Consider the following 60,948-nt stretch of genomic DNA (forward strand, 5'->3'; position numbering starts at 1 on the left):
CCCCTCTCTCGCAGAGTCTCCTGGCCTGCTGCTCTCTGCACATGTATAAATTTGGTCACTGGGTGCTCATCCCTATGGCGATCAGGACAGGTAGGGGTATGCCATAATGAGCTCGAAAGAAACTTAAATATGTACCTATTGCCCTTCAGTGCTGCCCAACACTAGTAAGAGATAAGCTAGGCTTATTGTATCTAGAAGGATAAGCTAGGCTTTTGCAACAACAAGAACCTCCAAATCTCAAAGGTCTTCAAACCACAAACGTTTTGTACCCACTCATACTCCATGTCCACTGCAGGTCAGCAGAGGACTCTTCTCCATGTCATCCTAACCCTGGGAACTGAGCCGACAGCACCTTTGGCTTTGAAAACATCTCTGGCCAAATGGAGGGCAGGGACATGGCGGCTGTACACAGCTCTTGCTTGCTTAGTCCAGAAGAGAACATGTTACTTCCATTTATATATCACTGGCCAAAGCAAGTCACTGGGCAACACCTCATTTCACGGGGACAGAGAGGAGTGATCCTGGGATGTGTCCAGCAAGAGGAGAGCTGATTGTCTTTGAGCAGCAGTGATGATTACTACAAGAGCTTCTGACAAGGACGCAAGGGTAAGAAAACACCTTTACTCAGAAACGCCACTAAACCTCATGCCAGGAGGAAAGCTAGAATCCAGCTACAGCCATTTATGTTCACTTTGAGTCTTAGCACTTAGCTTCACCTCATTTATTTCTGAGTTCTTGAGGATAAAATAAATATCCAAAAATAATTTAATTACATTTGTATTTTAATATTAGCTGTCTTCAAAATTAAAGAAAAATAAAGAGAAAATTACGATTTTTAAGTTACAGCAAAAAGATCCTACATATACCTACTTAATTTCTAGAATTATTTCTTTAGGAACATGTAAATATATGAATATGTGGGACAACAGTCCATTAAATCAATTACTACAGGGGTGTAAGTAATAATTTCAAGTCAATTTACCTTCTTAAATGAGAAGATCAAGAATATTCCATTAAATGAGAGTTCTACCATTTAAAACCTTTTATCAATTTATAAAATCTCATGACTTTTGGTTATCTTTATGTCTGAAAAGATTGCCAATACAACCTCATTTGCTTGAACCACCACAGAAATGTACCACAAAACAACATTACATTAAATCAAAAGTGAATTGATTGTGTACAATATACCTGATGAACCTGGATAAGGCTAAATTAAAGAAATACATGAACAATAAATATATACTAACTCCCCTCCCTACAGTGTTTAGATGATGGATTTTGTTGTTTACAGCTCATAGAGTATCAACCAAAATGTATGATTAAAATGCTGCATGGGCTACTATTCCAACAAGATCCAGTTGTTAAAAAAAAAAAAAAAAAAAAACCCTTTCCTGGACCAGCTACAATTCAGAAAGTAAGGAATAAAAACTAGTGAACAACATGCATTATATGAATTTCAAAAGCAATTAGTAAAAGAAGGTACTGGTGTCATAATGGAAGGGTGTGTCTGTGTGCACACACATACATCGTTAAAGAAAAAAAAAGCATATCTCATGCACCATTAAATTGCACTAGCCAACTGGATGGGTAAAGTATACATTCTGGGACTTGTGTTTTGATTACCTCTTCTAGTATGCATGAGCACCTGAGGCAGAATAAAGGTAGTATTTAAATTTAAACAGGAAAAAGTGATTTATTTATAAATGGTGCTGGCACAATTGGTTATGTATTGGTGAAAAAAAGGTGGCTTTCTACTTCACAACGCTTTAAGGAAAAAAATGCCAAGTGAATTAAATGTTTACATGTAAAAACAATGAATTAATTTAAAATCTAAAACATATATATAGGAAATGTTTTTATGAACTGGGAGAAGAAGAGACTTTCTAAGCTGGGCAGGAAATCAAAAAACCATAAAATAAAATATTTGATGGGACAGAAATTAAATAATTTGGTTTAGCAAAAGATACTAAAAAAATCCAAATGATATGCAGTGAAGAAGACTGCACTCCAGATGGCCAATAAAATGTTATTATTCATAAAATACATAGGCTCCTATATGTTGATAAGAAGAAAAAGCAATGGATGGAAAAACGGGCAAAGGTATGTACGACTAGGCAAGTGGCAGATGGAAAGAATAAACAGCCACAGAAGAGAGGTGCTCACTGTCATCACTAGTCAAGAAAATGCAAATTAAGTAAAAGTGAGATGCCCTTGTGCAGTGACCAGATTGGCACAAACTAATACAAGCAGTGACACCTGGCAAGCGCTGAGAGGAGCACACTCTCAGACTGACCGTGAGAACCGAAATAGTCACATCTCAACCCAACACACCTATGATTTGACCCAGTAATCCTACGTCTGGCTGTTTACGCTTAAAATAGTAAATAAAAGCTGTGATATATAAGAACATGCTAACCACAGTTTTGCTTGAAGAAGCAAAACAACCGCATTTCCTTCCATAGGAAGTAGATCTAAACCACAGTTAAGTCCTTTTCTAAAATTAAGCAGGATATGAATAAATTATGAATAAAATATTTTAAAGATATGCTCAAATGTGTGTGTGTACATATCTTCATAAAATTTGGCAGAATCTTGCCTAAGCAATAATAAGATTTTAATCTGTATTTTTAAAAACTGAGAGACTACAAAACACCTATGTTAACGGTGAGCTAGAAGTGATATTTTAATCTAAGTCTTAAAAACTAGGTTAATGCTATTAACTTGCTTCAAAAGTCAAATTTCTTAACACAATGGAAACCATCTCCAGCCTTTTCAACTTTTCTGTTTGTTGGTTGGTTGTTTTAAAATCCTAAATCAAACTTTCAGTGGGGTGGTCCTTCACAGATGGGCCAGATTTCTAATATAAATGATAACACATGTTTGTTTGATATAATCCTACATGGTAAATTACTCCCTGCAGTAAATTAAGCATTTGATAATTTAACAGTTTCAGTCCTTTAGGGAAGCAATTAGAGTAGTGGTGAGGGACTTGACACATTTATAAAGAATGTAACTGTGTCTTCCAACTAGTTCAATTTGTGCAAAGGAAGCAGCCTCAACTGGCAGAATTAGATTCAACATGTTCCTGTCCAGAGCTCAAAATACTATGTTACTGTCACAGCCTTTTATTTTATCTACTACAAAAGTAATTAATGTTCATAACAGAAATTTTGGAAAATAGAGAAAAACAAAAAAGAAGAAAATAAAAATCACCCACAATGCTTCCATCCAGAGATAACACTGCAGACCTTCTGGTGCATTTTCCTCTGGTGTCTATTCTAGGCATGCAGGCAACAGTAACAGGGGTCTGGGAAGAAGGAAGTCATGGTCCATCCCAAATCACAGTGGAAAAACACAGAATCCATCAAACAGGAGGTACATTTATTTTTAGTAATGGAAACATTTTTAAACATTTATTATTTATGGTTGCTTTTATATAAACTTATATTGTTACTCAATTTCATAGCTGATCTCTCCTGATTTTAAATGAAGGCTGTGCAGCATGAGTTTACCAGTGAGCAAACTACCCCCACCCCCCACCTTCTTTCTAAAGGATCCAGCAAGATAGTCCAGACAATAAAAGCCAACACTAGGCCTGACTGTCTCTGTTCAAGGACCACAGCCATCACCACTCTCATGAACCTGCCCTCACTCCAGCCCCCATCAAGCGCCCACTACAGTGTCATTCCCCCCACATCCACTCCAGGCGAGGGATAACAGCACCACTATCCCTCAGTGCCTCAAACCTCAATTCCCAGCCATCTCTCAAGCCATTAATCAATGTTATTTTCATCAACTGTTCTCTACCAGAAAATTGATTTACTATCATAGAGTGACTAGGCCACTATGCAGTTCCAAAAGACAGAGGTCTTCTAATAAGCATATGCTTTTATTTTAGAAATGCTACTTTTTAACAAGTACACTTTTTACTATAATTTCTATCACTATGAATCCAAAGCTCAATTAACCTGTCCCAGATAAGGCTTTATTTTGTTTTATTTTATTTGCAAAAGTGGGGGGTGTGTGATCAATCTGGGTTTTTTTAGTGTCTTAAATTTTTACTGAGATAAAATTCACATAAAAAAATTCACAATTTTAACCACTTAAAGTGTTTAATCCAGTGACTTTTAGTATATTCACAAGGTTGTTCAATCATTACCTCTGTCTGTTCCAAAATATTTTCATCATCCCAAAAGAAAACCCTGTACCCATTAAGTAGTTACTCCCCATTCTCCCTTGCCCCAATCTTATGGAAATCACTCATCTTCTTTCTGTCTCTACGGATTGCCCTATTCCTGACATTTCATATATATGGAATCTCATGTGACCGTCTGGGCCTGACTTATTTCACTTAGCATGTTTTCAAGCTTATCCATGTTGTAGTATGTATCAGTACTAAATCCCTTTTTATGAATTGATAATATTCCATTATATGGATATATTACATTCTGTTTATCCATTCATCAGGTGGTGGACACTTGGGTGGTTCAAACCTTTTGGCTATTGTAAATAGTGCTCCTACGAACATTTATGTGCAAGTCTGTTTAAAAACATGTTTTCACTTCTTTCGGGTATGTACCTGGGAGAATTTCTCGTTCATACGGTAATTTTATCTATAATTTTTGAGGAATTACCAAATTGTTTTCCACAGAGGCTGTACCATTTCATATTCCCACCAAAAATGTAGAGGGTTCCATTTTTTCTACAGCTTCACCAATTATTGTTATTCCTTTTAGAAACATTACAGCAATCCTAGTTGGTGTGAGGTGGCATTTCATGGTAGTTTTGATTTCCATTTCTCCAATGACTAATGATGTGGAGCATCATTTCATGTGCGGATTGTCTTTTCATCTTTTTTATAATAGTGCCCTTTGAAACACTAAAGGTTTTTGTTGTTGTTGTTTGTTTGTTTGTTTTGATGAGTCCAGTTTATTTTCTTTTTTCATGCAGTATTTGTAATCTGCTTTATTCTTCTCTGGGGTGGAGGGGTCAAATTGGGATCATCCTGGTTTTGAATTTACTGTTTTGTAACCTATTAAATTGGTTAAACAGAAACAGAACTAACTGGAAAAGACAGAGTTTCTGGAAAAGACCTCTTTCACCCATCAAGATTGACCATTAGCAGAACTTTGAAGGAACCTGAATTTACCTTCAGTAAAACTCATTTTATATATTTTTCCTTCATTTTGGAGACCTAAAATAACAAGATGACGTGTGTTTCTATAACCCAGAACAAATACAACTAGGAGCAACTGCTTTCTAGTAAGGTGTGTAGATTTAAAAGAAGATGAGCCAAAGAATACAATGCTTAACCCAAAACAGTAAATATCATAAAGTGGAATTTCAAGCACCCTGGAAATGGGAGAGATTTCTGGGCAGGGCTTTCCTAACGCCCCCATCTACTATCTGCAAGGGGCCATCCACAATGTCTATACATAAATCAAACTCTGTCAACCAGAACCCTAACTAAACTGGTTGAAATTCTAAGAAATGAACGTTTAACTTCTCTGGCCACAATACAGTGACAATCAATATTCAGACATTCTGGAAAGCATTCCTTCTAAAAACTACACAGGCACCCAAATTATGCAAAATCCATCAGGTTGACATCAGAAAGTCACTACTGAATCCAACTATGAAGCAAAAAGAATGCTAAAGAATATCGACTAAATTTTCATTGTATAGCACAATTCAGTAGATCATTGAAGCTTCAAATGGTAATGCATTGGTTATGGCCTGTATGAGAAAGGTGGATATCTGAGTGATTTGAAAATTAAACCATGGCTCATAAGAATGTTTTATATTTAACTAAAATTCTCCATGATGCATCTAATGTTCAGAATTACAATAAAAATCCTTAGAGAGAGGCTAGTTGAAAAAAAAAAAATGTTCAAGCTTATAAAATGTTCCATTTGCTTTTTTCCACCTATTGCACTTAAAGCTTAAAATCCAAGCTAGGGAAAGTGTTTGAATACCCAAGTGGTTATTGTACAGATTCTGAAGGGACTAAGAAGTGTCCTTTGATGGCACTTTCTAAATGCTACAAGCAGAAAAGTGGAAGGTTTGAACAAGCAATTCGCTCAATCTCCTAGACAGACCTCTCTCCTCTTTAAGGTAAGATTATTCGTCAAACCAATAGGAAGTCACTAGTCATGCCTTTTAACCTGTTCAGTCCTTTCTTTGGTAGTGGTGATTTTGATGTCCTTTAGCTCATTAAACATTACAGATAGAAAATTATAAGATATTTAGAACTGTTCAGATTTTTTTTATCTAGCTGCAAAACACAATATTAGAAAGAAGTTAAATATATACATGTGTGCTCCACCACAAATGTCATCTGGTATAATAGGTGAGAATAACGGTAACATCTGGAGACATCACGTAAATTCAGAGCATAAATAAAAACAGCACTCATAAAACTTTCCCAACACGTTCCAGCTACACTGCAGTACAACATTATCCTCATTCTCATTCCTTCCAACAGTTATCTGATCTCAATTCTGAAAAGCTAACAGAGAAAAACACAAGACTTAACAAAAGATAAACACATATGCAAGTAAAAGGATGTTTAATATCTGTTCATTCTGAATGCTAGATTTATTTATCAAGGTAGTCTCTGTTGATGCTCAGTCTAATACCAGGTCTGCCTCTAAAATAATGACGGCTATTTCCAGTTGAGATATCACTCTCACGTTTGTTTGTTGTTGTTGTTGTTTTAATCATCATGTGTCTTACACACAGTAACTCTCAGGAGATAATGCTATAATAATGACATGGGAAGAACATGGTTAAAAAACTAGGGTGATCAGGTAAGACGGACACACCGCAAACACACCTTTATTTCCACCAAACATGAGGATATTTCAATGTCTGTTAAATTAGACTGGAAGGGGAAACAGAACCCACGCCGACTGTGGTTGTGTTGTACCTCTGCAAGGCCATTTCAAATGCAAAATGGAGGAATTCTCTCCGAGGAAGAAGAACCATTTCCTTTTGCTGTTAGAAAAACGCAGTCCCCCGCACATTGCATCAGGATATTTCTCATCAGATCCTTGCCAGTCCAAATCACTGAAACATTCCAGTGTTTGAGAAAAGTCCACTCTGTCCCCATGGATTTAAAAAAAAAAAAAAGAGCCTACTTGTAAAGTTCCTTTCATTTGCTTGAGTTCATTCTCAGAACCATCTTCTAGTACCTGTGCAGCAGAGCCCTGCTGCTGCTAAACAGGGCAGCACTACCCCTGGGGACAGGTCATGATCATAAAGGAGGCAAAATCTGGGTGAAAGAATATTTTAAAAATTAATCATCCCTTAACTCTGCTCCAGGGCTGGAAGTCAGATACCCCTGATGCAAAGATAAGCAAGCTTTTCTATGAAGATTATTCCTGTTGCAGGAAATAGTCATTCAATTTTAATCTTTTAGTTGCATGAAAAAAGCTGAAAGGATGACTTTCTGTGGTGACTAAGATGAATTCGGAATTCCTATTTACCACTTACATTTATGCACATAAAAATTATTTGGAAGGAATATATCAAACTCCGAATTCATTCAAATCTTTTGTTGCAGTTTTCAAAGGAGATGCCACAATTCAGTTATTTCAGCACTTTTGCTTATTCAGAGCCATTCTGGTTAGAGGAAGAGAATACATGCTTGTTGAATAAAAAGGATGCACTTAGAACTAGTCTCTATGGGGGGATACAAAAGAAAGTAAAAGGGCCTTCCCTCTTCCCTTAGTGATCCCATAGAAAAGATGGAGAATGGCATGCAACCAGGTTATTGCTGACTCCCAGACCTAATCAGTCCAGCCTAATGGCCTAATCAGTCAGTATGTTTCCTCCTCCCCATCACCAGGGGTTGTTTTAAAGTCAAGCACTGGAGTCCATCTGGGACTTTGGCTATGGGTACTTTACCTGGGATTGCCAAACTGGAGACTCATTCATGTATTTGCCTTCAGCAAATCTTTGTTAGATATCTATCCTGTCAGGTACCCAGATTCTAGATGACAGGTGTGAGCCATACAGAGAGAACCAAAAGGGAGGGAGGGAGAGAGGGAAGGGAGACAGATGGTTGGAACATCTACATTGAACCATGCCCAAAGTTAGATTGACCCCTGGACTTTTTAGTTACATGAGTCAATAAATCTCTCTTTAGTTTAAGGCAGTTTGAGTTGGGGTTTCTGTCTCTTGCAGCCAAGAGTCCTACCCACCCTTCACCCCAGGGTCTAAGAGTGGTAACTGGAGTAAAGCCTTACCTCCTTCTACTGGAGCCTTGCCTGCTCACAATTATGGTCCTAGCCCTAAGCCAGTTGGAGCAGCCTTGTTGCCAATTCCTCATCATTCCTAGAATTTCAATACCCAATTTGGAGTGGCTCTCCAACTCGAATTTAGACTGGTCCCAAACATTTGGAGATAACCTACTAACTCCAACTGGGACAGGTCTTTTTCCTTGGGGGAGAAAAGAAAACCTACACAGTATCCACATCTCCACATGCACAACTCACCACAAGAAGCACAGGCATGGAGGTAGAGATACACCACCAGGGCACCTCTTATCCAAGGCAGGAATACTGTCTTATTGTCCCTGACGAAAAATGAACCAGCCTCTGGTTAAATACTTTCAGAGGCAGGATCCTTAACTACTTCAAGCGCCATGTGTTCCACTGACGGACAGCTTCTATACCTAAGAAGAGTCATTGTTATACCAAAATAAAAGATTCTGTCCCCAAAATTTCCATTGCTTTATACTATTTCTGTAAAGTAGAGCAACCAAGAGTAAGCTTCGTTCCCTGTCTGCTTGTCAGCACTTCAATTATTTGAAGACAATTAGCATGCCTCCCTTTAGTGTGTATTTTTCTACAGTTTCTTCAGCTATTTCTTAAAATACAAGACTTCCAGGTCCTTTAGCACCCTAATTCCTGCTGTCTCAGTACACTCTAGTTTGTCAACATCCCTTTTAAAATATGTTATCCATCCCCACCACCCCACCACTGAATGGCCCTTGTGGTGGTCTGAAATGCCCAAAACATGGTTGGTAGATCACACTTCCTAAGAGCTGAACATTGCACTTATGACAACAAATCCTAAGCTTTCATTGGCTCTTTTGCTATTAACAAGCATACAGCACGACTGACAACTTTAGTACAGCTCCTAACACATCCAGAAAGTTTCACAAGAAACTGTATAGGGGATCTTTCTTTTCCTACTTAGGTAAAGGGTAGTTTGGTCTGTCTCTTTTTTTAGCCCAAGCTCCCAAGCAGACCCTTGCAGGTCTGTCCTCATTGTATGACCAGTACCTGGAATGGTGTCTAGCACACGGAAGGAAATCAAAATGGCTGAAGAACTAAACAAACCTAAATTCAGGAACCTCCATCCATTGCTGTTTATTAATTTTTGAATCAGCCTTGAGATTCAGCTAGCTGAGGTCATTTGCAGCCTAAGCCCAGCATTAGTTATACTTAATTCATGTTCCCTCTAAATGTAGTAAGTCTGCCTTGTTCAGCTCTACCTAAGACATTGATGAAAACATTGGGCAGGCTGGAGCCAAGGCTAGAGTGCTTTATTTTAATACTCAGCAAGAGACACCAGTCAAGGTGAAGCAGCCATTATCCATAGTCTAGGGCTGAAGCGCTAACCCCAGTTAAATTCCATCATTTCACTCTTGGAAGGTTTTTTAAAATGCTTTTTTAAAATCAAAACACAGAATTTACCAAGTTGAATCTTATGAAATTGCCATTTTTCTCAGCCAAATGTCTTCCAGTGTCAACAATTTCATGTGGTTCAACCTAACCGAAATCCCTCCAATAGCTAGCCAATGTTTTGTTTATTTGGTTAAGGATTTTCCTTAGAGAATCTATGCTGGTTCTATTCTTCTGTGTCCAAAATCTACCATTTTCCACCTCAGAAATTGAGACATTTGCCCATGTCTTCTCCAAGTAACAGCTCACCTGGGCAGGTTTCTTCTTCACTTAGGGTGCCATTTGCTTGAACCTAGAGACCAAGACTTATTCAATGTAACTGGTCTCCTACCAATGTTTATGCATATCTTGGGCTCTCCATGCACTAAATTGTGTTTTATCATTTATTACCTGAAGATTATTCTCCTTATGGAGATCTTTATACACACATAAGAGTTCCTCAAATAAATCCCTGTTCTTCCTGAAGCTGGGTAAAATCCATTTTACTGTGCCTCAATAATTGTGAATACTAGAGCATTTCTACAAGTAAATACCAAAGGGACAATTTATACTACAGTGAAATGCTTCCCCTACCCAAAAAAAAGTATCAAACGACCATACTATTACTAAGCTAAAAATAAGAAATTCCTTAAGATAGGACTGTATATGACCTTCAAATGATAAACATGAATTTTTAAGAGTCAGTGAAAAATACTACTGAGATAGGTTCAAAGCCATTGAATGTATGAATCTGAAATGAGGCATCAACACATGGAATAATTTGAAAGTTATACCATACATTATGGGTAGAGATTATATAGACATTTACTTGGAAAAGATTAGGAGAAAAATTAAATATAGAAAATTGTCTTAGTATGATTACCATTTTCAAAAACAATAGAAGCTGATAATTAAAGCTATATGCCACAATATTCTAATGTGATCTTAGTTCTTAAAAACACAAATGTGCTTGTAAAGTGTGACATGCAGTGTGCATGGTATGTCACGGAATTCATTTTCCTAGTTTTGTTTTTGGTCCATATCTTACTTTGCAGTTAGTAACAGTGGTCAGTGATAGAGAGTAGAGGGGAAAATTTTCCGTAACGCAACATCTACTTACTATTTTTAAATGCATGGAAGCAGTTTTAAACAGCAAGCCAGATCTAAGCTTTAATTAGATGAAATACCTAATAAGCATTAATATCTACTATTAAACTACAGAAAAGGATGGGGGAAACCTGTGGTTCTGAAATTATCTGAAACTAGAAATGAGATTATTCTTGAAAGAGACCATGGGCAAATGAACCTTGACAACAAAGATTTCAAATGAGCTATTTTAAATAAGTTATTCTCTCTAATGGGCAGCCCAATGTGAACTATTCCAACATATAATTTCAAAGGTCGAATTTCCTCCCAGGAAAGTAATACAGTGCCCTCCGTCTTGCTGAAGCAGGCTTCTGGCTGGTGCTTGTGTGGGCTGCTCAACTGTCAATTATGCACCAGGTTTTCTAGTTTGTGGTTTCTCCAAGACTCTCAGCCTCTTGCTCATTTTGAGCCATGCCGCTGCTCATTAGCAATAAGAATGTACATTCAGAAAGGGAAGAACGGCCCTCAAGCTACCTAGGTATAATTTGTACGACTAGTAAAATAGTCAATGGGATGCACAACTGAATCTACACTTTTCAACAAGGCTTACAGATCAAGTGTGGATTTGAGATTTTCCCTACCTTGGCAAAATTTTAGAGCATTTTGCTCACCTTAAATTGGTTAGTTTTTATATTTTAAATGTCTAAGCTCACTGCTGCTTTGTCTTTTCATATAGTCAGGAAGCACATGCTTGGTCTATTGCCTTAAGATACTTTTCAAAGGTAACTCACTGAAAAGGATCTGCTGCTACAGCAAAGGTGACAAGTTGACCTTTGCTGGCTACAAAGACCTTTGTCATAATAATCAGCTGCTTTCTGGGCTATAAGAGAATGATTCTCTTGGTTTTCATTTATTGTTTCTAATATCAGCTCTGGGTCATTATAAATATTATTCCACAAGTCTGCAAAGAGCCAGGGTTTGAATGATGATGCCCTTGAAATGGCCCCAACCTTAATTTCAGCTGGAAAGTCAGGGAAATGTTTTCTACTATACCATATCTTTTGGAAGAAATGTTCACCATGCTGTTGGATAAATTAACCAGTAAAACTGACTTTTAGATAAAGATATGTTAATCTTTGCATATTTCCTAGCTATTTAAATTTGTGATGGAATTTGCCTCAAAAGAGACTACAAGTTCACACTGTAAAATATTCCTCTAAGTCTTCCCCAAAGGACCTGTAGCTATTTACTAGAGTAAACAGCCATTTACTAAAGTCTGTACAATGCGGAGGGGAGGGAATACCTAAATCTTTCAGAGATTATTGAACACTGGCTCTAACATTCATTTTGGGAAATCAAAAATATCACTGTGAGCTAAGCAGGGCTCACCAAGGTCATGTGATAGATGGAGTTCGACATTAATTTCAAATCCAAGCTGGGCTATGGACCTACCTTGCAGTTATTCCTCAGTTTCTGAAAGTATAATTGGAACAGACACACTTGACAACTGGAAGAACCTCTATGAGCTGAAAGCCACTGGAACTTCCCCTCCCTACCAAGACAGAAAACCTGGGGAAGTTTCAGAGATTAACGCCACGATCAAAATCTTGAAAGTAGCAAGGATGGTGATACCTGTCACATATCCACTTAACTCACCAATTTGGCCTCTGCAGAAATCAGATGGGTTTTGGGAAATGATTGTGGGTTATCACAGTCTTAATCAAATGATGAATAGAGTGGCAGGGGCTGACCCAGATGGGGTAGCCTTACTATGGCAAACAAACACAATCTCTGGCACATAGCATATAACTAATGCCTTTCTCTCCATAGTAATTTGCAAGGGCCACCAGAAGTAGCTTTCACAGTAACTTCCCAGTGAAGACAGTGTGCCTTCACTGTCTTGCTGCAGGACTATATCAAATTCCTCATTCTCTGCCATAACGTAATTTGCAGAGATCTTGGTTGTCTTGACATTCCATTAATTCCATCATTCACCCTGGTCTACTACATTGACAAGATCATGCTGATGGGACCTAATGAGCAGGAAGGAGCAAGCACTTAATGTTTTAGTAAAACATATGGAAGATAAACTCCACAAAATTTCAGCCCCACCCCCACCCCCACCTCAATGAAGTTTCTAGGAGTTTAATGGTCTGGAACAAGTCAAGATATTTCCTCCAAGGTTAAAGATTTAAGTCCCCATTTTTTTTGTGTGTGTGTATATATATATGTATATATATATATATAAGTATATATGTATACACACACACAATGGAATATTACTCAGCTTAAATTTAATTACTTAAAAAAGAATGAAACTCTGCCATTTGCAGCAATGTGGATGGACCTAAAGAATATTATACTTAGTGAAATAAGTCAAAGAGAAATACTGTATGATATCACTCATATGTAGAATCTAAAAAATAACACAAACAAAAGTATACAGCATAACAGAAACACACTCACAGATACAGAAAACAAACTAGCAGTTACCAAAGGGGAGAGGAAAGAAGAAAGGGACAAATTTGGGGTATGGGATTAAGAGATACAAACTACTATGTATAAAACAAACAAGAATATATTGCTTAACTCAGGGAATTATAGCCATTATCTTATAACTTTTAATGGAGTATAAACTGTAAAAATACCAAATCACTATGTTGTATACCCAAACTAATATAATACTGTAAATCAACTATACTTCAATTAAAAAAAAAAAGATGACTTATTGTACTTCATATCACCCACCACCAAATGATAGGTACAGTGCTTGCTATCATCCATGTAGTTGGAGTCCTCACCGGCATTGGTTAATGGTGCAGTGTTCTCCACAGGTTGCATGAGCATCTAGCTCAGACTTCTTCAGTACAACTTCAGCTGCATTGCCTCCTCTCTCAATCCATGCCTGTGGCTTCCCTATGACCAGTGACTGAGGAAGATATTTGTTTTTCAAATGAATCCCCATACTTACTCACTGCGGGGGAAGCTCTCAGTAATCAGGTGGACAAAATGATGCGCCCTGTGGATGTTATTCAGTCCCTTTCTTCAGTCATCCCAGTGCTTTCTCACTGGGCCTATGAACAAAGTGGCCACTGACATGCATGAGCTCAACGACACGGACTTTCCCTAGAAATGACTCCCAGAATTGTTGGTTCCTGTCCTGGCAAACTCGAGCTCTGCTAGTTAGGAGGTCTTAATTCCCAAAGGGGCAATACTTCAATCAAGAGGCACAAGAATGTTCCACTGAATTGGAAGATGAGATTGGCTATTTTAGGCCTATGGTACTGAACCAACAGGCAGAAAAAATAAAAATAAAAAGACTACTTTTCTGGCAGGAAGAGGGGAAAATAGGCTGTTGCTACAAAGAAGGCAAGGAGAACCCTTTCTGGAACACGAGATTCTTTGGGATGCCTCTCAGTACTTACAAGCGCAATAGTAAAGGTCAATGGAAAACTACAGAAACTAAAAAAACTAATGCAGGACAACTGAGGACTCAGACCCTTCAGGAAGGTTTAGGTTATTCCACCAGATAATCCTAACCAGCTGAGGTTCTAGCAGGAAAGCAGAGGAAATATATGGGTAGCAGAAAAAGAAAGCCATTGCTATCCGTTACAGCCTTACTACCAATTAGAGAAACAAGGCCTAAAGTAGCTTTACATGTTTTATCTTTGCTGCATATGTGTGTATGTTTATTTGTATATGGTACCAATTTTCTTCTACTCCTTCTCATCTTTATTTTACATACAAGTTGTTGGAGGCTGATTTTATGATTTAGTTTTTCAGTAACAAAATATTCTGTGGGTTTTGACAGAATTCGATGCATATATATGTCTCCTCACTTTGGGAAGAGGATAAGAACACATTCACTTGTGAGGACAGCTGTATCTTGTTTTGGAGAGCTGTTTCATTGTTGTACACAAGTTCAAATGCATGTAGAAGAACGTATATGGAAGCTGAGTTAGCCAAAGGGCTGGACTGTAGTAATTTTCAATGTACTGTTCCAGAGCTCCAGACCCGCCCTTGAATGCCTCCTCTGTGGAGCCGAGATCTATAAATATTTCTCCTTTGCCAGCTGGCATGGTAGTCTTTGTCACTTGATGGTGCTGAAAGTGCACTGGAGGAGGAGGGGTTCCTCTCCTGGTTCTGGCGTGTCTCTCTTGGGAGAGTCTTGCCACACCCATGGCCTCACCAGCACCCCCTCCTGTAGCACAAGTAGCTTCTCCAGCACCTGTACAGCATCCAGCAGTCCCTGTGGCCAGCAGTTTCCCAGCACCCCTTCAGGTAGCTTCACAGTGGAGTTCCACCCACAAGGCATCTTCTCACGAATAGTTACCCCCAGCCTACCTTTGAGCAGTTCTGAGGCAACTTTCAAGGCATTGCACCTTCCTATGGATACTTCCCCTGTATCCCAGAGGGCAGATTTCCAGCAAATTCTGCCATCACAGTGCCTCAGTGTCTTCTCCAGCAAATACTTAGCCATGGCCATGCCCTCTCCAATGAAGTCTATAGCTCAGCCCTGGGGTGAGAGGGGGCCTTCCTTGACTGTTCTATCTCAGCCCTAGATATCGTGATTGTTCCTTAGATCTGCTATTCTCAAATTCTTAAGTTCTATTTACTTCTTACTAACCAATTCCTAATTAGTCCAATCCCCTGTTACAGTTAATCATTCTTTATACTAAATTGTCCTGCTCAAATTACTGTGTGGTTTCTGACTGCTGGCTGGACCCTCACTGATCCAGCCAGGCACAAACACATGCCCTATCTTTTGGAGGAAATGCGAAATGCCCATCATACTTTCTAGCATATTAAAGAATAAAACCTATTTTCAAGTAAAAATATACTGATCTTTATATATTTCCAAACAACTTGTTCTGCTCAGAGGAATTCAGTATGTATAACATTTAATCATACTTTTAAACTATCTTTTTAGAAATACTCAACCTGTAAGTGATTAGGAAAGCTACAGACTGAGAGCTAAAGTGCTGTAGCTGATACTCCTTTTCTCATCCCCAGGCATTTCTCTTTCTTACAGGTAAAAATGTCACACTTCTTTAAACTCCAACTACCAGGCCTTTTTCCCCCCCTTTAAAAAGCTTTGTCCCTTGTCTGTAGAGTAAGTTTATGAAGCTTAATTAGGGAAAGAAAAAAAAGGTTTTCATCACCTAGGCCAGGGTTTATTCTAGGAATCACCAGGAAAGAATATTTGCAATATTGTGCATTTTACTTATTCTTTATGTATTTTTAGTATATTTGTAAGACTTTCTCAATTAATCCTCAAGTTATCAGTTAACAGACTTGTGATTTCTAACTTCCAAAACACTGAGTGTTTATTATGAAAGAATGAGATCGTTTCGAGGTCATAGTTACCACTTTCTTTTTTGTGAATGTATTACCACCAGTTTTATAATTTTATAACACAATTCATTAAAGTAAGCCTTGTCATAACAATGGCCTAATAGCCCAAAGGACAGGATTCTGATTGCTCCTCATACAATTTTGCTTCTCATCACTTCCAGGGACTCAACTGCACACTGAAAGAAATCAACCACTGTGCAGTAAATTGGTGTGTTTACCAGTAAGCTGACTTTTCTAATTATTTACTTCCTTCGTTTTTTTTCAAATAACTAAATATTATTTTGATCCTTGTCTCTTGTGAATTTTCATATTAGAATAAATTTCAAATGGTGTGAAGCAGGAATCTCAAAATACAACTTTGCAAGCATCTTTGTTGCCTTCCTCATCCAACTGACTTCCCATCTTCATTAGCTCTGAACACTCCTTGAAAAGGGAACAAGCATTCCTTGAGCCTCCAGCAAGCAACAGGCACTTAATCTTCACAGAAAACCTATTACTGCCCCATTTTACAGATGAGAGCACTATATAAAGAGAGTTTAGTCATTCAACCAACATCAAGTAGTTAATAAGCAGCAGAGCTGGAATCTGAATCCTGGTCTTCATGGTTCTAAAGTCCAAGGAACTCCAGCACCATGAAAATCAAATCAGAAGAAAAAGAAAGAAATAACACCCTGAACACTAAAAATGAGATTTCCTTCAATTCAACTGTTTAGCATTTGTCTGTTTGTACCAGAGTAACTTTTCAAGATGGCATCATACCTTTTGTCCCAGAAATTGAACTTTGAGGAACACATCTAATGGAAATCAATAAAGTTGCAGTCAAACAGAAGTGCACCAGAGATGGGAGCAAACTCCAAAATGTCTCTATGTAGGCTGGATAAGTTATGGCCCAAACACAAAATCAAATATTATGCAACCATTAAAAATAACATTTCTAGAAACTTCAATGACATGAAAGTGAGAAAATTCCTGATACAAAACACTGCAGAGTGTAAAACTAATTATGTAAAGACACTCATTACACATTATTTAAAAAAAAAAAAGACCAGAAAATTTACAGAGATTATTTAGTTCAGCCTAACGGGAATGCAAAGGAAGTTTTCCCCTTTCTTTACAGTTGTCTCTGTTTTCTAAAATATCTTTGATAAGCATTGATACATTTATAATAATAATAAATGTAAGTTATTTGTAATAAAAATATTTTTCAGGCTTTCCAATTGGGCAAATACTGAATTTCCCAAAGATTTAGTCTGAGGAAAACGATTTCAGAGACATAGTCATATTTATAAGGAATATTTACAAGAGCAACATTCCAATGTTATTTTATTTCAACAAGAGGCAAAACTTACCTTGCTGTATGCAAACCATGTATAAATTCATTTATTGCCTTCCTGGTCAGTTTATATGTATGGATAATATCCCAGAAAATTTGATCACAACCAATGACAGAATTCTTAAACTTCTAATTAAAAAAACGATCAAGGGAAGCTCCAAGTCTCTCTTTCTTCAGTCACTTCTCTGAGTTGAATTTTTGTTATAAAAGACAAACCAAGAAACTATTTGTCCTCCATGCCTGAATGCATCCCGTCTCCGGGTTCCCCCTCATAATGGCATTCAGCTCAGGGCAATAGATTATGACAATTGAAACCACACACTTATTTTAATTACTTTTCCCATTTTCCATTTGCCATCTTGTCAAAACAATGAATGAATCACAGTGAACAATCAGCACACTGAAAGAAAAGATGTGCCAGGCTGCATGAAAACCTACTTAGGTCTGCTGCTCAGGCCAATGCTGTGATGACTCCGACAGTCCCACTCTCTTAAGACCAAAGCCACCAGGGACACTGACTTATTCCTCATGCAGACAGAAGGTCCAGGACCTCCCTTCCCCTATCCCCAGGTTCTGGAGAAGCCACCAAAGCAAAGCCATGGGTGAAGAAAACTCCTTCAGAACTAATCTGGGTTGACTCACCTTCACATCCTCACCTTGCCCAGTGCAGCCCTTGTACAAAACTGGTTCTCATAACTGCTGGGCAGAGTAACCTACACGACGAGCTCTTGTAATGAGGGAGAAAAGCTGTTTCCAGCAGTCTGGGGTTTCTTCCTTGTTCTCCACAATAAAAGATAAATATGTTTATTTCTAGCTGGAATACAATATTGCCAGATCGACTGGCGGTTTAGTTCTAAAAAAGGCTTTGTTCCTAGGTTTTCTCAACTGACATAACTTCTATTTTTGCAGAGCCACAGGCCCTCTGGGGTTTTCTCGTGGTTTTCTCTTGTTTGATCCAGGAACCACGGGCAGTAGGATTTTTACTTTGTTAATATTGGGGATTCTAAATAAGACCTCGACATGGATAAACACCAACCCCAAAGTGGCATCTGAAGGGCAACAGAACCCTTTCTACTGAAACCTCTTTCATAATCCTTCCAGATTCTAGAAAATCACCCCACTGTTTACTGCTTTGGGCTCAATCCCTGAGGGCTCCTGATAAAAAGGCAAGAGTATAATCCAGGAGAAATAACATATTGGAGAGAAACTTCTTTATAGTTTTATTCCTACAAACTTTTAAAATCCTTCTGAATGTGTTTTGGAAATCTACATGCTGGTTAAGTGAGGATTTGTTACTAGGAAGAGATACGGCCCCTATAACAGAAAGTTGTTTGTGCTCTGAACCAAGTTTGAGTTTGAGCTTCAGTGAAGTGGTTAATAAGTACATTTAACCAGTGTACTTAAATTAGCTGCAAATTGCAAGCAGCACCTGGAAGGGACAAGGAGATGCTCTCTGCTGCTAAAAGGAACTCAGAAAAGTATCCTACTGATTGGGAAAGGCAGAGACCAGGGAGACACCACTGCTATGTCACTTTTCCACTGGCTTCTGTCGGAAGCCGAAAGAAAACTCGAAAGGGAACTGAGTTAGAATGATAAGACAGTTGCTTCAGCAGCAGGCTATACAAAAATGCAGTTCATGAAATCATTCACTAAGATAGCCATAGATGCCACAGCATGGAAGTACAAGAAATTTTGGAAAATGCTGGCCTAAGAAACCATGGCCAAGAAGAATACCTGCCCCAAGAGTGGATTCCAGAAGTGGCTGTAACCTCAAGGCTGTTTTTAAATTGGAGTCATTTTAAACAGAGATTTATAAGCACAAAGCAAAAGTGAGGAAAATAAATTACTAACAATTCTAAATTGGCTCTGTGTGTCTGATTCTTTAGGTCCTGTGCTACTTGTCCAGTCTGCTGCCTGTTAACAGGGTCAAATCACAGAAGGGTTGAAAAGTCCCTAGATGTCAGGGCTTTACCCTTCATCCTTATCCAGCTGAGTGCCATCGTGTGACTCTCCAACCTGGGCTGAGCGCTTTGTGAGGCTGATGATCCAATCTGTGGATCCCCTGTTGTCGGAAAAACCTATCCCCCTACATTAGCTGGTCCAAATTCTTCTGAAGCAAATAGAAGTCCACAACCATTTCTATGAGACAGATATTTGAAAACAATTGTCATATGCCCCCTGAGCCTTGTGTTTTCCAGTCTAAATATCCAAAGTTCCTCCAATCACTTCACATAAAAAATAGTTTCTGGTCTTTTCATCCTTTTGTTTATTCACTCCTGAGTGAGTCCCACTATAATTCTCTCAGAGTGTAGCACCAGAATGCCTGTTCCAGGTGTCCTGTCTTCAGCATACTGTAGGGAAAACCACCACCTTCCTCTTTCCAAGTGCTCTCCTAAAACCAAAAGCTGAAGTTGAGGGCAGGCACACTTACAGTTTCCTGACTCATGCTGTGGGAAGGCCATCCCTCCCTCAATCTGTGCCACGCACTTAGTTTTCCAAACCCCAAAATGCAACTTTCCACTCATTCCTGTTAAATCCAACCTTCATTCCAGCCTCCCAAGAGCTTCTGTATTGATATTCTGTCGTCCAGCAGACCTGCTGGGCTTCCAGACTTTTATTGCTGGCAAATGGGAGAATGACATCTAGGTCTTCACACCCCTCATCCAGCGAGGGTACAGGCCTGAGATGTGGGCTTTCCACCTGCCTGTTGCTATGTTGGGCTGGATGCTCTGCCTGGTTCCCCACCTCACAAGAACAGAGATGTGCTGTATTCTCAAACTCTTCCTGCAGCACCACCACACGCCTCCCCACCCCTCCAGTCATTATTCCAGATACCCCTCTGGTCCCCTCTCTGGATAGCTGCCTACCAAACGAAGAGCTGCTGGCCACTTCACCACAGCAACACTTCCTGCCCTGACATATCACAGACTTCTGCTGACCTCCACCAACAAGGGGAGTAGAACATGGAGCAAGGATAGCCAAGCTTTTATCAAATACTAAAAAAGCAACTTTTTTTTAATTGAAGTACAGTCAGTTACAATGTGTCAATCTCTGGTGTACAGCACAATATCCCAGTCTTGCATATATATGCATATATTCATTTACATATTTTTTCCACTAGAGGTTATTATAAGATATTTAACAGTTTCCTGTGCTACACAGAAGAATTTTTTTTATAATATATTTTATATATAGTGGCTAACATTTGTAAATCTCAACCTCCTGAATTCATCCCTTCCCACTCCCTTTCCCCAGTAACCATAAATAAGATTGTTAGTACTAAAGCTGCAAGTCTGTTTCTGTTTTGTAGATGAGTTCATAGTGTCCTTTTTTTTTTTTAAGATTCCACATATGAGTGGTATTATGTATTTTCCTTTCTCTTTCAGGCTTACTTCACTTAGAATGACGATCTCCAGGTCCATCTATGTTGCTGCAAATGGCATTATTTTATTCTTAAAAAAGCAACTTTAACAAAATATGACAGAGAAGGGAGGGAGAACAATAAAGAGGCTGGCATGAAGAGGACAAGAGTGACAGAGTTATACCCTTCTTCTAGAAATTTCCATCATAGCATTAAGGTCCAACTCAACTGCTTCCATCTTTTGAAGCCTTCCCAAATCCACCCTCACCACCACAACTAATTGATTTCGTCTCCAAGTTTCCATGGCATTCTGAGTATGATTCCTAGAAGTAATTTTTGCTTTCGGTCAGGGGTACAGTAAATGTTTCAGGCTTTGCAGGCCATATAGTCCCTGTTGCAACTCTTCAACTCTTCCATTTTGGCGTGAAAGTAAGTATAGATGATAGATAAGTCAATGGACATGACTGTGTTCCAATAAAACTTTACTTATAAAAACAGGTGGCAGGCTGGATTTGGTTCATGGACCATAGTTTGCCAACCTGTTTGGTCTCACAATTATTCATTTATGTGTTATCTCCCACTCAGCCTGTGAGTTCTTCAACAGTATACCACATCCATGCTTGAATCTTCTGTGACTCATTCACAGGAAGTGCTATGGACCGAATGTGTCCCCACCCAAAATTCACATGTTGAAGCCTATCAGAAGGTGGGCACTTTCAGAAGTGATTAGGTCATGGAGGGTGAAGCCCTCCTGATGGGATCATTGCCCTGACAAAAGAGACCTGGAGAGCTCTGTCTTCTCCTCCACCACGAGAGAACACAGCAAGATAGCCTCCTATGAACCATGAAGAGCACTCTCACCAGACACTGAACCTACTAATCCCTTGATCTTGGACTTCCCAACCTCCAAAACTGTGAGAAATAAGTTTCTGTTGTTTATAAGCCACCTGATTTATGAGATTTTTGGTACAGAAGCCAAGAGAGACTAAAACAATAAGGGATCCATAAATGTTTGCAGAATATATAAACTGACAAAAGCTATCAGAAGGAGCACTGTCTCATGCCTTGCTGAAGTCCAAGTGTACTATGACTACTAGACTTCTCTGTAGGACCCTGTCAGAGAGGGAACAAGATTAACCTAACATGAATTCCTGCTACATCCTAGGGATCCTTGCCTCAACTTCTTAACTAACTCCACAGTCTTGCTTGAAAACAGTATCAAGATTGCAAACCATATTCAATATCTTGTAGTAACTTATGGTAAAAAGGAATATGAAAATGAATATACGTCTGTTCCTATATGACTGATGTATTGTGCTGTACACCAGAAATTGACACAGCATTGTATACTGACTATACTTCAATAAAAATAAAAATAAAAAGATTGCTGGCATGTATCTTGTAGTGCCCCCAATCTGAATATGGCAAAGTGTATACATTCGCCCCTTCTAGTCTTTTGGGACATCTTTTTTGATAATTCTTCAGTGATTATGAGCAGCAGTTCAGGAAACTCATAGGGAAGATCTTCCACGGCCATGAGGGTAACACAGTCACTTTCTAAAAGTCACAAGTCCTCTTGTAATACCACCTCCCATCTCCACCCCTGCAAACCTTTATCACTGTCCAGTCTACCTTCTGACGCTCAAAGAACATTCTTCATGGCACAGAAAGAGAAAAAACAAAACATGGAGGATATCAAATTATTTGCTAAACAATCAACATTATGCTAATCATCTTTTATCTGCTCTGAACAAGGCTTTTAAAACAACATGTTGTCCTTGTCATTTTTCCACTTTCCAACTCATTTGAGATTTTAGCTTCCATGACACCGTTCTGACAGATGCATACTACCCTCTTACCATTACCCTTGTATATACCTTTCCTCCTATCTCTTTTATTACACAAATATGTTTAAAGAATCTGAACGGTTTTTTAGGTCCCTCCATTTGCTCATTCAGATCATTAGCAATTGGACACTCACCATGGTGGCTCTGAATTGTAGGAGGGGCTCAGGGATGTTAGCAATCTGACCAAAATAAGGGCTGCTTTGAGGTAATGATAATAATAAGCAAATATCTTTTTACCTATATTGTATAGTTACAGATAAAAAAAAACAGTAGTATTAAATAATATGCTTTCACACTTTAAATGAGATTAATAATATACTTACAATCCATATCAATAAGTAATATTTTATTATTGTTCCCATTATGAGAGCTTTTAAAGGGCGAATGGAGATTCGTGAGAAGCTCCCTTCCAAGGCTCCCTTTGCTACCACCTTTTCACAGTTAGAACTGCATTCTTCTGAGCTTCCCATTTCTTGGGCCATTCTACCTCCCTGGGTATAAGTCCATTGAAATGCCCAGGCCTTTCATGTCTCTGAACTTTTTGACACGTTTAGCAGAGTTAGATCGTGGTTGCCCTCCCTGGCTGGAAACGCGAACTCCCTGCCAAGGGAGCCCTCTGTCTCTGTCCCTCCCCCTCCCAACAGTATAAATGTGATTTACTTTTCCATCACTATGTCCTAAAATTGAGTCCTATTCCAGTAAAGTCTTGGGGATACCTCTAAGAAAAACAGATTCCTTTTCATTTGAGTGGTGACCCTAATACTTCTGCAAAAGCCTACCATTAAGGAATCTTAAATCCTATTGTAGAAACCCAAGGCCAACAGTTTACCCAAAGATCTTCTCTCTTCCAAAGTCAAAATAGATGCCAAGTAGAAAAAACACCATGCTTGTGGTAGCAGACTCCATGTGTGCACGTGTGCATACGTACACACATGCATGCATGCACACAATGAATCGTGCCTCTTCACCTTCTTGTATAGTTCATTCCCAAAGTGAATTTGGGCTGGTCTTGTGTAACCAACAGAATGTGGTAGAAGTAATGCTGTGAGTCTCCTGAGGCTAGGTCATAAGAAGGCTCAGAGTTTCCTACTTGCTCTGGAGGAACATCTTCTCTGAGAAAAACCAGCCACTATGTAAGAAGTCCAACTATACTGAGAGCCTCATCTGTAAGGAAGCCCAAGATAACCACGCAGAGAGACTATGTGGAAAGAGACCAATGTCTGGCCAGCCTCGAGCTGTTCCACACATCCCAGCACATATGCTAGATGTTTGAGGGAAGAAGTCATTTTGAAAATAGATCCTCAAGACCAACTGAACCTTCAGATGGCTACAGCCCCAACTACAGTATGACTGCAAGCAAGAATCAAGTTGAGTCCATAACGGTAGATAATAATAAATTGCTATTTAAACCACTAAGTTTTCGCGTGGCTTGCTATACTGCAACAGATAACCAGAACAATGTATCACAAACTTAAGTTGAATGCCCAAGTTTTCATAAACCCTAAAGGCATTTCTAGGTTCTCTTCTATATGTGCCATTTGTCCCCAGAAAAAAATTATCAGAAGTGGGTGAGTATTTTTCAGAAAACAATCTGGTGTATCTGTTTCCCAATTGAACCTGTCAGGTATTTGTTCAGCCTGCTCTGTTCCTGCCTCCCAATTAATAGGAAATTACCAAATACCACAACTTTTTCATTCCAGGCCAGTGATAGCTGGCTGGCAAAGCTAAGGACTCCTCTTTGTTGACATGTGTTCATCCCCTCAACTTCCAGCTCCCCTGTGTGGGTGACCAGCACACCCATCAGGAGTCTCCGGTCTCATCTGTCTCTTCTATCCCATCTTCTGCTTTCCTGATTTTGGTTCCTCCCACCTTAGTATAACCACTTTCTCCCTGCTTTTCCTCTTCTTTCATAAGCTCACGTACATCACCACTTTCCAAGCCTCTTCACTTTGACCTCAAGCACAGATATCAGGTCAAAGTATACCCTCCCTTCACTAGGGTGCATTCTTGGCAGGAAGACAAACACTCCCCTGATTCCCTCATTCCTCTCAGTGGAATTTGATATCTTTTGTGGGTTTTCATCCCTTGTGGGATCCTCTTGGTTAATAGTGGCAGGAACCTGGACCAGTCCTGAGAGGTTCTGAGAGCTGCTACCCTGTTCTGTCTTACACAGTCCTATGATGCTTCCCTACATCTCCAACCTGGACTCCCCCTCCCACAACAAATCAGTTTGCATCCTTGCTCCAAGCCATCTGCCCAAGTCCTAGTCTAGCCTTCTTGAGTCAATCTCAGTGCCTCGCCCAGGCAGAGCCCAAGAAAGAAGAATTTCTCCCTCAAGACTACAGCCCTTCCTCGACTCCTGCCACTTCCATATTTATCCCAAGTCACCCTTTCTCCAGCTCTCTGCTTTCAGCAGACACTCATCCTCACTCAGCTGCTCAGCTGGAAACTTCCTCTGCCTTGGCCCAGACCCCAACTGAAACCACCTTGAGAGCTATGCAGAAATGTGTTGGAGCAAAGTACAAAAGAGTGACAGAGCCTCAGTCCAGGTCATCCCAGACCATCATCCACATCTGAACAGGTTTATCTGATTCAAGGAACTTTAACAAGGAAACAATAAGAGAAATATTTTACATATGCATAGCATTTATCACTATAACATAATATTTACATATAACACAGATGCATATTTTAACTTATTTAGCTTATTGTCTATCTCCCTTCATTAGAATGAAAATTTCCAGAAAGCATAAATTTTTCATTTATTCATTGCTGTCTCCTAAGTGTCGAGAAGAGTGCCTAATACATACTAGGTACTCAATAAACATTTGGTGAATAAATGAATAAATATTCACAGTCCCAATCAGAAATCCTGTTTCCTGCGGGTTCACAGATGCCCAATTTATATAGTGAAGTTTCTTTGTTTCATGCAAGAGAAGCCAGTTCTGGTTTAGTTAAACAGAGATTTACAGGGACACTATCATGGAGCTCCCAGAATTGTCAAAGAAGAAACAGACTTGGAAAAAAATTGTCACTTTGAATGCCAGAAAGTGGGAGTCACCAGAAGATTCTGGTAATACCGGAACTAAGGGACTCCAAACTTTTCCAATGTTTGTCCCTCTACTCAAGAGACAAATTTCAGAACAGGTCTATGTCCAATCAGGGCCTAGCCCTCGGACAGTGAAGGATGGCATCAGACTAGACAATAGGGCAGGGGTCCATCCCCCAAGGAATTTGTTATGAAGGAGAAATTAATTCTGAGCAACCAAATACAAAACTCTTCAACCAAAGACTCAGGCAATTAATTTGGGTTTAGCATTCCCACCAATTCTTAAACAGCTTTCCTGCTAAGAAGAGAATTTTCATGTATTTTCTTCCACTACTGCATGCTTAGATAAGCAAAACCAAATTGTATTAGGAACTTAATCAAAAACACTGTAAGATGATATTTTAAATACAGTTTCGATAAACTTTAGGAGTCAATACCATAAAGACTTGAAATACATTGATTCATTAAAAAAAAAAAAAAAACTCCCACTTAGAACCTTCTCTAGTGGCCAATCACAACTTTGGGCTGCTTTGATTTATGATGTTGGCCACTGTGGCCCAGCCATTTAATCTTATAATCAACATCAATCACCAATTTTTATTACAACATTTTGCAGGCTGAGCAAAAAATATTTCTCCTGAGGACAAATTAGGCACCCCAAAGTGACTCTTGCAAATAAATACTGTTGACCATAACTCGTTGTGCTAAGTTCACTCACAATAATTCACTCTATAAGTGCCACAGAAGCTAAAAGCAACTGCATAATTTTAAAAAATAAAAGAAATATCCAAAGAGATTCATATAACATAATGGCTATCCAGTGACTGAGTAAAGATTTTTAGCGGTTCAATGACAACATGTACTTTCATTTATGCCTCCAATGGTTATCATCCAAAAGATATTAAGTGTATCCAAATATCCTTCAAGACAGATCATAATTCACCATTAAGATGATGCAAGGTCCTATTAGGTTGACAGGCAGATTTCCCTACTGGTTCAAGGTGCTCATCCCTGAGCGTGCACTCAATAGTGAAAAAGTAATGGCCAAACAGAAGACACTATGCAGAATGGCTAATTGCCAGACAGACCACCAATAAATCAGGTGGACCCCATTAATAAGTAATGGCACTCAATTTACTGTTAATTCAGATACTCCCAGCAAACCCAGGGAGCTCTTTAAAAGTAACTGCAGTAATAATTCCCCTTTATGTAAGTCAAATAAAATTAGCATTTAATTCTTGAGTTGTATTCTACAGAAATAATCATTATGATAAATTATTTAAATACTTCCCCACACACAGGTTCCAGGATTCCACAGTCCTGGGTTCACTTTTCCAGCCTAGCTATCAATATATCATGCAGCTTGTTGTCTCTGAGTCCCCATGCTGCTGTTGGTAAAATAGGAAAGCCCAAAATATTTGATAAATAGTACATAAGTCCAGATTTAACCACTATTGACTATAATAACAAAATAGTTTGTTTTCTCTGACAATCTCTCCACTGATTCTCCAGATTTCACCATGAATGGTACAAGAAGGGTACAGAAAAGTGTTTTTAAACAAGGAGGATGAACATAAGTATTTAACAAGGAACCCAAAGGTTTGTTGCTAATTGCTGTCAAGTGGAAGGTAACTTTCTCCCTTAATCTTGTAGCTTTTCCTCCAAAACAATATTCATGTACTTTGCTCTTTTCTTCTTTCAACCAGGGGGAAGAAATGAGATAGGGTTTCTCCCTGGAGACTGATATGTTCAAAGCCAATCTGAACGCTTGCTATGACATTGGTCAAAAATAGAGTAAAAAGAATGCTTGTGTTTCTGTAGCATCTTTTTCTTTCCACGCATTACCAGGACTTTAGTGCAAGCAAAGGACTTCAGTGTCAACACCTGAAAACATCCCACTTCTCTCCCAGGATTGTTGTGAGCAACAAATGAGATGAGGTATACAATGGCACTCTGTAGAACAGTAAAATGTCACACACATGCTGGATATGTGTAGGCTATTACTATTAATAAAATTTAGGAATAACAGCAACAAGCATTTAAACTCTCCATAAAAATAGCCCTCCGTGGTCCATTAATCAAAGCCCTGTGTGCAGCCTGGTATTTATATGTGCAGCATATCCTCTGAGAGCTATCGTGGACTGAATGCATATGGTTAAAGAGAATAATGACTTCCAGATTACAAATTATGAATTATTTTTGGAAGACCACAATGGCTATTATAATGAATAACATATTTAAATAAGAATATAAGCTGTTCAAAAACTATTAAGAAATGTATACCGTGATTGTTTTGTTAGCCTTCAAAGGGCGAAGCTAATATATACCACAGTCTGAGCTATCAGAGTCTCCTCTCCAAGTAGCCCAGAGAGCATTTCCGAAACTCTTATTCTCCTGGATCTGTATCTTTTAAGATGGCTCCACCTTCCACAACCAATATGAACCACATAGATAACTCAATAAAGTCAATGCCTCAGGAGACTGTGAGATCCAGGCATTGTGAATTTCTAGCACATTAACTACAAGAATTACTGTTGATTTTAGTATTGCTTTTAGTGTTCAGATATTTTTAAATAAATACATAAAAATTTTCTCACTTTTTCTTCAGTACTTGAAATCTATTTTAAAAAAGATCAGGACCTTTTGTTCAAAATAATAAATAGCTTATGATGTGCATAAATTTGCTTAATTGAGCTCAAAAAGCCTAAAGTCTATGTATACAAAATAAATGAATTAGTGCTACAACTCTGAAGTGCATTTAAACTCAATACTCAAGACAGGAAGAATATTTTCCCACCATCTCTTAAACCAATCAAGTTAACACCCTGGATTAGAGAAATTAAATAGTCATATGACAATTCCTCTTGTGAGCTCTTAGAGATGTAGATTATTATCCAGGGATGAACTTAGATTCTCCACAAAGCAAGGTGAAGAATGCAGCTCACCAGCCTTTGGGGCAGGCTCCCCATAAGGACATGTGTCATCATATGTGCCCAGCACATCCCATATCCATCAAAGTACTAGCTTTGCCCATCACCACATAAAATCCTAGGAAGAACCAACAGATTGTGATGACTGCACAGATGTTGCCAAGTCCCCCAATGATTCTGCTCCATGTCTGTTTTATTATATATTATACATTTCCAACACTGAGCCAAGGAAACTTACCGGTGCTTCCTGCAAATACAAAGACCTGCAATTTACTCGGTTTTTTCACCAGAAGCAGAGTTTCCCAAAGGGCGGCAAATGTGCCATAATCTTAACTAATACATAGACAAACTTTAAAATGAAATTAGTAGTCATATATTATTTTCTTGGACATTTTAAATGTATCTAGCATATCAAACTCATTTTTATTATTAAAGATATGACTACATATTCTTTAAATTTTTTAATTCAAATTTAAATTGATATTTTTAACATGTGTCAATTTAAATTTAAAACTTTTAAGAATAGTACGCAGATATGGTAAAACGGGTGATAGTGGGCTTGCAAATTTCTGAATATTTAGAAATGCTAAGACTTTTTTTCTGTTACTAAAAATATATTTATCTTTGATATTTAATCGTTCAGGGTGCAGAAAGTTTAAATTGAATAATTTAAATAGTACTAGAAAGTAAATTAATTTAAATAGTATTAGAGATTTTTCCTCCCGGAGTTCCCTTAATGGCCTATTCAGCAATAGCAGTGAATGTGAGTAGTAACCCTGATGTTTCTGTGTACTAAGCTGTGACTATAGACATTTATATACATATAGAAACATCAAGCTTAAAATTGTGGCCCTGCACTGTGCAGATAAAAAACAAAAGAAAACAAAAAACATGGGCTCCTGAGACCCTATTGGGCTGAGTAGCTAAGATATGGGGCAGGTGCTCTGAGCCTTCTCTGGGGTTTATCTGCAAAACAGGGGCAATAATAATCTCCCCTTTAGCAGGTCACAGTCGAGTATAAAGGAAGGATTTATAAGAAAGCATATATATGTATATAATTGTTACTATTATAACTTTTATTGTGGGGAAGCCCCATAATTCGCCAAAAAGGATTGGAAAAAAAACACACTTCTCTGTCCCTGATAAGTGAAGCAGAACTCTGGGGAGTTTAGGGACCAAGTAAAGGATTACAGGACCAGAACTATGTGCCACAGCAATCAGAACCAGCACCTGCACCCAGTAGGCTGGGATCTGCCAATGAATCCCTAATAGTTACATGGGGTCAGCACTTGAATTCCCAGCTCCTTCACCTGTGACAAGGTCTACACAGCAATAAAGCACAGAGCTCTTCCCCAGAAAGAGAACAGAAGGCTGCTGCACAGGATCAGTACAGGTGGGGAAAGTAGGACAGGCTCACTGAAGGAGCTTCCCAGACAGCAGGTGCAGCACTGGGGACACTAATGTGTGAGCTGGAAGGAAGGCTACATCAAGGGACTCAAACTCAAATGCCTTCTAGGGCCCAGAAGATAATGAACAGCCTGGACAAATGTGGGCCATAGCGAACTGGGGAGCAGATGCCTCAGCTAAGGGAGGCAGCCACTGCCCAGACCTGACCGGCTGTCATCAAACACTGACTTTTCAGGGGAAGGGAGAAATCATTTTTATGTGAACTCTTCCACTTACTAACTAGGAACTAATCCCCTCCAAAAATGTTAAATCCTCTTCAAGCCAAATAAAATAAGACTCTGGGCCACATGCCATCCTACAGCTGCCATTTTTCAAGTTCTGTTGTACCTACCAGGGAGGTGGATGGAGAAAAAGCAAATTACAGTGAAAAGGCCATTTTTTAGCCATTTTCTAACGTCATACACACACACACACCCACAAAGATAGCCGGCCTGTAAACCAGAGATAACAACTCCCTTGCCGGGGTGCGGAGAATACTGACCAGAATACCTGTTTTCAATTCTCTGAGAAAGCAGCTGACCAGTGTTTGTCTTCGGTACCGGCCAACACGGTACGGGTTACCTCCTGTCCCCAGGTCCCGGATTTTGAGGCAGTAAGACAAGCAGATGGCAGCTGCATACATGAGCCTCAGCCCCCTGGCTTTCTAATAAAAAACTGACAGCCTTTCTGCCCTTTCCCAGACTTCCTCTCAACTTTTCGGTTTCGGGCCTCATTAAAGACGTGTGCGGGCAGTGCAAACGCAGTCATATTCAGCAGTTATTTCCTGTGCAGGCGAAACTAACCCGGGCAGCTTCGAGCCTTGCTCTCCAAATTGCACTGCAGTTTGGGGGGTTTCTAATTCCAACAAAGAATGGTCCTAAGAATACTATATTCACTCCGCACCTGACCCCAACACCACATCTGCTTGGAGACGGCTCCACATTTCTGAATAGAAACGCAAATCACCTGCCTTTCCATCCTGGGTTATGCATTCCAGAGAAGTAAGTACACGGGAGGTCCTAAGGACTTGAACTCCTTCCAAGGCAGCAGAAGTCACCGGATTTCGGGGCATTCCTGCTGGTCGGAGCAGCGCGGCGCGACGCCCGGGGCTGCGGCCTCCGTCGCTCCCACAATGCTTTGCGCGGCGCACAGTCCACGAGGCTGCGGCACCGCCTGGTTCCAGCCACGTGGGGAGGGGCGTCCGCTCAGCAAACTGCAATGCTTAGTTTCTCTAACCTTCTGTATTTCAATAAATAAGAGGAAGATTCTCTGTGTACACTCTGTCCTGAGACGAAACAGTAGAGCTGTTTGAAAATCATGAAATTACTCCTGTACAAAGCAACGAGATGTAAGCAACGGAACTCGAGAGCATTTCTCCCAGTATTTGGAAGGCGGACTTGCTGCAGACACCTGGAAATCCTACTTAATCTGAGTTAAAACAAACAAACAAACAAACAAACAAAAAACCCTACACACTGACATAAGAAAACGTCAGAAATCCTTAGTTTATATTTAAGCTATTAGGCAGTCCACTGTATGCCATGGATTTAAGGATGTGTTCTACTTTAACAATTACAGAAACACTTTTAATTCTCCTTTTCAATTGGTGTTTTTTTTTACTAAACACAAGTTACACTGCTTTTCATCTTGGATGCCTGGACTATTATTATTATATTTAAAATATGCCATTAACTCTCAATGTAGACTTAAAAACAACAACACTGAAAGAAATATTAGAGCTCAATATTCACAACTTCTTTATTTTAAAAAAAAAGTTTTTTAATAAAAAAATAGCTAATATTCAAATGGGGAACCTTGATCTTTGGGAATCATGGGTGGACAGGCTTAGATGAAGGGCCATACCGTCATCACCTTTTATCCTTTTGAATAAAGAAGTTAGAATTTGCCCTACTGGGTAAATTGGCTAAGAGTAAAAGAGCCTCAATGAAATAGGCAATTACAATGAAATATCGCTCCATGTGAGCTAGCCTCGGGAACATACGGCTGTGGAATGTGGTACAAAAATCCAGCCAACAAAGGTATGTAAGCACCAACAGGATGAAGCTGGACAAACGTCTTCACTCAGTTCCCTAAACAGAGACAAAGCCAAGAAACGGGGAAGGACTGTGGAAACGATCCCCGAAATCAGCCCTTCTTTTTCAATGACTAAACACCTCAAATCTGACAGCACCAGTTTCTTTTTCCAACGACCACGTGTGTGTGTGTGTGTGTGTGTGTGTGTGTGTGTGCCAAAGACCAAGTAATAAGTCTCTGTAATGAGCCCAGACCAGACACCAGAATAATGCCTGCTTGTGCCATCCATGGTCAGCTGCACAGACACCTGCATGACTGTGCCCTCAGCCCATGGGATAGCAACAGGACAGGCTGGAGGGAGGAAAGTGCCAGAAGGACACCTGAGTACAGCTGAGCACAGGTGTGTCTGAGACGCACCCCACACATCCATCATGTTGGCAGAGCAATCCCATCTGAGCAGAAACACCTGGAAATCAAAGAACAGCACAACACCGTTAGTCGTATAACACAGGTCCTATAGTTATCAAAAAAGGAGGTGGGGTAGTCTTGCAAGCACAGCTTGCCTGCACCCAGCCCCACACTCTGATCCATTTGCCACCATGTCCCTGACCCCACAAAAAGTAGACATTAGAATTCATGTTGGCAAAGCTAAAGCAGACCTGAAGCTGTGTTGCTATGGAACACAGAAGTGGCCATAGAAACGGCGGCCTGGGGAGGGGGAGGGGACACAATGGCAAAGCAGCAGCCAGAGGCAAAGCAGAAGGAATGCTGGAGGGCCACCTTCCTCCTGCCTCTCCATTCCTCTTGAGCAGTAGCTACACAAATAACTAGCCAGCAACTTTCCCCAAACAGTACAGTTCCCTGAGTACTGCTTAGTGCCTGGGATTAGGGTACTGAGGGGACAGTTGTTCCTGAGGAAAGCAGAGGGGAGCCTTTTTTTAACTGAAGTATAGTCGATTTAGAATGTGTTAATTTCTGGTGTACAGCATAGTGACTCACTTAAACGTATATATTAAATATATACATTCCTTTTCATATTCTTTTTCTAGGCCTTTACAAGGTATTGAATATAATTCCCTGTGCTATACAGTAGGACCTTGTTGTTCACCTATTTTACATACAATAGTTTGCATCTGCAAATCCTGAACTAAGAGGGGGAGTCCTGAGAGAGGTTTCAGAGCAGAGGCCAGATTTGAGCTGGCCAGTACTAACAATAAGGATAGCAGCTAAATGTACTGTATGTTTACATAGTTTAATTAACTGTTTTAAGTGCTAATGTAGATTATATAATTTAATATAATTATATAATTAACTAGATGGGAAGGAAGGTATGTAGAGAACGCATTGCAGAAGGAAAAGCATGAGCAAAGATAAGTATTATGTTCAGGAAACAGTGAGATAGAAGAAATAATGAGCAAGTAAGAGAAGAGTCATGCCAGGATAGCATATTCTTCCCTCATGGCAATTCCCCATCCTGAACACTGCCCCCTCTCACACTTAAAATGCACACTTTGTACGAAGTGCCTGTCAGGATTATATTTATCCAGAAGTATCAGACACCGAAAATAATAGACAGATGGCAGTTTATTTAGCTTTCACAGAGAAGCCCAGGGGTAGCTGCCCAGGACAGTATGGCAGTTGCATCCCATGGGTACAGGGTCCCCAGCCCCTCCCAGACTCTACTCCATCATTCCTAGGCGAGGCTCTCATCTGTGTGGTCCAGCATGGTCACAGGAGCTCCAGCAGTTACATCTACACCCAGTGAGAAAGAAAATGTGAAAAAGAAGGGCCAAAGGAGACATATGGGAAGTTCCAGAAGCTGCCACAGAACAATTCCTCTTACACAGGATCCATCACACTTGGCATTGGCCACAGTTTACCTGCAAGAGAGGCTAAGAGATGTATCTTTACTCTGGTGTCCATGTACCCAGCTAAAAACTGGAATTCTGTTACTAAGGAAGAAGGGGAGAATATATGGTGGGGGACACCTACCAGCCTCTGTCCATAAAAATCTACGTAATCTCTTGTTTCCAGAATGTTTTCTTTGACCTAACCAGATCACAACTTCCTCAAGAGTAAGGACTATCTTCTCTTTAATCTGTTTCATGGCATCTAGTACACACCAAGCATCCCATAAATGATGTAGGAAAAGAACTGATAAATGACAAATGAAACAAGCAAATTCTTAAGATCTTGGTAGTGTTTACAGAGACTGTCTATTTTCATGGCTAAGCTACACACAAATAGTGTGATCATAAGATAATGAAACTGATTTCTTTTTCCAGTATGCATCATGGAAAGATAAGGACTTTTTAGAAGCCACGATCGTAATACCATTAGAAACAGAATTTTTTTAAAACAAACAAGGTAGACCCTATACACCCAAAGAAGTCTTTACCTTCAATGCAATCTTCACAGCCCACTGCGTGTTCTCTTTTCCAGCAACTGATGGTGTTGAATCTTCCATCTTGGGAGGTTGTGTCTGGAATTCGGAAGCACGGAAAAGTGATCCAGAACCAAGTTTGATGAGCTAGATGAGCCAAGCTAGATGATCCAGCTATATCATGCCATTTCAGTTTGTTTTAATTATAATGATAATAACTGGTCTAGATTCCTCATATGCTTTTAAAATGCTTGTGGAAAGTAATTTCAGGATTGCAATTCCTAACATCTTTTCAGGAATGCTGAATTAGCGAAAATCATAATTAGTAGTTACTTATCATGTTACGTTATTTTAGTAGAATAATACAGACATATATAAGCATATTAGCATAATATATATGTACCTCTACATATGTATTATGCATATAAATAAACATACATCTTGTTATTTAATCAACAGGATTACACATTATGCATAATGCAAATTAGCATTTCAAATTTCTATGTATATATACACAGACACACACCATATATGTATATACATATGTATACACACATACATGTGTGTATGTATCCCCCTATTATTCGACAAACAGGATTATCCAAAATGGATAAGCAAAATTTTTCCCAATCCAGACCTTCTACAGTATAAAGCATTTGCTGGGTTCAACTTTATCACCAACAGTTACTGAAAAGCAAAACAAAACAAACAGAAGGAAAATACTCTGATAGGCAAATGAAAATATAGTAACAATATAATCAGTTTAAATCAAGTAATAATGTCTTTTCAGAGAAACTGAAGGCATTTTACAGACAACAAGTTTCCTAGGGGAAAACACAGGCCACATGTCTTCTGCCAGCAATTCTTGGCTGTTTATGCAATGCTGAGCCATTATCTGATAGGTGGAGATTTTTATATTAGCCACAAGGAAAAAACTGAATCAATAATGTTGCTGAGAATGGACACAGCACTTCTCATCTCCCTAGCACTTTACCAACATTGATGAATTAAGCTTCCCGCGGTCCCAGGGAGACTAAAACACGGAGTCATACTTTCTCACTCAGGGAAGAGATAGGAGGTCAAGTCAATTGCCCTGAGCTCTAGGGGGAGTTAGGGTCAAGGCCAGGAAGGAGGCGAGAGCCCGGCATGTGGAGTACCGAGGACTACACCTAGCACACTCAAGTCTCCACCCTGCCTCCTCATGCAGTCTTCAGAGAACAGTAGTCTTGAAGCTCAGGCGCCCCACTGTCTGAGGCAGCGTGGAGAATGAGTTTTCAAGTCAAATATCTATCAACCAACACACATTGATTTTCTTTAATTATCTCCACAGAGCAGACTTGATTCTGAAAAGCTTATGTGATTTGAAAAATATATCACCTATTTGTCAGACATGTATAATTTATGAAGGCCCTTTCACTCAAGGTCTGTATTCCAAAACTGACAATATGTGAGTGATTAACATGTTATTAGACATACCTTATGAAGATCTGCAGACTTTCAGCCCTTACACAAAAGCAAGAAAGACACTACGTAAATTTTCATTTGCGTTATTAAGCTCAGAGAATTCCGACTCTCACACCACCCCATGAATCCTTTCCAAGAAACTGCCTGATACAATGAAACTATCAAAAAAAAATCATCCTTACTTCAATAATTAAAGTCGTTAGTTTAAAACAAGCCCGCTTTATGTGGATTTCTCCTTCCCTGGAATGCGTTTCAGTGATTTCCTTCCCATGCATAGTGCTCGCCAATACTGATATTAAACTATCAGAAAATCTTAGGAATTTTTATTACCAACATATGCTCCTGAATTGGAGGACAGATCATCTATTTTACAGGTAACTTAAAAATAACTACTAATACTTAATTAATGAAGCAATATTCCCTTTATATTAGGTGTCATTAAGTAATATTAAATTTAGATATGTGCAAAGAACATGGTAGGTAATGGTAAAATAATTACTCTTACACCTATTGTCTTATGTATAACAAAAATGAAGTGAGAATATATAGATATAATAACCTATAATGGAAAAGAATATGTGTGTGTATATATATATATATATATATATATATATATATATATAACTGAATCACTATGCTGTACACCAGAAAGTAACACAACATTGTACATCAACTATACTTCAATTTAAAAAAAAAGAAACAGACACATCTCCATTCATAAAAAGGGATAAGAGGGTGTTAGAGTGTGACCTGATTGATTTAATCTCTACAATTCTAATTTCAGGTTAGTTAGTGAGAGTTAATAAATACATATTGATCATGTGTCCAAGGAACCACGCCCAGCAGTGAGGATCCAGCAGAAAACACGACCAACACGTTCCCTAGTGAGGGGCTTGGGGAAGGCGTCCTTGGAGAAACACCTAGAGCCTGGGGCTGAGGGGAGATGAGGGACAACAATAAAGCAGACAGAGGCCACTGACCTGTGAGGACCTGGTGGGAGAGGGGAGGGGATGTGGCCGAAGACAGACGTCCAGGAGGCAGGGGAGACGCCTGCGGCCAGATGCTGCAGGGCTGCAGGCCACCTGGCCTTCACTCTGAGGACAGTAAGAGGCCACAGGAGGGCTTTGAGCACAGGGGTGGCATAAACCAGGGCAGGGCTCCAGGGACACCTGAGACAAATCATTATGAACGAGAGGGCCCTGACAATCCAGCTCTTTTTCAAAACCTATGTCAAATCTGAGTTTGAGGGTGATGTTTTTTAATTAAAAAGAAAGAAGAGATCACCTTCTCAAAACCACAGGAAGGTAACCCAGTGTTCTAGAGGTTGTTTTCCACATGCCATGCCATCTCTCTGAGGCTGACATTAGGAACAGGGAAGAACGGGGAAGGGGAGTGACTGATACATTATTATTTCCCATTTACCAAAAAACATAAAGAAACAATAACAGATACCTTCGTGCCCACCAGCAAGATTTAGCCACGGTTAACATCTTATAATAGTTGGGTTTTTGTGTTTGTGTTTTGGTTTCTTTTTTTTTTTTTTGAGAAATAAAACATTACAGACATAAACTAATTTCCCCAGAGGTGACCATTATTCTGAAATTCTTGTGTATCCTTCTTCTACATTTTACTTTTCTATATATATATAAATATATATGTGTATTTTTATTGAAGCATAGTAAGTTTACAATGTTGTGTCAATTTCTGGTGTTTAGCCTAATGTTTCAGTCATACATAATCATATGTATATTAATTTTCATATTCTTTTTCACCATGAGTTACAAGATGTTGAATATAGTTCCCTGTGCTATACAGTATGAACTTGTTGTTTATCTATTTTATATATATTAGGTAGTATCTGAAAATCTCAAACTCCCAGTTTATCACTTCCAATTCCCTTCAGTTACATTTTACTTTTATTATAAACGTATATACCTATATATAATATGGAGTCTTAGATGTTTTTAAATTTTAGGTGGTTTCATACTGTATGTATGTACTGTATTGTGCCACTTGCTTCTTTTCACCCAACATGTTTTTGAGATATTTTCATATTGATACATATAACTCTACTAGAATATATATATTCTGGTTCATTCATTTTAACTGCTGCATGAATACTGTATGATTATAGCACGTCATGTATGTACTGTATGATAAATATAGTTATCAACTCTCCTAGTGGTGGATATTTAGGCACTTTTTTTTTTCCTGATCTCAAACAATATTGCAGTGAACCTCTTTGCATTTATCTATCTCCTGATGCACATGTGAGACCTTTGCTGAGGGACAATGTTTACGTAAAATGTTTTAACACATTAGAATAAAGTAGTCCACTAAATTGAACAAACGTTCTAATTGCTAGCAGTGATAACAATGACAGTGATATGCTTAGGTTACAGGGAATAGTTCAAGGCCACCATTTTCAGGACATATATTCAAAAAGAAATGAAATCAATTTTGTTGAGATAAAGAATGGGCATTTAGAGGTCAACCAGAATTTGGTCAAGTTTTAATTCAGTGGCTGAAGCTCTGCAGGGTCTGATCTATGCTGAAAATCTGGTTGAAAGAGCTAAGCATTTCTAATTTAAGATATATGCCAAGTAGATCTAAATAGCAAGGAAAAACAGGAATAGATGCACCAAGAGAAAAAAAATCTTGACATGTTCAGTTTAACATCTCATTGACCAAGTCTTCCCAACCCCTGAGGCTCATCCAACGTGAAGAATTACACAGAATTAACTATAGATCGATGAGATTTTCAAAGTCTGATTTTCCTTTCCTAATTTTTTCTTTCTAAAACTAACAATTTATGGCCAGGTAGGAGTTGGGATTTCCATTCACATCCTACTGCTGCTTTTTTCATTATCACTCATCAACAAAACTCAAACAGCCACCTTGTCAGAACTTGCCCCTTGGCTAAGTGAACTGAGAATGAAAAATCCTTCTAAACTGAACAGCAGTCTCATGGGGCAAGTGGCAACGCTTCAGTGGGAAGAAATTAAGTACAGTATTCATCCCCTCTAAGGCTGGCTAAGGGTAAAAGACTTAGATCTCCCCACATGACTACAAAGTGCAGAGCAACACTTTGTAACAGCCCCAGAAGGCCCTGCATATCAAGCCCTCAATATGACCACTACTGTCACTCAGACACACCACCCAGCTTGTACCTGGAAGCAGAGGAACACAGATGTTTCTTATTTATAATGAACTTGGAGATCCTCTAATTTAAACCCCTTGTTTTGCAGAAATGGGAGCCCAGTGATACTAAATGTCTCTTCCAAGCTCACAAAGTAAACTACTGGCAAAGACTCCAAATTCTCCAGATCATGCACTTTGTCCTGCATTATGTGGCTTGTACGTACTGCTAATACACATCATGACAATTAAAAATATTCATTCTTCATCAAATTTTCATTCATTAGAAATTGCCAAAACTTTGCAACAGGAGTTCTTTTAGATCATGATTAGAAAGTTCCTGTGGAAGAGTATATTACCATTCTTGATCATCTGCTCTGTCTCCCTGTGAGGGGATTAAGCCATCCCACGGATGCCAGGCTTGACTATGTGACTTGCTCTGGTCAATGACGTGCAAGTAGAAGTAGAGCATGTCATTGCCTTTCTAAGCAGAAGCTTTAAAAGGCATTGCATATTTCCTCTCTCTCTTTTTCCCCTCTGCTTAAGGAAACATGTCCCAGATAGGGACCATTCCTCAGCCTGGATCCCAGGATGAAGAGGAGACACGGAGAAGAGCTGACTCTCACTCACACTGGCATACAATGAATGAGAAACAAATCTTTGCTGTTTTAAGCCATTAAGAGTTTAGGGTTCTTTGTTACTGCAGCATAGCCTAATAAAAGCTGACAGATACAGTTACCAAGAAACAGCAAAAACAACAAAAATGCTTGGCCAGTCATCACAAAACAACTCATATAAAACTGTGAGTAGAGAGACCAACCTAATACATTCTTGTTTTTTCTTTTTATATTCACTTCCACATTCACAGAACTTTTTTTCCAAAAGCAGTGTGAAAAGTTAGCTATAAAATCATTAATAGGTGCTTTTTGTTTATCCTCCTCAAGAACACACAACTCATATCAAAGGAATCAAGACGTGAGAGCATGAACTTTTGCTGTTCTATCTCATCACCCATGGCTTCTAGAAAGGATGCTGAAGTGTAAGGGCCATGGAGAAGTCTAACACCCCAAGAGCCAAGACTCCGGGGGCTGAAGGCTCAAGCTACTTTTCTCTATGCCCATCCATGATGGTGTTTACCCAACAAACACCATCTCAGAGGACAGCCTGTCATCATCTATTTGAATCTAGCAAAAAAGTCCATCCTGCTGGGGTAGGAGAGACAGCATGACCCTCAACAAAGCAAGACACCTGTCTCCCTCCCTTCTGGAACAATAAGCAGGGAACTTCCTCATTTAGCTAAGATCTGTTGAGTACCAACTAGGTACAAACCACTGTTGGGCCTGAGGATATAAAAAAGGACATGACAGACAAGGTCCCTGACCTCAGTTAACTTATATTTTAGTGGGAGACAGACAAAAACCAAACAAAATAATAAATAAATACATATTTTGTGGAAAATATAGAAAGTAAGGTGCCATAGGAAGGAATTACAGTACAAATTGTTTTGCATAGTAAAAAGCCCTCTCAGAACATGATATTTTAGCTAAGATCTGAAAGATAAGATGAATTTGGCCACACAGAGAAAGAGATGGGGAAAGTGTGCTCCAAGTAGTGGAGGCAAGAATCTCAAAGATTATGGGGCATGGATGAGCAGGACATGTTTAGGGAATAGACAGGCCTGCAGGGAAGTGGACCTGTGATTTGGGTCCTAGGACCAAATTCTGCATCAGAATAACCCAAATCAGAGTCAAGGAATGGACCACGGAGAAACAGGTTTTCTAGAAAGCTTAAAAGCTTGAGGCAGACATATTTTTCGACTTCACTGAATATTGACTCTCCTCCAAAGAGGATGTGGCTTTGCTGATGCTAAATTTGGTTCAAGCCTGGAAAATCTAAGGGCCAAGTATATAGAATACTAGGCTATGTCTTGATGTGAGTCCTATGTATAAAAGACTTATGGTAGAGCAAAAATCTGGTAGTTAGAAACAGCTGGACCCTATCCTGTTCTGTGCAGACATCACATGGGGGAATTAACAAAAAGTAAAAAGCCTGATCAGAAATAGACTGCATCTGTTCCTGTCCTCTATGGTCACCCATTTTCTGAAGTTTCTGGGCCTTGACTCCACCAATCAGGATGTGTGTGTGTCTGTGTGTATCTGTGTGTGTGAAAGAGACAGAGAGAGAGAGAGTTTTCTCCTGTTGCTAACCCATAACCCACCTGACACATTGCAGGTGGCCAGTGTGGCTACAGCCCTGTAAGTGAGGGGAAGAGAGGATGAGACGAGGTTGGGTGTGGGGCAGGGACAAGACCACACAGGACCTTAGAGTCCATGGGAAGACATTTGAGGTTTATTCTAAAGAACAACAGGAAGGAACAGAATGCCTTGAGAAGGGCACAGTCTGATCTATGCTTCATACAGACCAGCCTGGCTGCTGTGCATGGAGTAGGCTAGGAGGCAGCCTGGATACCAGGGAGGGGTAGAGATGAAGTGGGCAAAAGATTGCAGTGGCGAACATTTGACAGATATTTGATACAACTTGGTGATGGACTGATGTGGGAGAAGGGAAAAGAGAAGAATGGAGAATGATTCCTGGGATTTTTCCTTGAATGACTGGATATGTAACAGTGACATTTACTGAAATGATAAAGACCGTTGAGCAGAGAGACAAATTTGGTGGGAGAAAAAATGAGGAAATTAGGAGTTCACTCTTGGCCACATTCGGTTGGTGAAATGTGCAAGATATCCAGAGAGTGCCACGTGGCTATACAAGTCTGGAGCTCAGGGCACAGAAGAGACCTGTGGGTATGGATTAGGGAGTTATCAAGACATGGATGCCGTGAAGAAAACAAGTTTCATATACTCTTTAGAAATTATTCTTCTAGAATCACAAATTTATTTTTCTTAAATAAACCCTGTAACAAGAAAGCCAAGAAAAAGGGCCTTAATGGTTTCTGACTAGAAATTTGGTTTATGAATTTATGTAGAAAAAGAGTTATGGAATAAAGTTAGCAAAGTCATTAACAGTGCTGGTAGGCACAGAACCACTTAGGTACATAAATACAATCTCCTACGCAGACATATTCTAATATATACAATTTCTTATAACAGATATATAGTGAATGAATGCAATTTCCCACAACAAATATGTAAAACAAGCTTTGCAGTAACCACAGCCTCAAGGTTAAAGACTGCAGTCCAAAGATGATTACAATAAACCCTTATAATAAAGAGGGCAAATATCCCAGGACAATTCTTAACCAACTAACCAAAAAAGCCAAAAAAACAACAACAACAAAAAACCAGCCAGAAATTCAATTTCACAAAGAGAAGAGCAAGTATATATAGATCTAACCTTAACAAGACTTTCAAGCTAGCTGGCTAATACACTTTATTTTCTGTGCCTTTATGGTAACTACTTTTAAATATTCTCCAATCTTGTCCCTTATCTTTGGAGTGAAGGCTAAGGAGTAGCTCAGTGCTTTGCCTTCTCAGACACACTTGTGTCAACAGTCTTCCTCTCAAGATTTCCCATTAAATACGATTTCTCATTAAATTCCATGGCCTACAATTAATTTCACATGCCGTGTGAGCCAAGGTTGACTCAGAGTACCTTGGTCTTTGTCCAGCTTCTCCTTTCCCAGTGGGCCGGATGAAATCACCTTGAGAACAAGCACAGTCGTGGAAAGGAAGCAGGTGTGGAGCTGGGCCCCAGGGAGATCCAGCAGGACAGCTCAAGCCAAGGTGGGTGACACAGGGAGCGAGACTGAAGAGTGAAGAAGGAGGCACATTAGGAAAGTGTGGTGTCCGGGAAGCAGCTCTAGACATCTGCTGCTTTTGCTGTCCAGTATTCAGTCCCTTTCTTGTGGTAACAGGACCCCAAATATGCTTTAGGAGAACCATCTTTTTGAACACATGGGATCTGGGTGAAGCCAGTTCTGCCTTGGGTCCTAGGGGTGGAGCATTTAACCAAGGCCTAGGCCAATAAGTGAATTCTGTGCCTCTGACCTCAGTGGTTGATGTAGGGATGGACACAGAGTCTAGGGCAAGACAGTAGGGCCAATCACTGTTAATCCCAGGACATTCTGGCTGAGACATAATTTTTCCTGGTGGAGTTGCACATAATTAAATGAAAGAATGGAGTCTATGGCAGCCACCTTATAACTATGAAGGGAGAGTATATATGAGAATGGAGCCAATTTGGAAAAAGTGGAGTCAAGAAATATATATAAAAAGAGCAGTCCTAGTAACACTATCTGAGCTCCTGCAGCAGATCCTGCAGCAGGCTGTACCTAAATCCAGCCCCACAAGGACAGCAATTATACCAGCCAGTAAATTATCACTCAGCCTTATCATCTTTGATGCCAGTTTCTCTCACCAGCAATGAAGTCTTTTTTTTTTTAAATGGAGATGCTGGGGATTGAACCCAGGACCTCATGCATGGTAAGCATGCACTTTACCCCTGAGCTATACCCTCCCCCCTCAAAGCCTAAACTAACGGAGAAAGCAAGAGAAGAGACACTTCAAGGAGTACTCACCTGCAGCATATTCTGATGAGAGGTTTAAACTGAGTCAGAAAAGTACCCAGAGAATTTGGCAATGTGGGGGCCATCAGGAGCCTTGGTGAGATCAGCTTCAAAGCAGTGGTGGTTGGAAACCAGATTCAGGTAGCTCTGTAGAATATCCTCCAAGTATGTGTATTATCATTCATGGCTCCTAATGGATTAAATGGAGCAAAAAGAGCCCTGGACAGAGAATTGGGAGATCTGGACTTCAGAAACAGCTCAGCCACTAACCAGCTGTATCTCCTTGGACAAACGGCTGACTTAATCCCCTGGGGTTTAACAGATTCCTTATCTATCAAATGATTACCCCTCTAGCTCTAAAATTCTCAGTATTTTGTTATTTTCAGCAAACTTGTTCTGTTCTGAAACTTAGTGGAAGAAGTCATCCAAATCTGCACAAGTGTCGTTAGCATTCTCTCCTACATTGCTAAGTTAAGTTCTCCTTGGCTTGCCTTTCATTTCATAGAGTCATTTCACTGAAGGCCACATCACTGTTGTGGCTGGCCTGGGCAGAGCCCTGGGGTGTGCTCCCTGCCTCTGGTATTCCAGACCAAGTCTCTTCTCTGTGACCATCCACAGCTGACACCGTCCCCACGTATCCTCTCTGTTTTAGGGCCTCCACACTGCTCCTATTCTCACTGTTGCTCTCATATGAAAGACATAAATTATGTCTCCACAGCAGCTGTCAGGAGAGTCTCACAGGCATTTTGATCCTCTAAAATGTGGAGATGTTCGCTGATTTGCTTTCATTCTGGGCAGAGTCTATCCTGGAACAATGACTATGCATTGCTCTGTACATCACACTGTGGGCCAGTCCCACTGCACACTGGAGATTAGCCAGGAAACAAAGCATGCAACAAGGGTCAGTGGCTATTAAAATGCATCCCTCTTATTTAGCTTACTTGGGAGCAGGACAGGAGAGGTTAATTTTTCAACACAGTAATATACCGTATATATCAGCACTAACAATGAGGTTTTATTTCCCTGAGTCAGCTTTAAAAATAATGTTGACTTTCATGGTCGATACATTATAGATCACCATATTTATGTCAGAACATATTGGCATGAAAATATTAATACACGAGCCTTGTGTTTAAATGAAACCCCTTGCAACTCCACACCTTCCCCTCGTATTTCACTGAAGCACTTTCTGAAACCTCACCTCTGACATGTTTTACTGAATGTGACATCAAGGCCTGTTTTCATTCTCTATGACGACTGTTTCAATACACTTTGCCTATAATGAGCTTCAAAAAGTATCCAGTTGGTTCTTTCACCATAAACATACATAACTGCATTCCATCATTAATAGGACTGTCAATTCAAATTTATGGCTTATGCATGAACAAAATATCTCAGAGTCAAAGCTTTGAATGGTATACTATTAATAAATGAAACTCTGTGTTGGAGACCACCTTCAAATGTTATTTGCTATCTACAGTGGCTTTAAGAGTCATGAGAAATTTCTATTATAAATATGTGTTTTAGAAAGCAAGTTCATAATTTAGACATTACTAAAGAAAAATGGGGTTCAGCAAAAAAAAAAATCTGTTCTCTTCAATGTATCTTCTCTTTCTAATGCTCCTCTGTATTCACAGAATATACCACGTGCCAGCTGCTCACAGCCTTCTGAGGGGAGCTGTCTTCCTTAAAGCCACCACAGAAAGAGCTACCCTTAGGACGCATCCATCAAGAGAGGCTCTGCTCCCAACTCCTGGATCCCATCACAGCAGCCCCGGGCCATGATGAAGGGGCCACCCAGGCAGCCACCATGTGTGCAGACCCACAGTGTGCGAGAGGCCAGGCTGCGGCAGTGCTATGCAAACAGGAATCATGGTGAATACCCGGCTCAGTCAGACTCTCTTAGGAAAACTGCTATGGTTCTGTGTGCAGAGTCAGCCATCTGCAACAGCAGTGAAGCCAAAGGAAGCCCAGAGGGAAAGCTGAGTCAGGAGAAGGGAGAAGGAAGTAGAAACTGAACAGAGAAGCAATGAAATAGAGAAATAAGAGAGAAAAAGTGAAGGCAGCAGGTGAAGCAGCAGAAAAAGGGTCACTAGGGGTCGTCCTCAGCCCCTCCTCCATATTTAACTCATCACCAAGTCACATTCATTTCCCTCCTAAATATCCACTGAACACACCCATTTCTCACTGTTGCCACCCTCACTATTCAAGTCAAAGCCACCATGATATCCCTCCCAGACTAGAGCAAGTGCCCCCTGTCTCCAATGCTCCCTGTTCTCCACTCTCCACACAGCAGCTTATCTAATCATGTTTCTCTGTGTCTCTTAGACACACACACACACACACACACACACACACACACACACACACGAGAGAGAGAGAGAGAGAGAGAGAGAGAGAGAGAGAGAGAGAGAGAGAGAGAGAGAGAGAGAGAGCGCGCGCGAGAGAGAGCGAGCGAGAGCAAGAGAGTGAGCGAGAAAGGCAAATATATAGACATTAAAACTTTCATTAGGACAAAATCAATTAGGTCTAAATGGGAAAGGCTTTCATATGCTAATACAGAAGAACATCTTTATGACCTCCTGGTAGAGAAAGAGTCTTGAACCAGATACAAGAAGCACAAACCATAATAGGAAAATTGATCATTTCAATTATGCTAAAATTAAGAACTTATATTCCTTAAAAATATATATATATGTTATTAGGTCAGGGAGAGCCACAGAGCAGGAAAAAAAAATAGTTGTAACATGAGTAACAGAAAATATTTTTATCCAAAATATATAAAGAACTCCTAAAACTCAGTAACAAAAAAGACAGACAACCCAATAGAAAAACAAATGAGCGAGAAGAAACTAGAAGAATCACTTCACAAAAAAGGATCCGGATCCAGATACAGCAGGAGCCCCTCGTCTCCCACGTAGAAGCAACACAGAAGTGTGTGTGTGGGGGGGACACCTCATAGGGCAAAAAGAAAATGGGTTTCCATGAGAAAACACATTCTCTTCAGCGTGTCTCCTCTTTCTGATGCTCTCCTGGTGGAAACATTCATAGGCCACACCATGCACCCACCAGTGGAGCCTGGCCGGCGGGAGATAGGAGCTGGTGGACAAACGCCTCCTTCTTTCTGGTCCTGGGAGGACTTCCTTGAGACGCCTTGATTCAGGTTCTCAGAAGACAGTCCTTTGGGGCTGAGCACTCAGTTGCCTTTTGTGGGGACCAACTCAACAATGCACCTTCAGGTCTTTAAACTGGCCCTCCCTCTTTCACCAGGTCACTCCCCTTGTCCCTCACTCCTGTTCCCCAGGATTACACTCCCCAGTAAGATGGTGCACATCACACCCCCTCCTCCCCCATGTGCTGAGTGTCCAGGGCCATTGTGGATCCTCCCCCCACCACTGCCCCCACCCTAGCAACACCGGGAAAGGCTCTGATGATGGATGGCATATCCATCAGTGCATTACTGCTATGAAAGGCATTTAAAGGAGGCTACGAGGGGAACTTGATGCCTGAGGGTAAGAATGGATTGAAGACTGGGTCCTAAGATACAAACCCTCTACTCTGCAGATGCCCTGGGCAACTTTGCCACTAGCCCTCAAGCCCCAGGCTCTGCAACTGATCTCCTCTCTTGCCCCAAACCAAACCAGCCCTCTACATTTCTGCATGCAGCACACAGGGAAAGACTTGGTTATGATGTGTTTAAAGATCTTTGATGCCAAATGAAAAGAAAAGGAAAAGGTTTCATTAAAATCTTCTTTCAGGGTCGTGAGCCCAGAGGCAATGATGGACGTCCACAACCACAGGATGTTATAGCTCTGGTTATTTTTACTGTATCCTTAATATTAAAAATTCTGATTTCAAAGTCATTTAGGGGGTACCACACATTTGAACAGATGAAGTAAAAAGAGCATTTTTTTCAGTAGTGATGATTTTTCCAGTGTAGCATCAGTTTCAGAGCAGCCACCTTCTCTGTTGTGACAATGCAATGTCAGAGCAATGTTTCCCAATCACTCCCTGTGTTTACACCAATTTGAAGCTGCCAATTATGTCTGGTCCTTGTCAACAGAAAACAAAAATGTGCAAGCTGCTATATAAATTAATTATTGAAATTAAGCACTCACCGCTTCTAGACAGTCTTCTAAATTATTTAAAGGATCCAATTTGCTTTTCCTTGTGAAAAAATAAAAGCTCTTAGATGCTTATGTTTTGGGACAATTCACACATGGAAGAGGAATCCAGGTATACAGCAGGCATAAGCCCACACTGTAAAAATATAACACAAAATCATTAAAAGGCTAATGGGAGTGCCTTTTATCTTAAGATTCAAGTATAGGTTGCTGTGTAGGTCTCATTCTTGACAGTTTTTAAAACTCTATTTTGTGCTCCCTCTCTTCACCATTATCTCCAGATCATGCTTTTCAAGCTAGGGTTCTGTCACCTGTAACAAAGGCACTAGATCTAGTGACCTTAGGGATGATCTGCTCCTTTATCTCCATGTCTTCTTTCTTTCTTGTGTGATTAGGGGGATAAGAGCAGATAGGTGGCTAAGAAAATATTCCCTGGAAATCTGGGAATTTGCCCAGTATCTGCTTTGTAAAAGAGGTCCAGGCTTTTCCCAAATCACAGATAGGACTTCCACTGAATCTTAGTTTGCTCAGCTGTAAAGTGGGGGAATAATGCCAGCCATGCCTATCTCACAAGATCTTTTTTTAAAATCAATCCCAGCAAGGCTGCTTTGATCTGACTTTAACTCCATTTCATTGTGTGAACCTAACAAAGTAACTTCAGACAAAAGACTAGTAGGTGGATTAGCTGGTAGGATTTTTGGTATCTCCTCAAAGAATTATATCTCAACTATAGTTGCTATGCCTGGACCTGAGCCCAACCCCAATTCCTGCTTCCCCTTGGGGGAAGAGAATTGTAACCTGTCTATCAGTCTTTATCGCCATCCAGTGGTCTATGGGCCAAATAACACCAAATTATTGAGTGGATTTGAAACATTTAGGAAAAGTAATTTAAAGTCAACCACTGACTATTTCAGTACACTACTTAATTAAATGTACTTTGGGAATCCATTTTTAAAACTTATTGAAAAGTCAAATAATTACGTTGTGAATATGAATAATAAATCTCTAATCCATATTTGTAAATTAAGAAATACATATACTACGGTGGCTTTTTGAGAAAGCTCCATACTGTTTTCCCCACATCCCCGAGGTAGACAGGCAGATAGAGAGGCAGACAGGGAAGTCTTGTACAACACGAGGAATACAGCCAATATTTTGTAATACCCATAAATGGAATGTAACCTTTAAAAATTGTATAAAAATTTTAAAATAAAAAACTTTAAACAAATGCATATATTAATCACCAGTTTTTTGGAATAACTTGTAAAAACAAGTTCACTGTCTGAAGACATTTGTGAGACGCCATTAAATAGCTACATTTCTCTAAGAAAGGTCTTCAGATACAGGTAAAATATTAAATATTAAAATCAATTTATAGATTTAAACACATTTATAATACAAAAATGGCATTTTAAAATTAAAATGAGCAATGCCCACTCCTTTGGACCAAAATATTTTTTTAGGGGAATCTTATTTTCTCAATCAACAACCACTCCTCCAGAACTGAAAGGCAGTAACATTTTGTTATTACTCAAATTTATTAATAACTTTCCCCTTTTCTAAACTCTTGAAATATATATAAATTTGATTTTAGACTTCCCAGCCTTGTTTTCTTGGATGTCCGGGATGCTGAGATGGCTAATAAGCAAATCAGCTTCAGGATTCAAATACACAGTTAATAAATCCTCAGAGAAATACAAATCAAAATCCTCCCACAGAGCCTATAGGCAAAATCTATGCTTTCCCTAATCCTCCCTAACCCCAAAGATCACTTTCTACTCCACCGTATGCGGGGTTAGGGCCAGATTGTAGGCAATACTACCCCTGGGAATGCACCAGCATCTCAGGCCGGAGGATGTCCTCTTACAGGTTTCTTAATTCTATGCAAAGTAGTCTAGCCAGAGGGCAAGTCATAGTGCTGGAGGTGGTGTGTCCCATTTAAATGACAGCAGCACCTTCCTGCCACCATGTGTACCTGAGCCTCCTATCAACTCAGCCTGGAGTCAAGGACCTACAAGTCAGGGTAAAGGCGGCCCTTTGGACCTGGTAAGTCTAAAGCCCTGCTTTTAAAGACTGCTTTGCCCCTGAGGTTAATTCTTTTTTTCCTGGAGCTGGTCCCTCTCAAACAAGGACTCTGCCCAGACTTTGGGAGTTGAATCAAGGCAGAGACCAACACCCAGCTGAGGTTGTGATACCTGCTATCCATTTTGTTTCCTCCCAGGGGAAGAAGCAGGAGCAGCTGTGCCCCCAGAGGGAGCCTCTTAGGAGATGGAAGAGCTAGATACCAACACCTCAAAGGAAGACAGACTCTGCCACTTCTCTGAAGACTACAAGCAAATCTACCTCTCCCTGACCTACAGTATCATCTTCGTGCTAGGGCTGCCCCTGAACGGCACCGTCTTGTGGCACTCCTGGCGCCAAACCAAGCACTGGAGCTGCGCCACCATCTATCTGGTGAACCTGATGGTGGCCGATCTGCTTTATGTGCTGACCCTGCCCTTCCTCATCATCACCTACTCCCTGGGTGACAAGTGGCCCTTCGGGGAGCTGTTCTGCAGGCTGGTGCGTTTCCTGTTCTACACCAACCTCTACGGAAGCATCCTGCTGCTGACCTGCATCTCAGTGCACCGCTTCCTGGGCGTGTGCCACCCGCTGCGTTCGCTGCCCTATCGGACCCGCCGGCACGCCCTGCTGGGCACCGCTGCCACATGGGCCTTGGTGGTCCTCCAGCTGCTGCCCACTCTGGTCTTCTCCCACACGGACCTTGTCGATGGCCAGGTGGTCTGCTATGACACGAGCAGCCCGAAGAATTTTGATCAGTTTTTTGTTTACAGCATGGTCCTGACTTTGTCTGGCTTTGTCTTTCCCTCTTTGGTCATCTTGGTGTGCTACTCACTGATGGTCAGGAGTCTGACCAAGTCAGAGGAGAGCCTCACGAGGGTGGGCAGCACAGCCCGGGCCAAGTCCATCCGGACTATCCTGCTGGTGTGCGGCCTCTTCACCCTCTGTTTTGTGCCCTTCCACATCATGCGCTCCTTCTACCTCATGCTCCGCTTCCTGCCTTCACGGAACTGTCAGCTCCTGATGGTGGCCAGCCTAGCCTACAAGCTGTGGAGACCTCTGGTGAGCCTGAGCTGCTGCCTCAACCCAGTCCTGTACTTCCTGTCAGGTGGGAACAACAGAGTCAGGCTCTTCCAGGAACTGCGGCATAACAAGATGGGTGAGCACCCAGCTGGAGCCAAGGGATACAGACCCAGGGGCGGGCAGATCTGGGTACTGTCAAGATGAAGTTCGGGGGGAAGAAAGCTCCAAGATGTTGACAATCACTTGTTTAAACACAGTCCACTTTCTAGTGGGAGAGGGACTCAAAACCGCCTAGTGGTGTCCTGCTAGAAAGGACTTTATATTGATGGCAAGAGATTTTAAAATAAGAATATGAGAGGAGCCACTGACACAAAGGAAAACTTCCTTAATTGAATGAGAGCTGACAGTTATCTCTTGTCATTCAGATCTCAACTCAAATGTCATCTCCTCTGAAGGCACTCCTGTCCACCCTAACCAATGTTGACCTCTCACCCTCTAATCCAGTCACTCTATTATATTTCCCTATTTATTGTCTTTGTAACACTAATTAGTACCTGGACTTGTTAATCTGTTTACTTATTTATGGTCTTTTCCCCCTAGAATATAGGCTCCAATAAGACAGGGACCTCATCTGTCTGACTGCTGTACCCCTAACGCCAGCTCTACAGCAGGGCCCAGCACTAGTGAGTGCACAACACACAGGGGCTGAAGGAATATGGATAGATGGATGGATGGATGGAAGGATGGATGGATGGATGGAAGGGTGGATGGGTGAAAGGGTGGATGGGTGGAAGGGTGGATGGATGGAAGGATGGATGGGTGGATGGATGGGTGGATGGATGGATGGAGCCCTTGCTACGTAAAAGCATTTTACATGGAGTAACTTAATCCTCCCAACAACCCCTGGAGGTGGGAGCTACCATTAGTCCCATTTACAGATTAGGAAACTGACACACAGAGCTTTATGTAGCTTGTCCAAGGACACCAGCTGGAGAATGCCCAGATCACAGTGCTGGATGGAAGCTTCAAACCCAGGTATTGGCTCTGAAGCACACACCCCTAAGACTGAAGCAGACAGCCCAATCCAAATACTGATCAAGAGCTGAGTCTCACTGACAGCACCAGCTCACCTGTTCACATAATTGCTATCACCTGCAGAGCGCTGGGTACACAGTATGGCCTCTTTCACTACACTCTCAATCAGTGTTCTGGGTAAGGTCAGAAAAAATTTTGCAGGATGAGCTGGGAGACACAGGGTAAAGTGGCCGCACGAATGATGACTCACCTTATTCTTGTGTGAACATGATGGCTCAGTGTACAACAGAAAAGTTTTACCACTGTCTTAAATCATAACGTGATGTTCATCCTCTTAAAAAACATTAGGTAATCCCCAAAAAACCTTTAAAAATACCTCTCATATTTAAACAATAATGATCTCCAAGGAGCGCTCAGATCTAAACATATATTATTTAATAATTCACTATAATCTCCCTTTTTCATAAAAACAACAGTGTAACCCCTCATTCCTACCCCACTCTATTTACAGGAAGTGTCTGAACAAACCATGTAAACCATGTCTCAATTATAAAATTTTATTCTAAAAGTGCAGTTTATTGCTTTCAAGGGCACACAATAATTAGATCTAGACTAAGTGTTGCCTAGCAGAATTCCTTAGGATAATTAGTTTAATGAATAGGCAAGGATGTTTTCTAATTAGCAGGTCAGCTGTTTCTACGTAAGTAAGTGCTTCTGTCGTAGCTGAGAGAGCTCACAACTGTTTGTGCTTCTGAATATTCTCTCAACTGTCTTGCTTACACTATTAATTTTTGCCCCTTTCTTCTCATAAATACATAGGGAAGATTCAGTTGACCTACAGTCCCAACTATCACCCCTTACAAATTAGCAAGGTTTAACATTACTGGAGAATGGAAGCACAGGCTCCTCCATAAAAGCTTAAAGCCATCCCACGTCTTACTTAGCCATTACTTCGAATGCCCGCCAGCCTGCCGACCCTGGAAATGGAAACAAAGCTAATCTAGAATCTTCAGGATGCACTGCCTTTAACCAAAAAGCAAGGGATTTATACCCCTGGCCAGTTTTCCAGCCTTTAGTCCTTGTGAACCTACATGCTTGCAATTTCTCTGATCCATATAATGCTAATTTTGCTTCTGCAGAATCCTTTGACCCACTTAACAGCAAAGTATAAGCATCCACTTTTAACAGATTTCTCGATAGTTGAGATCAAAAAAGTTTAACTTAGTTATTATCGTGTCCTGGTTTTCAAGGATAGTTATCTCAAAACACAAAACTCAAAGTAGACTAATTCCCTTTAAAGAAAGGGCCTCATTGTAAAGGAAGCTGGGAACCCATCACCCAACAAAACTCAAGGGGATATTCCTGACTCCCCTGTGGTTATCAAGCCCACCTACACAAGGGGACAGAAGACTAGAAGAAACAAAAATTCTTCCCAAATCTTCCCACTCAATGCCCACTGCCTGGTGAAAGCAGGGGTCCTCGAATGTGTTACCACCCTGGGCTGCAAGCATCTTCCATAATATGCCTGGCTGCTTGGACAGGTTAAAACAAAATTGAAGGTCAGCAAATATCATGTTCAAAATATCATGACTGGGGCAGCAGTGGATGCAAGGTGTTACTTACAGCCACATACAAGTGTCAAGCATGGTACCAGCCCTTAAGGAGGTTACAGACTGTTGGAGAAACAAAGTCAAAACATACAAACAGCAATATGAGCGCTAAGGAACAATTTCAGCAGCTACAGAAAAAAATCATGTCAGTGGTTGATTAATCAAAAACAAACAACACAGAAAGTATTAGGGAAGTTTCAGTAGGGGGCAGGGGGCTGCAGGGGCCATGAAAGGCATTATACGTATGCTGAAGGCTGGGTGATATCTCAATTAGAATTTTCCAAGCATTGGAGAAAACGGAAAATTTGCGTGAGGACCAGTGGTTGGTTCCTGCCAAGGGTAGGAAGTGGAGACAACGCTGGAAGGGTGGGCTGAAGTGTGACCAGGAAGGCTGCCCCCAAACCAGCAAAAGAACCACTCCTCAAGGCACAGGGACCCACCACAGGCATTTGGGCAGGAGACTGACAGGATCAAAGCTGTGACTTAGAAACGATCTGGCAGCCATTGTGTTTTGAATAAATTAGAGAAAAGAAACAAAATGTCACAGCAGACTTCTGCAAGATCTCCTAATTGGCCTTCCTTTCCCTCAAAAACAGCCTACACACCACCTCCAGATTTTCTTTAAAGAGCATTTCATAGATCACACTCTCCCTAATTCTATCCACTCCCTCCCTGTATCCTTACCTCTATAGCATAAAGCCCAGGTTTCTCATGTTGGTATACCTGACCCATCACAGTCTAGTCCCAGCTGAACTTTTCAACTCACCTGTCTCCTACTGCACCACGTGGATTTCCACCTCACGTGTTTACCATGGGGCCACCATCCACCACTCAATACCCTCTCCCAAACCTTCCCCACATGCCTAAGTCTTCGTCTTCCCAGACCTTGGGGTCTACTTCCTCCAGCTACCTCCGATCTCACTCTGCACTGCTGACTCACCCCCTGGGCTCATCACCTTGGAGTTGATGATGGGCTCCTTCATTATTTCAGGCCAGTTTTTATCTCCCCTGCTACTCCATTTTTCGATCTATAGAGTACAGCATCCTAGCAACATCCTGAACACAGCAGACTCTCAGTAAGCAATGGTGATACTGACAAATGAAGAGGAGGAAGAGGAAGGGGACTGACATTTACGAGAACATTGCAGTGATCCAAACACAGAGATCATGGGCATGAGTAGAAGAACTAAAGGGATTTTAAAACGTATTAGAAAGAATGAAGAGAAATGAAATTAATTATTTAGACATGGGTGGTAAGGGAGACAGAACAAAAATGACTGAGACTCCAAGCATGAGGAATCAAAAGAATGATCAACCAGCACCTAGTACCTAGTGGGCACTCAGCCATTACTGCAGAGAGAAAAAGGACAGAAGGGAGAGAGGGAATGAGGCTGTGTATTGTGAGGGAGAGTTCAGTTCAGACAAGTGAAATGTGAGCTGCTAGTGAGGCCTCAAGTTGGAAGGGTAGGATGGAGGCTTACAGACAGCTTAGGCTCAAGCTCTGGGTTTAGAGTCACCTGCCCAGGCTGCAGATGGAAATTATATCCCTGAGGAAGAAGGGAAAAGAAAGACGAGAGGACCTAGGAGACAGGAACCATAAAAAATCCTGACAGGGAACACAGGGACAGGAGGAGGTACTGGATAATAGAGCCTCAGAAAATCAAACAAGGGAACAGTTTTAAGAAAGAGAATAGTCGAGGGAATTACATGAAACAGACTAGTCAAAAAGAAAGAACAGCTGTCTCTCAGCAAACAACTCAAATGCCACCTCTTCCAAGAAGCCTCCCCTGATCACTCATCAGAAGGCCCTTTCCCTTCTCTGATCCCTCATCCATACCTCTTAAGGCACATCTTGACTTCTACCAAGTATGAGCAGCATTATTTAAATCCCCTTACTTCCCCTCCTACAGGATCTAGGAGAGGCTTGAACATATGGGTATTTGCTAAATCTTTGTGGAGTAAACGAATAAACAGCAAATAATTCTCCTGGGTATGTTTTTCTGGAGTTACTGACTCAACGCAATTTATGAATGTGTGCCTATAAAACTAAATCACAAATACTTTGGGATTTATTTGTTCTCACACTCACCAACTGCAATTCAAAGCAATTCCAGGACACACAATACCTGCAAGCATCCTCACTTTTTAGCTCATATTTTAAAGACAATAAAGAAGGAAAATTTTTCACAAAGTCGTTTGCAAAAAAGCATAACCGAAGCTTATAAAGTCATGTCATGTATTCTCACTGTCTTTTACTTTCTTGTAAACAAGCCAAATCTCTTTCGTATTTCAATTTCGCAACTTTTTGTTCTGTTGAGGGTTTTTTGTTATTTTGGTTTTTTTTTTAATGTTTCAAACAACTTCAAAGGTAATGGCCTCAAGAAGAATTCCATGATAAGAAGAACTTATGTTCTTGAAGCAAGCTGTAGCTGAGCATTTTTACACTGGTCAAATCATGAACAAAAAGCAAAAAGCGCCACTTCAAGAAAATTAAAGAATCACCAAGTCTGAGACTGTTCCACTCCTTAAGGAGAAACACATTAGCAATGAGACCTTTAGAAAGCATTAGCCCAACGATCAACAACACGGCTGCTGATGACTCCTTATGTTCTCTTCTTTCACAGCCAAGCTTCTTGAAAGGGCAGGCTACACTTTTTCTTGTAATTTCTACCTTGAATTCATACACCACATCATTATGGGCTGGCTGCTGCCCCTCCTGCCATCCCACTCCGCTGAAAATGTTTCCAACAGCACACCAATGGCTTTCCAGTTACAAACTGAATGGCTGGACTCTATCCTGCTTCAGCTTTCATGGCATTTGTCACTGTCACCCACTCCCTTCTCATACTCATCTTTGCTTCCATAGAATATACCCTCCTCTGCCTCTTTATTTACACCCCTTCCTGCTCCCACCCTGTAAGTGTGGGTGGGTGGCCCCAGGGCTCCGTCGTTACCACTCTTCTACTCCATCCCCACACTCTTCCTGGGCATCTCACTGGCTCCCTGATGGCCCCATCGATGACTCCCAAACCCCACTCCTGGGAAATCCTCTTGCATTGCAAACACACGCTTCTGTCCATACAGCAGTTCCTCGGCTCTGCAAGTTTCACAAAGCCAAAACTGAAATCACTTTCCTCCCAAAACCGCTTTCTGCTTAATGGCCGTCCACCCAAGCCAGAAATCTGGGGGTCATGCTTTATTCTGGCCTTTCTCCACACTGAATTGTCATGATCACGTTATCAGTTCGACCTCCCAGGTGTCCCTGGAACTTGCCCTCTCCTCTCCATCTGCACTGCCACTACCTTAGTTCATATTCCATCACCTCTCATGGGCTTCACTGCTCCAACCTATTAATCATTCTGACTCCAGATCTGTTCCCCTCAACCTGTAATTCATCCCCCTCCTTCTGCATCTAGGGTTATCGTTCTAAAATGTAAATCTCAATCTTAATCCCCAACATAAAAATCTTCCAAAAGCTCCCATTTGCCTCCAGGATTAAGATCAAAATGCTAAACATGGAATAAAGGCCCTCAGCAATCTGCCTCCTACCAAAGCTTTCAACCTGAACTCTCCACACGCCCCCTTCACTCCATCTTCAGTAACCAGCAGGCTCCCTCAGGATTAGCTCTGGGACCTCTTGGCCTCCCCACTCACACCTCACTCCTTCTCTGCTTAGGTGAGTCATCCTACTCATCCTTTGTGATGCAGCTCAAAGACTACCTCCTCTGGGACTCTTAGAAGTGCTCCAGGACCCCTAAATCCCATTAGCCATTGCTCTACAATACTGCTCATCAGACTGTATCACAATCACAGAATCACTGATCCTTTGTCTTTTTCCCCCACTCATCGATGTGACCCTTGAGGAAGACAGTCCACATTTTCCATCTTTCTGAATCACTACCTCTAGTACAGAGCCTTAGGTTCAACGATGCCAGAAATGATGACACAGAAGTCTTTGCACATCTTACATCAAGCATCATCACATTATGACAGCATCATGCTTGGTTCTCACCAATACTACATTTCTTTGAATCATAAGATACTTTCAGCCTGAACTCTCCACAAAGATACATCCCAATTTCAGAGATGTGAGGAGGTGAAATACTGCAGTCTACAAAATACAGCATATTAATTCAAGTAACATGACTATAAAAACTTCATAGTCATCAGACTAGAAAGACATTTAAAAAATTCAAATGTTGGAAAATAAACCAAAACGTTCTAAAATAATTCCTAAATGAAGAGAATACACACGTTATCTTAAAATATTATATTTTTCCTTTGAAACATTTATTAAGGAACTGTTTGTTCTGTATCTTGATTGTGGTAGCCAGAACACAAACCTATACCTATTAAAATTCATAGAACTGTGAAATAAAGTCACAGAAATCATTTAAAAGTCTGTAATAAATATGGCCCATTCCTTAGTTCTCCCCTCCCCCAAGCCTGGACTGCACCTCACGGACCTCATCAGAACCCAACAAGGACACTTACTTCTCTGACACACTCACTCTGTCACATGAGTGATGACTCTGAAATCAGAGATGGCCCAACTCCAGGCCCACCTCCCCACCACCTCCATGTCCCTTCCAACCCCCAACCGAGGCTTCCTGCTGCTCTTACAAGCCCTGTTTCCCTTGCAGATTCTCTCATCCCAGCTCTCCCAGTCCGCAGCTGCTGGCTCAAACCCGGCCTCTCTCCTCTCCCTCTCATCCTTGTCCTACCTCACTCCAGCGGTAGTTCAACCATCTCTAGTTCACGGTACCCGGTGAGTTCCGGGCTCTACTGGGGTGGGGAGGGGGAGAAGGATTTGCCTTTTGTCCTGATACTTTTATTTACCCAGGGCAGGAAGGGTGTGCTCTGAATGGTTAAAAAACTATCTGAACATGATTAAGACACAAAACCTGGAAATAATCAGATTTTCCTTCAGAAACAGAACAAGCCTCAATATTTGGGGAGGGGCAGGGGAAAGGGGCTGGTAGAAACCTCTCAAGAAGCCTGAAACTGTCACCAGCCCACACTTTCAGTTGTTTGAGAACAACCTGCTATTTCCTAGATATGTCCACACATGCTTCGTTCCCTTGCCAGAGCTCCCAAAGAAATCCGAACGCAACCCTAAGAGGGCCCATCCGTCCAACCCATCAAGTGGATGCAAGGAATGGATATTTCTCTCAACAATGTTTTAGGTCATCCTTCAGTGAATATAGATCTAACATATGGTAATTAACCGTATTTAGGTGTTTCATAAATTAAGAATATGAGTGTAAGAAGGAACTCTAGTGATATTCCATTTTGCTAATCAGGAAATGGAAGCACAGAAAGCTACTACCCTACAAAAACAGGAGACAGTACGGAAGGTGATCCTCTTCAAAAAGACAAAACAAACTTCTATGAAGTAGACGCTAATCTCATATGGAATGCCTCACAGGTCCACTGATTTTCAGTACACAATGGGTTTGCAGTCAAACCTATAGGGGAAAAAACCAGTTCAGGGAGTAGAGTAAGTTAGGCAGGTAGCTGCCGAGAAGGGGGACAGATAAAGATCCACCAAGGAGAAAACACATTCAGCTGAGTGCGTGACCGTGTACAGGGAACACTTCCACCTCAGAGGAGTAAGTGCTAATAAGTCTGTAGTAAGTTTGGCTGTCTTTCCTGACTGGATGATGTCAAAGATTTTTCAGTATTTCTTACAAAACACCAAAGTTTTCCCCATAGACATAGGGGCAGCAAATCTCTGCTTAGAGTCTAATCTCCAATCTCCCCTGGGGCACTCCAAGAACCTGCAAATGGCAGAAGCCAAGGGGGCTAGGGCTGGGGCCGAGGCATTCCAGAAATCATGGACAGATTGCAGACAACATGAAGTTACTCTTTGCTACCAGTGGGACCAAGATATAGGTGACTTTACCCCATTCTCTACCCTTTGTCAACTATGGTTCTCCTCACATGCAATTTTTTTCCTGTCAATGCAAATTCTATTTCTCACTCAGGGTCTGTTAACTCCCATCTACATTCACAGAGTTCTCTGGAAAACATTACTTGTTACTCTCCCCCCTTTTGAACACTACCACTTTCTTCAAACAGTAGCATTCAAACGTCTATTGAATTTTATTCTTTGTGAACTTTTTAAAACTTTTATTATACAATAAGCATTTATTGTTGAAAAATTAGAAAATACAAATAAGCAAAAAAAAGTCATCACCCAGAGACAATTATGTACATATCCTTCAGACATGTTTATGTTTGTTTTTACAAAAACAACAGCACTCTGACTCTTCTACATAATAATGCCACCATTCCATGTCAACGTGCTCTCTAATGAAACCAATTAATGACTGCTCAATATTTCACTTTAAGAATATGATACAAGGTACCTAACAAACCTCCTTATAAACATGGGTGGTTTCCTGTCTTAGGCTGTGATAAACAATCTTGCAACGAAGATATTTTCTTAAAATATATTTATGTGTATATTTGTCTAATGGTTTCCTTAGAATAAATTATTAGAAATGGAAGTGCTAAGCCAAAAGGCATACAGCCCACCACCATTATGCTTTCTAGGTATTTTTTATTAATATTGCCAGCCAACTTATCCTCCAAAAAGGTTATCCCGATTTCCTCTCCTTTTTATTTATGCACCATTCAAAAATTTTTTGGGAAGATAATACCCGAAAACTTCCCCAACTTGGGAAAGGAAATAGTCACTCAAGTCCTGGAAGCACGGAGAGTACCACACAGAATCAGCCCAAAGAGGAATACACCAAGGCACATAGTCATCAAATTGACAGTAACTAAAGATAAGGAGAAAATATTAAAATTAGCAAAAGAAAAGCAATGAATAACATACAAGGGAACTCCCATAAGGTTATCAGCTGATTTTTCAGCAGAAACTCTACAGGCCAGAAGGGAGTGGCAAGATATTTTTAAAGTGATGCAAGGGGAAAATTTAAAACCTAGAATACTCTATCCAGCAAGGCTCTTATTCAGACTTACTTGAGAAATCAAAAGCTTCACAGATAAGCAAAAGCTAAAAGATTTCACCAAACCACCAAACCAGCTTTACAGTAAATGTTAAAGGACCCTCTCTAGTCATTAAACCATAAGAAAAGAGAACAAAAAGAAGAAAGAGAAAAAAAAGAGAGAGACTTACAAAAGATTGTTTTGGCTGTTTGGGGTCTTTTGTGGTTCCTTATAAATTTTGGAATTGTTTGTTCTAGTTCTGTGAGGAATCTTGAGTATTTTGATGGGGGTTGGGTTGGATCTGTGGATTGCTTTGGGTAGTGTGGCCATTCTTCCAATCCAAGAGCACAAGAAATCTTTCCATTTCTTAGTGTCATTTCGGTTTTCAGAGTATAGGTGACCTCCTTGGTTAAGTTTATTTCCAGGTGTTCTATTGTTTTTGATGTAATGGAAATGTCTCTGCCAGTTATAAAATTCTGGTTTTTGAAGTAAAAAAAAAAAGTGAATGAAGGG

General features: G+C 40.5%; 1 long non-coding RNA gene and 1 other non-coding gene across 6 annotated transcripts; both read right to left on the reverse strand.

The window, feature by feature from the left end:
* Positions 1 to 31,817: 31,817 nt before the first annotated feature.
* LOC116665607 lies at positions 31,818 to 60,201 on the reverse strand. Of its 5 annotated transcripts, none has more exons than XR_004322251.1 (5): positions 50,362 to 60,201; positions 47,744 to 47,885; positions 43,638 to 43,844; positions 42,713 to 42,865; positions 31,818 to 36,001 (listed from the first exon to the last, which is right to left on the reverse strand). It is a non-coding gene; the product is annotated as an uncharacterized LOC116665607 (long non-coding RNA). The 5 variants fall into 5 exon arrangements; XR_004322252.1 differs by having other exon boundaries at positions 31,818 to 34,597; positions 35,975 to 36,001; positions 47,744 to 60,201; XR_004322250.1 differs by having other exon boundaries at positions 43,638 to 43,815; positions 47,744 to 60,201.
* TRNAG-ACC lies at positions 43,505 to 43,576 on the reverse strand. The gene has a single exon. It is a non-coding gene; the product is annotated as a tRNA-Gly (tRNA).
* Positions 60,202 to 60,948: the final 747 nt, after the last annotated feature.

Source organism: Camelus ferus, chromosome 1 (assembly GCF_009834535.1).
Source record: "Camelus ferus isolate YT-003-E chromosome 1, BCGSAC_Cfer_1.0, whole genome shotgun sequence".
NCBI classification, from domain to species: Eukaryota; Metazoa; Chordata; class Mammalia; order Artiodactyla; family Camelidae; genus Camelus; species Camelus ferus.